The sequence below is a fragment of the Rhinolophus hipposideros genome, assembly GCF_964194185.1.
Source record: "Rhinolophus hipposideros genome assembly, chromosome: 8".
Classification (NCBI taxonomy): Eukaryota; Metazoa; Chordata; class Mammalia; order Chiroptera; family Rhinolophidae; genus Rhinolophus; species Rhinolophus hipposideros.
In genome coordinates this window covers 67,900,930-67,973,018 of record NC_138054.1, presented here as the reverse complement: position 1 = coordinate 67,973,018, position 72,089 = coordinate 67,900,930, and the positions used below count along the sequence as shown (strand labels likewise).

Genomic DNA, 72,089 nt, shown 5'->3' with positions numbered 1-72,089 from the left:
TTTAAAATATTTTTCTTTCTTTTGTTTGTTCTCTCTCCTTGGTTTCTGACTTTATCTTTATTGTTTCCTTCTTTCCTGTTTTTAGGGGTTTGTTTTATCGCCCTTTTTCACCATCTTAAATTGAATGCTTGCCTTGTGTATCTATTTTTAACACTTTGAGGAATAATTTATACACCGTAAAATTCACCTATTTTAAGTGTACAAGTGAATGATTTTGAGTACAGTTACAGAGTTGTGCAACCATCTCACCATAGAATTTGGGAATATTTCCATCACCCCCAAAAGAAAGAAATGTCACACCCATTTGCAGTTTATCCCTAATCCCATCCTCAGCCCCAGGCAATCATGAACCTACTTTCCTTCTTTATAGATTTGCCTGTTCTGGACATTTTTCAAAAATGAAATCATGGCAGTATATGACATTTTGTGTCTGGCTTCTTTCACTTCACACAATGTTTGGGGGGGCTTGTCTATGTTGTACCATGTAGCAGTACTTCATTCTTTTATACTGCCAAACAACATTCCATTGTACGGACATACCGTATCATGTTTAGCCATTCACCAGTTGATGGACATTTGTACTGTTTCCTTGACTCCAAATCCTGTCCCACTTCCCCTGGAAATTTGTGGAAGTACAACAGGTCCTTGAATAAGGACAATGTTGTCTCATTGTAATGTTGATGAGATGCCTAGGAACGGAACTCTGGTTTGTATCAATTAGCTAATACTAAAATTGGTTTTGTTACACATCATTTCACTTAAGGTCACAGAACCTATTCAGGACAATAAGTGAGGATTTACTGTACTCCTCAGCCTCTCAGCTGCCCCCTCAGGGAAAAGCAATCCCAAACACAAGGCTCACTTCCCTGAGCCGCTAAAGTCCCAAGAATCTTGCCCTAGCTGGTAATTCTTTACTAACTTGTGAGTACATCACTGCCTTCATGTTAGATTATCTATTACTGAATAACAAATGACGACTAAATTTAGCAGCTTAAAATAGTAAATTAAAATGTATTACTTCACATAGTTTTTGAGAGACAGGATGCAGTCGTGGCGTAACTGGGTGGTTCTGGCTCAGGATCACTCCAGAGGTTGCAGTAAGGCTGTCAGCTAGGGCTGCAGGCATCTGCAAGCTTGACTGGGGCTGGAGGATCCGCTTCCAAGATGGTGCACTCACACCTGGCAAGATAGTGCTGGCTGTTGTCAGGAGGCCTAGGTTTTTTCGCCTTGTAGACCTCTTCATAGGGAGGCTTGAGTGTCCTCATAATATGCTAGTCTGGCTTTTCCCAGAGTGAGTAATCCTATAGTGAAAGCAAGTAGGAAACATCAATCTCTTTAATGATCTAGATGCTTACTGTCATTTCCACTTTATTCTGGTCATTAGAAGTAAGTCGTGGGGGTGGGGGGTGGGAGATGAGGGTAAAGGGGATCAAATATATGGTGATGAAAGGAGAACTGACTCTGGGTGGTGAACACGCAATGGGATTTATAGACGATGTAATACAGAATTGTACACCTGAAATCTATGTAAATTTACTAACAATTGTCACCCCAATAAAATTAGTTAAAAAAAAAAAAAAAAAGAAGTAAGTCGTGAAGTCTGACCCACACACCGAGGAGGGGAAATTAGGTTCTACCTCTTGAAAAGAGGAGTATCATGAACTTATGGAGATATTTTAAACCCAGTGCAGCGGTTAAATAGAAACAATGTTTAAAAGGTTTTGTCCATCTTTTCTAGTTGTCCTCAGGAATAGGATTGATCAGAATTCCCCCAGTCCCTCATAACGTGAATACAAGTCTATAAATTTGTTTTTTATTCCAGAAATACAAATTATTTGTTTTATTTTGTACTGATTCTTGCATGCTAATAAATATTCTAGGCTCTTCAGATTTTGGCACAGTAATCAAAGCTACTCCAGGATGTGACTATTATTATCATTTCTTCTTAATTCTTACTCTTAGAAACAGAGGATTCTTGTGTAAGCATTTAAAAGGAATGTGAAGAAATATGCAGAATTTCTTGTCTCTTCATTTTGGTCGTTTTAAATGTTTTATTATCAATCTTAAATTTGCAAATATCAGAGCACTGCTTTCATTCAAATTAACAAGATTAAAATGAACCAATAAAAGCTCAGTGAAACTAAAATATTTATAAGCAGTAACAAGTAGATAATTAGAGGATAATGATAAACTGATGAATCTTCTGAACTGCAGAATGCTCTGTAAAGAAGGCTTAGGACAGTCATACTGTCACACTGCTCACTGGCCTAGGCTGAAGTCCCAACTAGTACTAATGTTTCTAATAGTCCAGATACCTGGATGGCACGAGGCGCACTGGGTAAGTCCTGACACTCTACAACCATAGCTCGAACTAAAAATTTGATCACAGAATTTATAACATTGATTAAGTTTACCAATTGTTACAGTTGCCATCGTGCTAGTTGCCAAGCACTATGGAAGTATTTCAATATTTTAACAACTGGTACAGCCATGCCCTTGGTAATCTTGCCTACTCATCAGCCCTGTGTATGTACATGAGGTTATTCGCTGCTGTATTGTTTGTGACGGCAAAAGTCTGGGAACAACCAAAGTGTCCATTAATAAGGAAGAAACTGTCTAAATATACTATAAAACAGCCCACAATGGAATACTGGACAGGAAAGAAAGAACAAGAAACCTCTCTAAGGACTGATGAAGCTACAAGATACAATTGTTAAGTGAAAAGGTAGAACACAGAACATAGTACACTCTCCTTTGAGTACAAAAGGGGTGGAATAAGAATGTATACTCATAATTGCTTGTATTTATTTACATGAAGAGCATACACAGAAACTAATAAAATTGATTACTTATAGGGGATGGAAGAGGTAGAATGCAGATAGAGGTTGGGGAGATTTCTTAAAGCCTATCATTCGATATATGGTTTCTTTAATGTTGTGAATATATTATTTAGCCAAAACTTTAAACTGAATTTTAAAAGTGTTGAATTAATGAATGCTCTATATAACCCTCTGGAAATTATTTTCCCTAATAATCCTGACCTCAGTTTCCCCAAGTGGCCTGGAGGACCGCTGAGGGCCTCCCCTCACTGGCTACCCTAGTTTCTGTTCAGGCTTTAGGACTCCACTCCACTGCTCTGGCCTCCGCCCTGACAGAGGGTTGGAAGGTGTCTGCCTCATGTCAGGTGTCTCCCTCCTCTTTAACTGGGGTGAGGGCTGTCAGAACTTTAGTCGAACTGCTGCTCCTTGGGACCCCTGAGGCAGAGGGCCTATTTTGCACTTGGTCCTGCAGTGGGAAGAGTGAGATCACACTGAGGGGCCAAACAAGCTCTGTGCTCTACCCAGAGGCCTCGTCTGAGCTCACTGCTCAGTGTATGCTACCGCTGTTGGGGTTCGAGATGGTGGTGGGACCTCAGAGCTCTCATTACATCCCATGCCTTCCCCCACCCCAAATGGCAGGTGTGACTCCCCATTGCACTGATGACAGAATCCTCCATCCCAACTATAAGCACCTGGCTTCTGTTGAGTGGCTGGTGTGGGCCAAATACTTCAGTATCATTATCTCTTTCACCCTCACAACCATCTAATTTGGCAGATAAGGAAACTGAGACTTAGGGAGGGTTTGGGGTAGAGATGGGGAAGGGAAAGAAAATATCATAAAAGTAACCTTTCAGTGAAGGAGGCAGGATCTCTGGGCCTGAGTGGAGGGATGCTGGGAGCTGGGTGTAGTCAGAATACAAGAGCAGAAAGGCGAAGGGTGATGGAGTTGCAGAGGTGGGCAGGGTCCCTGAGGACCTCTTGAAGGGCTTGGACAACTGTATGGGGTATTTGCAGGTCTGGCCTTGTAATGTGAGTAGACGGGGTCACTGAGGGGAGGTGCAGGAGTGCTAGAGGGGTGTGTGTGGCGGGGAAAGGAGCAGAGGTAGTGGAGGAATCCAGGAGAGATGGTGAGACCTGAGCTATGGGGTAGAAAGGATGCGATAGGATCCAGAATCAGCATATGAAGGAGAGGCCCTGAAAATGGTTTACAATTATTGGGCACATTCTATGCATGTGACTCAAGAGTTTCATACTCACTGTTACACTTAATCCTCACAAGATCCTGATGATGTTGGTACTACTACTATCCCCACTTAACAGATGGGGGTTGGAGCTCTGAGGGGTGGGAACCTTGGCAGAAGTCACAAAGCTAGTCCCCAAGTCCCTAGGAGTCACTGTATTCAGTCTTTTTCTCCGGGGTGCTGGGCGGCTCAAGTCCACCAGGGGGCAGAGAGGAGCCAGGAATTCAGAAACAGGCTCCAGGTTCTCCTGAATTTCCCTTAGCCTTCCTTTGTGGTCAGAGATCCTGATGATCAAGGGATCTGTGACCCCACCTCTCACTTTACAATAGGATAAGCTGAGGCCAGGGAGGGGTTGTGGCCGACACAGGTGGCAGAGCCGATCAGGAGCAGAAGTGGAACCAGAGCCCAAGACTCCAACTTCCCAGCAGCTTTGACCCTGGCCCTACACTCAGGTGACCCTCAGCACCTGGGGGGAGACGGAGACGGGGTGGGCATGGATTTTGGATTGTGGCCGGGGCTCTGACCCAGCTGTGACTCCACAGCCACCCGTGGCTCCACACAGCCCACACTGCCCTGCGCACAGAAAGGAGACAGCTGCCATTTTCTGAGCAAGGCTCATCACCCGTGAGTCCTGACTAGGTTCTTTGTGAAGTGGGGACAGCGCCTCCTTCATAGGAGTATGGTGAGGACTCTGAAAAGCACCTAACACAGAGGAAGTTCTCAAGAAGTGGTGGCTGCTTTATTGTTGTTGCTGCTATTTTATTATTAATGGCAAGTTGCCTGGCAACCAAGGGAGGCAGGTGTCAGTCATTTATGCCTGTTCTAAGGAAGAAAGGCTCAGAGTGTCCCACAGCCGGGAACGGGAATCCTGGGACTCCAGGCCATGGTGCCCACACCTGCCTCAAAGGGGCTTCTTCCTTTGGACAATTCTTTTACTCATTCATCTGACTATTTGTGTAGGATGCACTCTGAGCCTGGCCCTGTAGTGAGCACGGGGTGCCATGTCTTGGGTCCTGAGGTAAATGACGGCGAGTGGAACAACCAGAAACTGAGGTTGGCAGGCTTAGAGGCTATGGGCCCTGGATCTAGGCACTGAGCAATGAATCTGGGCTACAGAAAGCCAAGCCTGAGGGTGCAGTCTCAGTGCCACCTCTGCCTGACCAGAACTTGCTTATCTCCCACACCGAAGCAGACATTGGAGGTCAGAGCATCCCTTGGACAGATTCTGCCCTTGGAACAGTCTCTGGGCTACCTACAGGCCTGGGAGCTGCCTCATTCAAGGACTACTCCAGGGCCAAATGGTTCTGCCTGGGAAGGCTCCTGCCAGTGTTGTTGGGAACTGCTTCTAGATGACCCGTCCTGAGTCTTTGCCTTGCTGTCTAAAGTGGTTTGGGCCAGTGAAGAGGGGCCACCTCTGTAATGATCTTCTTTTGTCCAGTTCCAGGGAATATCCAGGTGAGGGGTTTGGCCATGAGGATCGGGGGTCCACGATCATGGTCAATACCTAACAGGCATTGCCCCTGCATAAGATGGTGCAAGTTGGGTCTGCACAAGGTCATATAGATAAGAAGCAAGTGGGGGCTGCAGTCCAGCTCTACACCCTGTCCCACTTGGCACTGCTGGAGGCCCTTGGCACTGCTGGAGACACAGCAGGGCTGTGTCCACTTGGAGGAACAACTTCTTTTTCTGAGTCCTCATAGGCACCACGTGGGCTGGCAGTGGCGCTGATGGCAGTGGTGACTAAAAGCACAAGGTTGGGGTAAGACTGGATGCTGGCCTGGGGCTGGGAGTTGGGCCCGGGGCTCCTGGGCCAGTCCCTGTTTGAATGGAAGAGCTGCAGTGAGGTGGGCTTTTGTCCAGATCCATGCCCTGGTATCTTGCTCATGAGAAAAAAAGGAAAAAGGAACTGGTCATATCCTCTCTGATGAGCTTCTGATGCTGTGTTCCAGATATGTCCAACAAGAACCACACCACTACCCTTGGGGGTTCCAGAGTCTTCTCCACTTTTCATTCTCTCAGGCCCCTAGGCCAGGTTTACTCCCCCAAATGCCTGTTGTTTATTACGCCCAAATCCTTTGCAGGGCCATTGATTATTCACCGCAGACACACAGTCTGCTCCTCTGACAAGCCACTGCTACAAGACGGACTTCCTAGCTGGGGAGATTCCAGGCCCCAGAGCTGTGAAGCCACCTGCTCTGGACAGCATGGGGGAGGGTGGCAGTAACAGGGAGTTCAGGCACTCCAGCAGAGCCTTTGGGTGGAAACTGACCTGGAACCCACTCAGTGTGGGGTGAGATGAGGGCCTCCCTCTGGGATGCCCACCACCCAGGGCAGCCAAGAAAGTGTTCCAGGCTGGGCACTAAAGCCTCTCTGCAGCTTCCTGAGGCCATCTAAGGACCCGACCTGGCCCGGCCCGGAGGTCAGATTTGTCAGCCGAGGAGCTCCAGGCACAAGGAGAGGCGGCCAGTTGTGGCGGGAGGACTCCTTTGTTCCAGGTATTTTTTCAGCAGTGGGGCTGGGCTGCCTGCCAGGTGCCAGGGCGCGGCCCTGGCCTCCCGCTGCACAAGCAGCTTTGCCGCCAAGCCTTGTACCTGGCTCAGCGGCTCCTTCCCGCGCTTCCTCTGCCAGGCCCGGCAAAGTGAGAAGCAGGGCCTGTGGGGTAGAACGGGCTGGGCTCCCAGCCACTCAGCCTCATTGCAGGAGAAGGAACTCACTCAGGGCTCCTCATGGTGTCTGGTGTTTAGAACTACTCCATTCTTCCAGGAGAATGGGATAAAAATTATATAAACTTTTGCTCAACAAAATATTATAAAACTGCAATGTTGGACATGGCTTTGTCTAGAAACGCATCCCAGTTCCGCCACTGACTAGCTGTATGGCCACAGCAAGTTACTTAACCTCTCTGTGCCTCAATTTCTTCCTCTGAAAACTAGGGACAGTAGTTGTACCTACCCGATAGGAATGTTGAGGATGTAACAAGTTATTTCATGTAAAGCTCTCAGAACAAAGGCTGGGATATTGTAACAGCTGTTTGCTGCCATGATGGTGGTGACATCAATGAGGATGATGTTAGCCAAGAGAGTCGGATGTTCAGAACAGAAAACACTCAGGAAGTTTAATCAAAAGAGGAATGTAACGCAAGTCTTCAGAGGTGTCACATGGGACCCCAGGGAAGGGGGCAGCCAGGCCTCAAGGAACGGGAGTCAGGATCTTAAAAGCCACTGAGCAGCCTGGAATCTGCTCTCTTCCCCTTTGGGCCTCACCATCTTCCATGTCTCTGAACACATGGCCAAATATGAGCAGCTCTTTGTTCTCAGGTCAGGTGACTAGCAGAAACGGACTGGCATCTCTGAATCTCAATGGCAAAAGCATTGCCCAGGCTGGGTCATTCACCAAGAGCCCATCAACTGTGGCCAACGGGACTGCCAGGGACCCAGTGTAGAGAGAGCAGCAGGAGCTGGGCAGACACTCTCAAGGATGTCCATCTACTCCAGTGGCGCTCTGGAGTTAAGATTTGTGCCCTCGTCCTACTGTTGCCTCAGGAAATCCCTTGCGTCTCAGGTCCCTTTTCCTATTCTGTTCCCTCAGTGCTTCCTAGTCTTTATCATAGCACTTCTATGACAGAGACACACATAAACTTGTTTATGTATGTCTTCCTCTCTAAACAGTGACTTTCATTCATTCTTTCACTATAGTTACCTACCAAGCACCAGCCGTGTGTCAGGGATACAGAGATGAATCCAAACAGCTGCCCTTCCAGAGGCTCCGTCTGACTTGGCATGTAGTCATGTAAAATAGATCAGCATCACTGTCGAGTTCTACCCAAGTTCTGGTGCTGGGGACTCTCCCACACCATTGATACTCAGGGTCAAGATCCGACCCTTTATGTCGTGAGGCCTATAAGGTTCGTGAGCTGTTAGGAAAAGCGAGTGCTCACAGGACATGGCTCAGATGGGCCGTGGCATGGGGGGGCATTTCTGCTGGGTGAATCAAGGACAACGGCAGGCAGCTGACAAGAGGAGGACTTCGTCAGCCAGCGAGGAGCAGAATGGTGATCGTGGCTCAGCAGCACAGGTGATGGCAGTGCTGACGCAGGGGCGATGGATGGTTACTGTTGCTGACTTGGCCACACGACCTCTGTGGAACTGGCTCTGGACGCCGACTCTGTTCCTCTCCACATCTTTGCTTCTGTCTCAGACCACTCTGATCTCCTCCAAGATCGACTCCTATCCCCATCCCCCACCTGGTGACCCCGAACTAGCCTTCCCATGCACAGGATGGTCCAGCCACTCTTCTTCACTCCTTCCAGTCCACTACTAAGGCATAAGCTTTACACCCTGCGTCTTTTAGGACCACCTCTGTGGGCTCCCCACATCCCTTCTCTCCATAAAGTCCACCACGCGGCTTTCCATACTATTCACGTGGGGGTCCACACTGAGGCCTAGCTTGAAAGTTGAAAACCTAAACATAGTTTTTTTCCTTTCTCTTTGCATTCTTGCTATAAAAGGACTAATTTCTGAAAACAATATGAATGCCTCTGACTGACTTGGGGTAGGGTCACATAGAAGGAAATATGTAAAAGTACAAATATTACTATTTCAAGATGTTATCCTCCTACACAGCGGAGGAAGGTCTGGAGCCGTCTGTGTGCACAGGCTCTGGTCTGAAAATGTGGGGAGACCCTTGTGGTGAGAAACATGGGTTTCCTTTTCTAGCTCTAATTCTGTGATGTGGGGCCAAAAGTCTCTCCTAGATGGCAACGGTTAAACACTTCATCCCCAGTCCTCCTCATACCCCTTTGGACTGGGTGGGAGACTTATTCCAGGTGGCAGAATCCAAACTGACTCCTCTAAGGAGGTGCCCAGTAAGTCACCTCCATGGCACAGACATCCTCCGGCCTGCCAGGGTCTTGCAGGGCAGCCCAAAATTGCACGTAGATCAGCTCTGCCGGGTTGCTGGTGGGGAGCTCTATTAGCTCCGGAAGCCCACCCTGTCCCACTGGTCCATTTAAAGCAGCAGCTTAGTGTATAAGCCAGTTTAACTCCAGCTCTACTTGTGGGCAGCACCAAGGTATTTATTTGTACAGTGACAGAAACAGCTCATGGCGTTTCCCATAGGTCAAACTGAGCATTCAGACATGGAATATAAAGTGTATGGGGTAAAAGTCACATATCTTTACAAAAACAACAAAGTCTGCTCATCCTGCAGAACAGGTGGGAGCTATGGCCTGAGAGAAGATGAGGTCATTCGGGGAGGGCGGTGGCCCAGGAAGAGAAGAGAGCCAAGGAAACCAACTTCTGAGGATGGGCAAAAGCAGTGGAGGGGGGACCCTAACATACTCATCTCCACCTGGGTGACAAATAGGGGGAACTCAAAGGATTCATGATAAATAGATCCTTTTGTATGTTATCTTCTGTGGAATATTAAAAGGAAAGAAAGAGAATGTGGAAAAATATGTGTACCAATAAAAAAAGATATGTTTATTATCCAAGTAACTGAATTAAGTCTGTAAGCTATGTGTGAAACTGGAGTCTACTCAGAAAGTGTTTAACATGTAAACAATATGAATATAAAGTTAACTCAGGAAAATGATGGTCTTACCAGTGAATAAAATAAATGCAGACTCAACTACTTTAAGATAACATGAGCAGCGGCCAGATGGCTCCGTTGGTTAGTGTGCGTGCTCTCAACAACGAGATTGCTGGTTCAATTCCCACATGGGATGATGGGCTGCGCCCCCTGCAACTAAAGACTGAAAATGGCGACTGGACTTGGAGCTGAGCTGTGCCCTCCACAACTAGATTGAAGGACGACTTGGAGCTGATGGGCCCTGGAGAAACACACTATTCCCACTAGAGAAAACAAAAGTAGGTAGCAAAGACCTCCGTGGGTGAGGCTGTGGGAAACAAGGGCACCACCAGCCTCAGATGACAGTGGCCGTGAAGGACAGGAGCCATAATAACGTGCACCCCCTGGAACAGGGGTCCTTGGGTACCACATAAAATAAATCCACTTAAGCAAAAATGAGGGTTTTTAAATAAAGAAACGGAGGTATCTCAGTAGCCCACGGAAGCGCCTCACCCTCAGGAGGGTCAGAAACCAGGAATCAGAAAGTCAGAAGGAATCTCTCTCTCCTCGTGTGGGCTTCCCTCACACATCTGCTTCTTTTCTCCTTCTCTGCAGATCTTTCTGCCATGCACCCACAATCACACAACAAATATTTATTTTGTGTAGATGCCCAAACACCACTGTTCCATTTCCGTGTTCATGTGTACTCAGTAAAGACTAGTTGCAATTTGAAATTCTCAGGTAGAGTCAGATTGGCTCAACCTGGTATAATATACGAGGACCCAGAAAGGCCGGGTAGTTCTTACCAATAAGGGGGTTGGAACCCAGAAGGATCCTTCATCTCTATGTAAATTAGTGGGTGTGATTAGATCGACAGGAGGAAATGCCCCAGGGCAGAGATAGCTAGCATTAACCATTAACCTACCCCAGACTTCGGAGCTTCAGGCCCTAGGTCCAGCCAGAACATCCAGTTAAACATTTTCCTACATCCACGTTTCACATCCTTATTGTACCTCACAGTACATACTCCACCTAGCAGCCAGGCTTATCTCTTAATGTGTATCAGATTAGATTCATCCCCTGCTAAGTACTGTTGCAATTAGAATAAAATCCAAAATCCTTACCGTGGCCTATCACACCCTACCTGATCTAGCCCAAGGCTACTTTTCTGACTTTATCTTTTATAAATCTTCCTCTCATTCACTCTACTGTAGCCACATGGGCCTTCTTGCTAGTCCTCCAATACACCGAGTTCATTCCCACCTCAGGGCCCTTGCACTTGCTCCTCTCTCTGCCCCGCATTTTTGCATGGCTGACGCCACATCATTCCACACTCAGATGGCGTCATCTCCTCAGAGGGCCTTCCTTGATACCGTCCTACCTAAAGTAGTAATACCCACCTCAGTAGACACATATGCTAGTCATTCTCTACCCTGTTTTTCAGGTTTTTTCTTCACAGGACTTAATAGTTGTTGAAACCCCCTTGTTTGTTTAACTAGTGTATTTTCTTTCTCTCCATATTAGAATGTAAGCTCCATTTGAGCAGGGACCTAGTCTGGCTCACGTTTTTGATATTGTCCCAGTGGCAGAACTGAGTCTGGCACTTAGGAGATGCCAAAAAACACTAAAATGAAAGCCTGAAATATTTGGTTTCAATGTTATACCACGAGGCAGCGCAGCACAGCCCCTCAGAGCAAAGGTTTTGGAGCCAGATCACCTGGGTTCACCAGCTCCCTCACTTCCTATCTGTGCAAACTTGCACAGTTGTTTAAACGATCTGTGTTTCAGTCTTCCCATATGGAAAATGGAGAGGATAAAATTACCCACAGTATTGAGGATTAAATGAGTTCACAAACGTTAAGGGCTTACAAAGTGCTTGTCAGAGTACCACTCAACATGTTTTCATTTATTCATTATTAATCGTTAATCCATTCACATAATTTCTTAAAATTCATCTTTCATTGTTCTGCTCTCTGTATCTCCCCTTATTTTCATCTTTATCGGTTTCGTCTGTGTTCTTGAAGTTTGTTTTCTTTACTAAATTGACCCACTGTATTCCCCCTGGCATTTATTGCTCCCATGCCGTTTTTTCATTGAACAGCCACATTTTAATCTCCCCTCCACATTTCCTTACCTCAGATTATCCCATTTGCAGGACTGTAAATTAATTATTTATTTTTATTGGGGAAGGAGAACAGGACTTTATTGGGGTATGTACCTCCAGGACTTTTTTCCAAGTCAAGTTGTTGTCCTTTCAATCTTAGTTGTGGAGGGTGCCGTTCAGCTTCAAGTTGTTGACCTTTCAGTCTTAGTTGTGGAGGGCGCAGCTCAGCTCCAGGTCCAGTTGTCACTGCTAGTTGCAGGGGGCACAGCCCACCATCCCTTGCGGGACTCGAGGAGTTGAACTGGCAACCTTTGTGGTTGAGAGCCCACTGGCCCATGTGGGAATCGAACTGGCAGCCTTCGGAATTAGGAGCACGGAGCTCCAACTGCCTGAGCCACCGGGCCGGCCCTGTACCATCTTTTTTAAGCATATTGCTACATCAATCAGGTATTGCCTACACTTTCTTCTGTTCCTCGCAATAGGTCTTTTTCTGAGGCAGGCAGCTCTTCTCAAACTTTGGGGAAATGATAAATCACCCTCTTTGCAGCTGTAGAATATTTCTTACTTATCCTTACGGAGAAGTAGGTGTAGACCAACCATCCTGGTTTGTCCGGACGGAGGTGTTTCCCAGAACATGGGACCTTGAGTGCTAACAACAGGAAAGTCCCAGACAAAACAGGATGAGTTGGTCACCCTTCCTCCAGCTATTGACAGCACTGAGGAGCTCTGCAATACTGGTACAGACGTTCTTCCAAATCTGTCACAAAAGGAGGAAACCATTTTCTAGTACTTAGACCTACTCGCCCTTCTGAGTATCATTTAAACATGTGAAAGTCTCTCAGAAATAAAGGAAAACAACTTCCTGCAACCCTAAGCTTCCCTTTGGCAAGTACCCTTTCTCCTTTTGTAACTTAAGAGTAGACCACACTCAGTATGGCCACCCTCTCTCTTCGCACTCACTCCTCAAACCAGAGATGTGGCTTCTAGTTTCTAACCATCGACGAAGACTTCTAACCAAGGTTAGCACAAGGTTAAACTTCTCTAACCAAGTTTTAGCCCTCGTCACTAAAATCCACTAAATGTGTCTCATTCGGACATGGCCTCTCTACACTTTCTTCCCTGCTGCTTACTACTCCCTTCTCGTAGCTTGTTCCACTCGGTTTCTGTGGTCCTGGCCTCCCGGTTATTCTCCTCTCTCTTCAGTTCCTGACGCAAGCACCTCTTCCACAGTTGACAGAGGTTCCTCAAGTTCTGTTCTAGACCATTGCTCTTCTCTCTTCAGCCCCTGCTCTATTGACCTCCTCTTCCACAGCTTTAAACACCATCAACGCTGATGACTTAAGAGATCCCTATCCTATCTCTAGCCCAGAATTCTTTCTGGACTCAACCCGAATACCAACTTCTTCACTGTAATTCCCATTAGGATTCTCTGCAGACTTCAATCCCAACAAGTCCCAAACTGAACTCATCCTGTGCCCTCAGCCCACTCCTGCTCTTCCTCCAGTGTTCCCCATCTTGGCCAAAGGACCACCATCAATCAATTGCTCGAGTGAGAAACTTGAGCCTTATTTTGAGCCCTTTCTCTCCCTCACCACCAATCTTTAACCAATCATCAAGTCCTGTAAATTCTACCTGCCAGATACGTTAACCATCCCCCTAATCAGCCAGTTCATTCTCCACATTGCACCAGAGTGATCTCTCCAGTAAACACATCTGACACTGTTATTTTGGGGTTAATGGTTTACAGGGCCCTCTGTGACCTGGTCCCTGCAGACCTCTCCAGCTTTTGTCCTAACTCTCCCCTACTTGGCTGGCTCACTCCTGTTACTTTTCCCCAGTATTTTCTTAGATGCCATTTCCTCAGAAAGACTTCCCAGACTTCCCTGAACTGGCTCAGGTCCAACTGTGCATGTTTCCTGAACATCTCAGTACAGTGTTATCGCCTCCACTGAAATAGCATGGACAGCTTGGAACTCTTGGAAGATGGGAAGTGTCCTGTTCACTGACATATCTCTAGCACCTAGAATGGTGAATAGTAAGCACTCATTAAGTCTGCTGAATAAGTTAATTATAACTAATTATAAAGCTCTTACCTGTTTATTAGATTAGGATCCCAAAGTCCTCTACTTGCCTTCACGTTAGTCCAGTTCAAGTTATTGTGAACCTGAAGAAATATACAACTACTTTGTTGGAGTGCTCATTTGGAACAGCTAGAAGCACCAGGATACAACAGAAAGAACACAACTCCTAAGCCAGGAGACCGGGGCTCCAGTCATAAAACTGCTAGGCTTTGTGCTATTGTGGATGGCCCACTCAACCTCTCTGGGCCTCAGTTTCTTCATCTGCGAAATAAAATGGTTACTTTCAAGGCGTGCTCCACAGGGGAGGAGACTGAATCAGAGGGTCCAGAGGCACCTGTGGCCCACCCAGACCCTAAGCCACCCTGCTTCAACTTGTATTACATGACTTCAGGTGAGGTTTTATTTGGAGGAAGAAAAATAAGGATCCACAGCTAAAGCAAGTTTAAAAACTGAACCAGATGATCACTGAATTCTCAGTATCCTTTACATGCTGCAATTTAAAACAACTGAAAGCCATGAGTGCCACTACCGTGTTTCCCCAGAAAATACGACCTAACCGGAAAATAAGCCCTAGCATGATTTTTCAGGATGACATCCCCTAAACATAAGCCCTAATACGTCTTTTGGAGCAAAAATTAATATAAGACCCGGTCTTATTTTGGGGGAAACACAGTATCAAGAAGGTAGTTCCTTAAGAGCATGTGAAGATTCTGACTGAAAGTTTGAAGAGGGTGGGCTGGCACTTCCATCCTCCATCAGGAACCCAATGGTTTTCATGTGACTCTGCCTCATTATGCAGATCTAGTAGGACACGGAGACATTGGACATGGAGACATTTTTGAATCCACAAATAACATTTATATAAAGGTCTTTATCCCTCAATCCACTTGATATTAACAAGGAAGCTCAGGCAGAAGACATAGGCCAAAATGATTGTCAGTCTCACTTTCAGCTGTCTCATCACCCCACATCTGGTGACTCCAAGGCTGACTGGGGTCACACTTGAGAATGCACTGTCCCAGACAGGGCCTTCCTTTTGCGTGGGAAGAACTCAGTAGTTACTGACAGCTATAGTCAGAAGACCCTCTGAATCTTAATCTGCCACTTACTGGCACCGTGTCACTGCTGTGGACACCTATTATTTGGTCTGCTAAGTATCAATCCCACACCCACCATCTTTCTAAAAACTGTATTTTCCCTCAGCCCCACTTTACTCATATGGTTCTATTGGGAGTTGCTATGTTCTTAGGTGACTGGCTTTCCTGCTTAATCCAGGGGGAGACAACAAAATTCAGTTCTACTTGGAGTCCTTTCCTGAGATTTTTTTAACTTGGGAAGCAGGTCCACTTCTCTGTAGTGGGAAAAAGCTCTGAGAAGTGAGGTGTGGAAACTTCCAATTGACCATTTGGAGAAAACCGGCTGGCATGGAGAAAAAAGTGAAGTCAGCACAAAGAGAAGAGAAAGGAGGGACAGAGACAGCGCTGGTGGTCTCTGGCAGTTACTCCTGATGTCCAGCTGCACCTGCCCTGCCCTCTGGGAGACGCTCGATTGTTCAACTTATCCTTGGATTCCATGAGCAATAAATCCTACTTTATACCTAAATTAATTCAAATTGGCTTTTCATCCTTACAGCTGAATTGACACCTACCCTACATGAAGTCATTTAAATAGTATGAATCTGTTTCCTCATTTGTAGAAACTACTTCAAAGATTTTTGGCAAAGACTACGAAGATCTCTGACACTTAAAGCCACACTGCGCTATAAATATGTAAGGAGTGACAACTGACAGATGTCTGATGATGAAGATAATGGCCAGTGCTACACAGGTGGAGTCTGGACTTAGCACAGGCTCACCCCTGCTGCTAGAAAAACAACTGTCTTGCTGACTAGAAGGCAGTAACTCCACAGTGGATTCACACTGTTGTCTGTTTGGTTGCCCTCCCTCCCACCAACTCATGTTCCCTACTTCTGGAAATCACTCCACCTCCACTCCATCCATTTGGTTTCTATGAGAACTGCCCTATTCTTTCAAGAGTCCATCCCTAGACGGGTTGAAGGGCCTCAGGGTAAACATCAGACCCAAGCTGGGCTAACATATATCTTTCCTTGGACTTTTTTTGTTTTTTAATTGTGACAAAACACACATAAAATTTACGATCTTGACCATTTTCAAGGGTATAGTTCGGTAGTGTTCAGCATTACACACTGTTGTGCAATCAATCTCCAGAACGTTTTCGTCTTGCAAAACTGAAACTCTATACCTATTAAACAACTCCCCATTTCCTCTTCTTTCCAAGCCTTGGCAACTTCTATTCTATTTTCTGTCTCTAGGAAGTTGACAACTTTGGATACCTCACAAGTGGGATTATACAGTATTTGTTCTTTTTTTTGACTGGCTTATTTCACTTAGCATATCCTCAAGGTTCATCCATGTTGTAACATGTATCAGAATTTTCTTCCTTAAGGCTGAGTGATCTATTGTATGCAGAGACCACATTTTGTTCATCTATTCATCTGTCCATGGATACTCGGGGGTTATTTCCACCTTTTGGCTACTGTGAATAATGCTGCTATGAATGTGGGTGTACAAAAATGTCTTTGAGACCCTGCGTTTTGTTCTTTTGGATACATACCCGGAAGAGGAATTACTGGGTCACATGGAAATTCTATTTTTAATTATTTGAGGAACCTCCATTCTGTTTTTCATAGTGGCTGTACCATTTTACATTTCCACCAACAGTACACAATCATTCCAATTTCCTCTAATCTTCATCAACATTTACTATTTCCTGATTTCTTGACAGGAGCCATCCTAATGGGTGTGAGATGTCCTGGCACTTTTGAACTTAGAACCAGAGAAAGCATTAGCAAATCTCTCTCAGATTTAAAAACTTTAAGAGGTAAAACTTAGGTGCTACTGGCAGTCCTGTCTCCCACCATGTAGAGAAAGTCTGTTTAAGAGAAGGGAGCAAGGGAGTCTCCACAGCATCACACTAAGTAGTACTGGTTGTACCTGGGGCCTTGATGCTGTTCTGTCCTTGGATTTGATGAGACACCTCAGTCACCTTATCATAAATTCACCTTTTTGAGTTAGAGTTTGGCTTCCTTTATTTGTAACCATGAGTCTTAAGTATAATAAACATCTTAGTAGAATAGTTCTTCAGAAATCTGTTTTGCTTTTTCTGTCTTGATTCCTTTTTGTAATGAGATGGGATATAAATAATTTGTACATTTTAAAAGCCCTAAATGCCCTTGCAGAAGTACAGCTTAATGGTTAGAGCACGGGTTTGGAGTCAGCGCCAACTGGCTTCAAATCCTAGCTCAACAAATATTTACTGAGTGTCTTTCAAGCAGCAGGCCCCTTGTAGGTGCCAAGGATAACAGTTAATGAACAAAACTCCCTGCCCTCACAGGGCTTTCTTCTAGAACTCAGCAAATATTTGCATATCTACTCTGTGCCAGCCACCATTAAGCTCTCAATATGTATGTCTATGTACAAAATGGGGATCATAAATTAACTTGTCCATTTGTTTAAAGGAATCATTATATGGTGCACATGTGCTCAACACATAGCAAGCATTCAATGAGGAGCCACGTTCACTTTTAGACGTGGGAGTCATGCCTTGAAGGAACTAGCCTCAACAGCTATTGGGCACGCACTGTGTGTCCCACATTTGTCTTAAAATAGGACTCACATCTTGGTAGAATTTACTTTCCAATGGGAGCAAGAGATAGTACAGGTGATATATGTTTGTAGCAGAGGAATGAGGAAGTAAAAGAATATGGTGGATATGAGCAGACGTTGGAGCCACCCACCTGCTCTCAAATCCCAGCTTTCCCTCAGGAAAATCACTTAACTCTGCTACTCAGTTGCCTCAATTGAAAAAGAGCTAATAAGAACAATGAGGGAGACCACCTCATAGGGCTATTGTGAGGACTAAATGAGTTACGATGTGTAAGGCACTTAGAACACGACTTGCACCTAGTGCTATATAAATATTTGCTAACGTTATGTATAAACTGCTATAGGAACAGATAGGAAGGAGAAACTAGAGGAGGCAAAGAAGCCTTGAAGGATGTGCAGAAGTTCACGAGGTGAGAAGGGGACAGGGCATTTTGGGTGAAGAAAATAGTTTAACAAACTAACCCATGAAGAAATTATATGCATTTAAAAAAAAACCACACCAATAATAACAACTAGTAGCTGAAGCCCAGTTGGGTGGCAGAAAAAGTCTGAAGCACTCTTTTCGGCCATTAGCACTGGGGACCACCGATACAGTCAGTTTTAAGTCAGCGCTTTTCCTGATAACTTTTGGGAACTGACACCATACCATACACCAATGCTTTAGTAGCATTAACTATTTTTCCCCAATGAAGCAAATAACTCCAATTTATAGCTACCATTTACTGGGCACTGCAGTGCTAAACACTACGCTGTTTTCAAAAGGACCTCATTTAATCCTTACGATGTTCCCTGGAATGGAGGTAATAACTCTGTTTTATATATGAGGAAATCAGGCTGCTTGAGCAATTTTCCCAAGGTCACACAGATAGTATGTTAGATGGGAAAGTGTTCAGTGGCAAGACCAAGTAGCAGTTTTCTGTTTTTACATAAAAAGAAGTCTGTAGGTAAGTATTATAGTTACAGCCCTTAGTCAGGTTATTCCACAATGCCACCCAAATCCCTTCTCTTTCCTCCCCACCATCTTAAGAGTGTTAGCATTGGCCCTAAGGCTCATTCAGTCTCACGTTCCCTATAATGCATTTTTAATTCCTGTCTTAAAATCTCACCAGCCAAGATTTTGTCAAGCTTGACTTTATGAAATATTTTAGAGGTCAGCTCATACAACTCACTGATTTCACAGATGGAGAAATAGAGAGATTTGCCCTCAGCAAGCTATCAGAGCTAATTAGTTATACCAGCCTGGAAATCGGCACTCATTCCACTGTGCTCATTTGGTGGAGACTGCAAGTTGCCTACCAAAATCTGTTTTCCCATTCTTTCTTGGCACACGGCTAGACAACATTTCCCAGCTTCCCTTACAGGTAGGTGTGACCGTATGACTAACTTCTTGCCAACGGAGAGTGAGTAAAAGTATGCAAACCACTGCAGGGTCTAGGCCTTCAGGCATCGAGTGTGCCTCCTCTGTGCTTTTTCCTTCCCCACTGGCTGAAACCAGTGATGACCCAGCTTCAATCATACAGCTGATGACAATGCCCACCCCCAGAGGATGTAGAGGCAACATGATATAAGGAAACTGTGTCCCTGAATGACCCTTCGGAGCAGAGCTGCCCCACTGACCTGGACTGCTCACTTCAGAAATGTTAACTCCCTTCAGAGCTGTTATGTGAGAAAGAAACAAACTCCTTTGTTCTTTAAGCCACTGTATTGTTGAGTCTGTTACAACAGCTTAGCCTTTTACCCTAACTAGTACAACCATGCAGGTTCCTTTGTACATATTCAGAATAGCTTTACAAATGACCAGTTAGCCATCGTTCTGGAAAACAGCCCTGACCTCCCAAGTATGTGATAATCAAATAATGAAATCCCTTCCTGTGGCTACTATCCCAAGATTTCTTCACCCTAGTTAAAGGCTGTTTAACAACTGAAGCAGATCATTTATATACACCCACTTGGCTTTCACACAACTAATTCAACAAATATTTCACTTTCTAAATGCTGAGGATATATACACAGGTTCCTACAGTCATAAGAGTTTGCTTTCTAGTGAGTGTTTTTAATGTGCTGTGTGTTTTAAGCAGAAAAGCCTCTTTGTAGAATGGGGAACTGAAGCTAAGAATATAAATAATTACTGAGAGTTACAAAGGTTCAAACCATGTGCCTATAGATTGTTCTCTTGCTTAGCCCTAAAAATCAAGCAAAATATTTTAGAGACTAAGAATCCAACTTTCTTTTCAGTCAAAGTATTTCCTAACCACTTAAAACTGCATTGTCTAAACTATAAGAATTGTCTCTAGTCAAGATTTTTTACTTTCTATGTCAATTAGATTTCAATAAAACTGGGGGGAAAGGATTTTTACTGGCAGACGTAGATGGACCTAATAGCTTGCTGAGTGTTGGAATTAATTACCACAGCCATTTAGACAGCACTGCTAGAACTGGAGACTCTGGGTACCTGGACTAGGGCTCTGCTTGTCTAGGGATTAGCTAATGCCAGATGGTGCAAGATGGCATTCCTCATCCTCACTCCAGGCTAAACAAATAGCCCAGAGCTGTTCTCTGTGGTCCTTTCTCCGCTCTCAAATGAGATTTACTAGTTGAGAGGCTTGTCCTGGCTTTGCCACAACTTGCTCTGTGATTGCAGTACATTGCGGGCCTCAGTTTCCCTTTCTGTACAAGAAGGTGCTAAGGATCCTTTCACCTCTACATTTATGACAAACACTAGGAAGAACTACTGTCTGTCCCTACGCTTAACAGCAAAGTCACTCAGAGGGCAACAGGCAGAGAAAGGATTAGCTACCTCAGGGCCCTGCCTTAGACCAGGGTGACAAGCAGATTTCCAGCATTCTGCCTTCCCCCCAGGCTCTGCTGCTGGTGAAGAAATTCCACCTTGCTGAATTTACAGTTTCTAAGAACAGGAGCAGTGGGCACAAGCACAGTACCTTAAACTTTGTAGGCGCTTTGTTAATATGAGGCACTTTCTTTCAAGAAATTCCTGATTTCCAATTGCCATAGAGATAGCGATGAGTTCAGTGGGAAGTTGCCGCTCCAGGTATTTCAGATGGAAGGATTAAAGGCTTTTTGAGGTAGGATTATTAAAACTAGTTTTTCCTGCTTGTCCATTGAAACTTTTCTACAGCTTTCAAACACATTTAGCAACCTGAGTGAAAAGCATTTCAGAAAGACTAAGGTTCCTCCCTAAAAACAGCCTGCTTAACACAGTGCTTAACGGCTTGAGCTCTGAAGCCTGCCGCTTCACCTCAGTTCTCAGTTCCAGCTCTGCCACTCGCTAGCTGTACTCCTTTGCTGAGCCTCAGTTTCCCCATTGGGTTAACAGAAATAGAAACAGCATCTCCCTCCCAGGGCTGCGTGAGAAGGGAATGTATATAAAGTGCTTGGTTCTGCTTGACTCACACTAAGTATTTATCTCCACTTCCAGTGGAAAGATGTGGCTTCCGGTTAGCTCCTGAAGTAGTTAATAAACTGATTGGGAAAATTATATCATGTTTAATGTAAGAACAACATGGAGTAAATACAATGCCAATTTCTTCTTTGACCAGAGAAAAATTTATTCTTGAGATTCAAATCAGTTAAAGGGGGTAAGGCTGAAGTGGCCCAAGACATCCTGCAGACTTGGGGAGAGGGAGAAGAGAAGCCACTGAAGTCAAGTGAGAGACCCCGCTTTCCAGGGCACGCGGTACCACACCCGCAGTCCTGGCCATACTCCTGACAGCATTGTGCCGTGCCACGCCAGGCGCCTCAGCACAACATGCGCACGCACTCCTCCACACCAAGGTGGGGCAGGTCCTCACACGACCTGCTCTTACAGCAAGTATCCTTTCTTTGCAGCTCTTATCACAGCTAAATTCTGTAATTATTTGATCAATGTGGATTTTTTTATTCCCAGAGTCTAACACAGCACACATGGCACATAAGTTGTAAAATATGTGCTGGATGAATGAATGCATGGACTGGCCTCTGAGAATTCCTCAGAGTGGTCAGAGCCAAAAACAGGAGACCCGACAAAGGTAGCAGAAGAAATCCATACATGCCCAGGTACTGCCAACAGTTAAGGTGACAGATGAAGACAGTATATGCTATATGCTATCTTTTGGGTATAGGGGAAAAAAATAAGAATATATATATTTGTACTTGTTAGGTTTTGTTTAAAAACTCTTGAGACATGTAAGAAACTAGTGAGTGATTATAGGGGGAGAAGGGCATGGAGGTACGAGTGAGATTTCTTAATGAATGTCTTTTTGTATCATTCCAGAAAGAGTTTCAAATTTTATTGGAGATAACATAAATCTCCAATAAGATGCTCTCCAGATGTCTTCCAGGAATATAATTAAGTGCTCAATAAACATTTGCTAAATAAATGGTCAGCATGATCATATGAAGAATGTTAAATTTAAGAAAAAGCCATCATGTTGATAATTGAGCATATTGTGTACAAACTAGATGTGGACATATATCTTTTTAAGGCTCCTGCCTTAAAGAGGCTCTTGCAAACTCTTTATTTAACTTTCATTGAAAGTATAGATTCCTAACTCAATAGAAAGACAGCAGTGACAGTAATTATCACACAGGAGAAATCAACGAATCGCCAAAAGTTCTAGTTTTTCAAGCCCCACATCATGACCACCTTGGTCTCATTCTCTTGTTCCCTACGGAATTCCATGAACTGGTTTGGTTCACTGAATCGTATCACTGGGGCCAGTCCTTTCCTGCCGTCCGTGCAAATCCAGAACTGATCTGTGGCTCACAATATTTCAGTCATCTATAAAAGTATCTGGAAACTAGACATTTTTCGCCAGACTCTGGGACGTACCATTTCTTTCTTAAGGGATATAGTGAGTCCTGGTATTCATCCCCAAAACGATCCTTAAGTGTAAAAAAGTGCACTCTGTGCCTTTCTTAGAAATAGAACCTTTAAGGTTAAATAAAAGGAGAAAAAAATCCCTTCCTGAACTCATCACTGCCAGACACATCAGCCACACAAGAAATGACAAGACCTGCGATTCACATGACAGAGAACATGAGACTTTAAAACCACACCACTGAATGAAAGAAAAGGGTGGGGACTTTCTACACAGCGCTCCTCGGCCCATGGGACACAGACATGACCTCCCTCCTGAACTGGACCCCCGCCACCTTTGCAAAGGCCACTGGCCAGGTCTCTTAGACACTGGATTTCAGCTCTGCATCATCCTGCCCCGGGGATCCCTTCTCTTTAAGCTCTTTGTCACGGTCTGGGGAAACACTCCGACTTTCTATGGTGGTGATGGCATCTGAGTCCAATCTTCTTCTTTTCTTCAGTTGGTGCAAATGGGATTTGGATTTTCTATGTGCTGAAACAAAACAAAACAAAATAACTCATTAGGATTTTCTAGAACTCATCCTAGGAGCATATAAAGTTAACCATGAAATCCTTTTTTTTTCACAATAACAGGATCAACACATGCATCGGTATAGCTGCTTAGCATTTTTAAGGGAAGAATAAGTTACAGGGCCAGCGAGCTAGCCAACTACAGTGAGCTACCATGTATCAAGTGCACCCTGCGAGGTGCTTTCCCTCACTAATCCTCCCCAGAAGCCCGCCGACAGTACTATGCCGCTCATTTTACAGAGGAGGAAACTGAGTTCACAGAGGTAAGCCCGCCGACAGTACTATGCCGCTCATTTTACAGAGGAGGAAACTGAGTTCACAGAGGTCTTACATTTTGTCCAAGATCACACAGCAGATAAGCTCCTCAGCTTACCTATAGCTCCAAAAAAAGACCTAATTTTCCAGAATCAGGATTCTTAATTCCAATTTTCAGCATGGGGCTTCCTATTACAGACACATTTCAACTTACATGACTAAAAACGTTACAAATCCAAGTCCTGTCTGTATTGCAGGACAGAGACGCTGTCCGGCCACCCAGAGATGCCCCCCCCTACTTCTTCCCTGCTCTCACGGGTGGTCCCCTCCTCGTCCGACACCCCTCTGCCTGAGTCAGGTAAGCCATTTGAATGACTAACCCACAAGGCTCACATTCTCCACGCACACAATGCTCTGGACAGACAACAAGAAACATTCTTCTCTGACGATCCCTTCTTAGGGTCCATAGAAGCAATAAAGCTACTGTTGCCTGAGACTGATTTCTGACCTCTCATCCCAAAGACAGTTCCCACCCTCTGACTAACTCAAACAGCCTGTTCTTTTTCAAGGAAATCTTATTTGGAACACCTAAAGAAATAGACAATTCGATTCAATTCTTTCATACATATTTAAAACATCATTTTTAAGGACTTAGAAGCAAAAATAAGTAAGGAAGAGGTTAGAAGTCAAAAACAGTTTACTTTGGCAAAAAGGTCAGCTTTGTTCTCCAGCTAGAGCCTGAGCTATGGCAGCAGGAGACAGGAGCAAGAACTTGACAGATGGCACTATAGAAGGTTTCCACAAGCTGAGCTCAGACAGGCTCACAAATGTTGCTTCTCTAAGGCTTTCCCTGAAGGACATTCGACAAATTGAACCACTAAGTTTCCTTTAGAAAAAACAATCAGACACTCTCTTTCTCTTCCCCTTTCATCATTATAAACCAACCACAATCGAGGCTTCTTCTGCTGCTTGGGCAATCACAGCCATCTCCAGTCTCTGACAATGGAGTTCATTTTGCCAGAATTTCCAGTTAATAGAACTCATCATTCTATTGGTTGGTATGGGGAGAAAAATCTACTTCTGTGAGAACCCATGCAAAGCAGTACTCTGAACAGGAGGATTCTAGCTGCTGGGTAACTACAGGCCCTACTGTGCCTAAAAGGAGTGAGTTTCTAAATACAATATAAATTCAAGGCTTGGAGGCTAAGGCCCTTTGGGAGTTGATTAGATGACTATAGAAATCGGACAGTGCAGTGTGACTCTGTGGCAGAGGCAAATCCAGGCTCTAAAACAGAGACAGAGCCTTCCGACAGGGCCGACGCTAAGGTGGTCAGAAGCATCTTACAAAGAAGGTATTACCCTTAACCACCTTTGCTTCCACACAGGTTCCCTTAACACTTCTCATCAGTTTTAGCAACTACCAGCATTTCAACGTATTACCTTAAAAGTTACTGACTTTTTCTGAAGAGACACCACTTCTGAAGAATGTACTCAAGAAGAGTAACTGCACTTCTTTCTCCCTCCCAGCTATCTCTGCTTTTTTGGTTTCTTGGGTGAGTTGCCTGGCTTCTCTTACAATCCTACTTCCCCTCACTGAGGTCTGAACATGAAAGGCCAAGGAATTCCTATAAGGCAGGATCATGAAAGTCAAAGGAGCTCTGGAAAGTTACCTATAGACCTCTCAGTATAAAATATCTACTCCAGCTAAAGCTAGAGGGCATATGATTTTCCTTTGAAATTCAGAATACAGAGATAAATAACTCAATTTGGGAAGGCATCCATGAAATTTGAGTGTAGATTCTCAGAGGAATCTGGTCCTCCCTTTATAAATAAACAGACGCCAGCTTCAACCTAGCAAAGACCTTAAATTTCATGAAATCAATGTGACCCACCCTTACAGATATCTCTGTGTCCTTCCCCAGACTCTACCTGCCCATTCGCGGTCCCCAATGATGATTCGATCACAGAGGTCACACATGTGATAACTTCTCTTGTTCTCAGTTTCATTGCACGGTATTTTTACTGGAGTAGCAGCAGGCTCATGGCCCTGAAAGAACAAGGGATAGATGGGAGAGAAGCATTCAATTCAAAGAGATTTGGATATCATTGATATTAAGGAGAGTGGGATTTTTTCAAGATTCCTTTTTCTCATCCCAGGGAACAGGTGGGCTGTGAGCAGATTTTAGCAACAACCTTTCCGAATGTAGAAGATGCAGCCTCTAGGGATCTAAAAGCAGCCAGCCCTTCTGCTCTATTCCATGGAAAAGGCTTGATTTCCCACATAACTAAGGAAAGCTGTCTGAAAACCAGACAATAGATAGCACCATGACTAATAATCACCTGGATGAAGCTTTGCACGATTTCAAGAGCAGGTTCAAGAACAGACTTCTCCCACTTTGAGACATCAGATACTTCTAATCCATATACTGGGAGAGCACCAGGACCAGGTCCTAATGATGACAAAGAAAAGTTACGAGCGGTCAGCCCCCAAGACCTAATCTATTCTGCTCCCAGGACTCCAAAAATCAAGGGAAACAGATAGGGGCTAAAGGAATAATAAACATTCTGACCATGCCACTCATTCTAACCAGAAACATGAACCAAACAGCTACATAAAATCCAAGAAAGACCAAGAAAGTTGACTGGTCTGCAGCCAACAAGTCTAGCTGTGTAACCCAGAGTCTCGGGAGTGGGACCTTCCAAATCAGTCAGGAAAAAAATAAAGAGTAGCAGCTATAGTGACCACTGTGTGAGCTACAATATAGAAAGCACACCATAGGAGGAAACAAAGTACTTCTGAATGGAGATGGGACTGGAGAGTATAGCTATAGGCACCTCATCCACCTGAGCCAACCATGTTCAGTCTCTGCTGTAGCTTCCTCAGTCTGTGGACACACTAAACTGCCTTTCACAGCTAGGGTAAGTCAGTCGTATAAAGGCAAAGAGCACTGCCCCATAGACAAAAACATCAAAGTCCTCAGGATGCCAACGGCTGGCAGGTGCCGGCCTTTCGATTGTGCCAACCACGAATAAGATTCTTCTTAAACTGGACTGGGCTACACCTGCCACCACACGGAAAGGTGAGACTGGGAGGGTGCAGGCAGCATCCACAGCACACCTGGCCTTGCCTAAGCTCTGCACCTGTTTGCAGGCCACTCTATATTTTCCTTTCCCCTCTAAGTCCTTTGTTGGGCTTCTGTGCCCTGTCTAAGCACCTTTCAACAAGTTCTCGGCTCCCAGCTGCTATTCCTGGCTTGAATCCAAGGCCAAGCTGGGGTGGGGAAGTCCCTCTGGCTTCTTGCCAGAACCATATCCCAGCAGACCAGCTCTGGCCAATCACACACGGCTCTTGATTTCCAGGGCAGCTGTGCCTTTCACTCTAGCACCAGGACTGTGCCGGCACACACATGAATGAGGAATGAGCATATGATGCTCTGTGCCACCAACCCCTCCTCCTCAGAGATGGGGGAGTTATTGTGGCTTTACCACAGGAGGAAGTTCCAAATCATTACAAAAAACATCTTTTGTTACAAATTGTTAGCCCTGGGGAAAAGAGAAGCTGCGTGAACTTCAATTTCAGCTAACTCAGACTTCTATCTATCAGGATATGCAGAGAAAGCAGAGTAAGTAAAATAAGGTATAAAGAGCCTGTCGGTGCCAGAACAACACTGCAGAGCTCTGGGAGAGAGAACTTCCCAGAGAGAGCTCTGGGAGAGAGAACTTCAGTCAACAATGTGACTCAAGGTGTTTGTGCTCAGAGGCGCTAAGGGGCATGGGTGGAGGCCTCGCTGACTGTATCCCTAACTGAAAGCAGAAATAAAAGTTCAACAGGATGATTCAGAACCATATTTTAAGTGTCCCCAAGATAAAATTGGGGTTCTACTTATGCTTAATCTCCTTTTAGCTCATAAATACACAATTTCTTACCCAAGGCCAATATTAACGCTGTCTAGCTACAGTTATAGCTAAAGGAAACAAGAAAAGTGGTAGAAAGCAGAGTGTGGACTTCAGAGTCAGGCCTGCATTCAGCACTCTACTGCTCATTAACTAGGGGATTTAGGGCAAGTTATTTAACCTCTCTAAGCCTCCATTTCCTTATCTGCAAAAAGAAGAATAACACCTACCTTGAAGGCTCAATAATTTATGTACAACACCAAATTTAGTGCCAAGGACACAGTGCAGGGTCAAATGAATGAGCTTTTCCTTCCCCTTTCCTTAAAGTGCTGTTCAACTAAAATTAAGTTGACGCAGTCTGAAGCACCACGTATCTGAACCCAAAGGTGCTGCTGGGGGAATGGGTGGTTTTGTCTTTCTTTACTGCACATCTGGCCTAAGAGCCACCTTAATCAGGAGAGCCTCCCTACCAAAACTGGATTGCTCTTCAGGTACAAAACTGGAAGCTAAAATTAACCCTCAGCACCAACTCTGCTAAGGTGTTGCTATTTTGCTTTTACCTGTTTGCAGCCAGCATGCATTTGTTCAAGGCATAAGCTGACTCCTCACTGGAAAGATTTACTTTGTTTTCTGAGATATCACAAGAAAATATCCCTGGACAATCATTTATGCAACAGGCCCTCCCTCCAGATCAGGTCCCCAATCTTAGAACAGGTTCAGAGGGCTAGCCCGGTGGCGCAGATGGTTGGAGCACTGTGCTCCTAACAACGAGGTCGCCAGTTCGATTCCCACATGGACCAGTGCGCTGCGCCCTCTACAGCTGAGATTGTGAACAACACCTCTCTCTGGAACTGGGCTGCTGTGAGTAGCTGGAGGTTGGCATGTGCTGCCCTGGGCTACCGTCTGCTGCCATGGGCTTCCGTCTGCTGCCATGAGCAGCCGATGGCCAGCGTGAGTGGCTGGCAGCCAGCAAGAGCTGCCATGTGCTGCCGTGTGCTGTCATGGGCTACCGTGTGCTGCCATGAGTGGCCGATGGCCAGCATGAATGGCCAGCAGCCAGTGAGAGCTGCCGTGAGCTGCTGTCAGCAGCTGACGGGCGACTGGTACCCGCCTATCGCAGGGCTCATAACACCAGCATGAGCCAGGGAGCTGTGTCCTACACAACTGGACTGAGAAACAATGGCCACTCCCAGAGTGGGGGGAGGAGGCGGAAGAAAGGGGGAAAAAAACCCAAAAAAACAGGTTCAGAAACTAAAGTTCATTTTCTGGATGAGCTAAGAACATCTATATTCTATTGAAAACAGACCCAGGGGATAAGGAAAAACATGAGACTTACTGCTCAAAAACCGGTTTTTAACCCATCGGTTTTGCTTCCGGGCATATCTCTTAGTCACTTGTTTCAGAGCCTCAATACCTGAAAGATAATGTAACATAAGACCCTCGGAGTATTTCTCATCCTGCCAAAAGACCCACCCAGCCTAGAAGAAGAGAAAATTAGCCACAGCAGCACACTTGGTAGACAAAAATCTGAATTCTGAGCTGAAGGCCATTTGGGACTCATGTAGCCTTAGCTCTTTCTCAGACCATATCAGCAAGGTACTTTGTCACCCAAGGATGTCCACGGCTAGGTTAGATGGAGGAATTCACACCTTTCTTTAGGAGCTGGTTACTTGTCTCTGGCGTGCATTTTCCCTCCGTGATCAGGTACTCGTGAAATTCCTTGAAGCCAATTGACTGGAAGATACCATGTTGATAGTCCTGGCTGGGAACAGGAGATCATCAGCGATGATCCATTGCATCTGAGAGCTAGCAAGGCCCTTGGAGATGATCTCGCTGAGCCGCTTCATCCCTTCCATGAGGAAAGTGAGATCCTTAGCAGTTAATTGCTTCTCTAAAATCCTTCCTCTACCACCCCCCATAAACTCCCAGGTACTTCCCTTGAAAATTAACTCCTGGGAATGTTTGACAGATTAGAAAATTGCAACTGTAACAAGTACACCACACCTCCTTCCAACAAGCCTTGCCAACGCCAAAGACAAAGACAAAGGCTAACAAACAAGTACATCCAGAGCCAGTTTTATGTGTATGGTCTTTTGACCATAAGCAAGGCACGGAGTAGGTCAAAGCAGTAATAGTCAAATCCTCACCTGTTTTCTGTAACTTTCTTCTGATTATAGCGTCTGTGAAAATCTCTTAGTTCATCCAAGAGCCCAGCAGCAAGCATGTCATCCACCCTCTTATCCAAGCGCTCATCTAGAACTTGAATCAAATTAGCCCATCACCAGCAAGCCTGCTGTAGGTGTGTACTATACACTTACATGATGAACAGGTAGGCTGCCACAAAGAGAATTTGTCCACATGGGAGAAAGTTCAGAGTCCAAGGATTATATAATTCACATTATATTTAGTCACACTTAAGACTCTGCAACTCCAATAAAAACAACCAGAATGAAACACACATCTTTTTATTAAAGACAAAGCATACAATTACAGCTATTAGGAGGGACAAATATTTTATTCTCATATGGAATGTATTAATATATCCACTGTTTATTTTAGAGGCAGCTGAGAGCCCACTGGTTTACGTTTCTTATTTTTTTCCATTGTATTTGTTACTCTGTGTTATTTCACATTTAAGAACAATCTGGGTAGGAAGAGGAACTTGAGTCCAAAGCCATCCTAAGTCTATCGTGAACACTGAGCCATTCAGATGTGGTGGTCAAACACAGCTTTATTATAGACCAAATACCATTCTTTTATGCTGCATTGTAGGACATGCTTTATTTACAAATATTTCATTATTAAAACATCACTTTTCTATACACTTATAACTGAGATTAACAACAAATTTTCATCATTTCAGTTATGCTCTTCTACCTGTCGGCCACTGCTACTTCTTGGCTTGCAATGATACTAACCTTTTTTTTCTCTCTTCCTAAAAATTGCATTTATTGAGGGTTCACGATGTGTCAGGCACGTTCTGAGCACTTTGTATGTATTATTAACTCATCTAATCCTCAACAAAACTATGAGGTATGTACTATCATTATCTCCATCTTACAGAAGAGAAAATTGGGGCACAGAAAGATAAATTAACTTGCCTTAAAACTCACATAGCCAGAAGATGGTGGATCAGGAATTTGAATCCAGACAGACTGGCTCAGAGAATGTGCTTTTAATAACTACATTACACTGCCTGTTCTCATAATAATCTCATCTTTCCAGACTTAGCTCACAGGTTACCTTTACAACAAATTGGTCCCTGACTCCCCCCCACCCCAGAGAATGCTCATCATCTCTTCTCTGTGGCCCCACTTTCTAGCTCAGCATTTATCACAATGTAGTATCTATCTCAATATTTGTTGCCCTACTAGACTGGGAGCTTAAGAGCAGGCACTGTCTCACATTCATCTCTGAAATCCAAGTATTACACGGAATACTTGATACTTCATTGAATGCTTCCTATATGTTTCCGGGATAAAGAAAGTACTACCATCACAGGGAAATACCACCATCAGGCTAGCTAGCTAACTGTCATACCTACTTCTCAGGCCTACTGCTTCTAGAATAATCAGTGATTCAGCTTCCAGCCAACCCAGGGAGTCAGACCTCTTCCACAGGAGCCTTCCCTCTCTTTCTCCTTTGGATCTTCCCTGGATGGCAGTCCCTTTTCCACCCCACCCATCAAACTTATCCCACCCTTGGTATCTCATCCTAGTGCCAGGGCTACCCTTACTCCCTTTCCAGATGTACACTCAGGAGAATGGCATTTGCCTTACTAAGTCAATGAATAGTGGTAACAAAAGTAAAATTAATAGCTAATACTTATTTAGTGCTTACTATGAGCCACTCATGGGTCTAAGAATTTTATACATAGTAATGTATAAGCTCTATGTCGGAGGGACTATAGGACATCAAAGGGCATTTACCTGTCTGGTCAGCATGAAGCCAGAGGAGGCAAGGGTTAGGGAACTTCAGAGGGCCTCCAAGAGGACCACCACCTTCCTCTGCATGTTGACGCTGAAGAAATTCACTATGAGTGATTCCCGTTTCTTCAAACACTTGCAAGCTCCTAAGTCATTTGGGGGGTAGGAGGGAGCACACCCATAAAACCTATTAGGAACTATTAATTCTCAAGTGAAACAAAGAGAGAGTCTATTTATTATAGAACATCTCGTTCTCATTCTCACTGCATAGCCCCTGAAGACATGAAAGTCCAGGGTTACTACAATTCTATAGCTACTCAGAAAAGGGTCCTAAAGAAAAATCTAGATAAAGCAAGAAACAATACTATTCTTCTAAACACAAATAAATTATTCTGAAATCAGTTAAGCAGATTCAGAAACAACAGGTTTCTTATACACAAACAGAATGGGACTCACTTTCAGGTAAGCAGTAAAAGAGCTTGTTTGGGACACTTTGTTACAAGCCAACAAGTCCAGTCTCGCCAGAATGCCTTTCCCACAGTACAAAAGTATGTTGTATATCGAGCTCATCAACTTTCTTTTTAAATATGTCTAAAATTAATGAAGAATGCTTCTGACTAATTCGGTACTCTACTAGCACAAAGATCACTGCAGAAAGAACTCACATACTTACCCTTGAGCTACCATCCATTCTGTCAGTATCTATTATGCTATGCAGCACTAGGTAATTTAACTCCCAAATCTATACTCTAGCACTCTGGGTGATTGCAACTTATCAGCTTGAAAGTGATCTTTCCCTTCCTGACCCAATTCTACTTCCTGAAACCCTAACACAATTGTAGAGACCCCTTTTCATTCCGTATCACTGGTCATTCAAAGGGGACCAGTAAGGCAAAAATGTATAGTAATAGATATCGCACTTACCTGGATGTTAGAATATAGGTTCAAACTAAAAGATGAAAAAAGTCCTCTAAACCTCTCTAAAAGAGACACTCTAGAGCTCTAGCTTAGAACCTATTGACTCTTACGAAGACACAATTCTCAATTCATTACTAGTTTAGAAGTAGCAAAATGAGAGGTGGTAAGAAAGAACTGATTAATAAAAAGAGAGGATAATAAAGACCAAGCTCTAGAATCATATCATAAAACAATATAAAAAGGAATGCTCATCATAATGTTCTTGAGTTTTCCCAAAAAAATCTTTGAAATATTTCTATTAAAATGTTTAAATAAAATGTTTGGATACTGAAAAATATAAACTTCATTTATCTAGAAGATGCACTATCACCAGGGTAATATTGCCCTCAAGGGGATATTTATATATTAATATCTGGCAAAAAACCCCAGATATTACAGGGCATGTGGACCTCCAAACGGCAACCAAACCCCTCCAAAATAATCTTATTCTTCAGTATTCAAATTTCATGAAGCACGGAAGGACGGGGGAGGCACAATTTGAAAAAAAAATTTCTAAAAAGGCTTCTGGGCAGGGTGGGGGGGCAATAATGAAAAAGGAGTTAAGAAACATAATCTAGAACATTCATTGGAGTGGAACACTTCATAATCCCTACAATACCAGATTTTGCTGTAATATTTCATCTGTACAACCATCCATATAGTAGATAACTTCATTAGATCCTCTGCCAGATATGGTACCACTCCCAACACTGAAGAAAAATACACGTAACACATGAGGCTGCAATTTCAAAACCTAAGAAAACATGACCTTATGAGTTCATTCTCTCTCTTCAAGAAAATCTCCATGTGTAAAGGTGAGCTGATCTATGACACCATTTAGAAAATCTACCTCCCACCGGGAAAAGCTGCTGGGGTAGAACTCAGCATTGCACAATCAATTATGAAACTCGAATCACAATGTAAACCGACTGCATGCCAGAAAAAATTTATATGAAAACTGTTATACAAGCAAAGATCAAATAGAAAATGAAGCAACATTACATAGGCCCTAGGGAAAAACTATATTGTATTACGCATTTTAAATGTAGTTACAACGTAGGGTGTAACTACTTACTGAGGGAGTTTGGCTGAGGCAGTAACTCAGGGCCTCCTAACCTGCTGAACTAGAACACATCAGTAGAACACACAACCACTATGACCAAACCTCTCTCTCATCACCCAGCACAATGAAGAACTGACTGCCCTAACTCTAAAGGAACCCGCGGTCAGCGGGCCCACACTTCCTTACCTGGCCACTTTGCGCTTGTCATGGGGGTGCAGCTTGGCAGCCATTTCTGGGTCCACCTCACTTAGGCGTTTGTGGAGTGCATGACCATCCTCCTTTTCAAGCTCTGCTTTCCGGTCAATCACTTTCTCAGTGCCCATCTCCTGGGGCTATTAAATGAAGGTTTAGAAGCAAATTTAATTCAACAATTCAACAAACACTGAGACAGTGTATGCGCTAGGCACTTGGCTCACTGTTAGAATACAGAACAGAGATGAACCAGGTCTTGCCATACAGTGAGAGACAAATCATAAACAGAAAATTACAATATACCATGGGAGTGCTATGAGGCCATAGCAAAGAGGAAGGAGGACTGACTCCCTGGGGAAATCCTCAGGTAGCCAGCTTCCCTGTCAGAAGTACAAACAAGTCCCAGGGCTAACACGTCTACATTACTAACACATGAAGAGTCTACAGTCTTCCCAACAAGTGTGACCAAAGTGGATCAGAATGGCCAGCACATTCTAGTTGGCAAGGTCCCACGCTATGCAACTGCATCTCTGTAAGAAAGGTTAATGTAGGACATCTCCCTGACACACAGATTGTCACAGTCAGGAAATGCTGAATCAGAATGATGTACTGTTAATTTACATGCACATGCTAATTAACCCACAGAGGAGCACTTTTCCCACAGACAGCCCCTGCCCTTAGCACTGCCTGAAGCAGCACACTTCACACAGGGAGGTGGCATTTGCTTCAGAATATTAAGTAGGAAAATTACAGTTGCTGAGTATAAGAAATAGGGAAGAGTCAACCTTCCTCCCACTAAAATTAGCTGGCAAGAAAGAAGAACCCATTTCCTCAGTGAGTTACAAGTGAACTAAACATACCTTCGCACTAACAAGAACTTTCCAGAGCAGAGATTCAATGTAGTAATTGGTTCCTCCCACGACAATAGGAATTTTATCTCGGGCAAATATATCTTCAATGTGAATATTAAGAAAGACATCACAATATTTAATATCAAGAAGAGAATACTGACTGACTTGGAAAGGAAGGTATTAACAAGAAACCACATTCATTTGTCTGCAGAGCAGAGGAGAAAGGGTAGAAACCAAGGTGAACTGAAACTAGTCTTCCATTTTTCCCATTAGTTCTCAGAACCATTTCCTTCAGTTCTGGAGAGATTTGCATAAACCAGAGATAGGTGCATAATTTTAATTCCTTCCAGCTCCAGAACTTTCTAGGTATTGCTGCTAAAATTCAAAGCTTGCTTAGAATTCCAAATCAGCTAAATAAGCATAAGCCCAAACACTCTCACAGAACCAAGGGTCAGCTGCTCAGAAAGCCACCAAGTTGATGTACATTGTGTGACTTTGCCTTCTAAGGCAAAATACAAGCTGATTTCTCTAAGCCGTGGTTTTTGGACTCAGCCTTCACCATTATGTGGTAGCAGTGCCCATTACAGCCACTTGAGACTCCACCAGATAAACTGAGAAGCACTGGTTCTAAAGACAAATAGATTTCAATTATCAGCTCCAATTCTAGGCCTTGTTAGTGAACCTGTCTGAGCTTCAGTTTTCTCACCAGTAAAATCCTCATGAATTCTTATGAGCATTAAATGTGACAATGCAAATAAATCCCAACCACAATGCCTGAAATATTTTTTTCAACTGAGTAATTAAGCACTCAATTTACTTTAGTCACTATTGTTTTTATATCTCTGCTACTTTGAGTTCTTCTCTTTAGAATCTCTGTTGAACAGATAATTATCTGCTTTAAGAAGGGCTCTGCTTCTGAGTATAATTGATAAAAAGAGACTTTCAACCCAAACAAAGACTCATTTACATACTTCTTCCCCTTGCCAGCCAGGCTGTGGGCACAGACATAGATGACCTCTTTTCTATCAGAAGCCCACTAACCCTTCAAGAGGTTGGGATGGAAAGATGTTAGTTAGCAATTAAGGATCATATAGAAGAAATGCTATGCTTTTGTTTTTTAAAAAAGAGAAACAAATTCTATATCCCCCTTTAAATGAAGTACAGGGAGCATACCATTGCACAATAATTGTAATAAAACTTCAAATATATGATTACCAAAAGACAAGGGAACAAGGAAAATAAAAGGTTAAGAACGGTGAGCTATCAGAAGGGGAGAGAGTGGAAAAGGGGGAGCTAAATGGGATAGAAAAGATTTGTTGGGAAAAAGTTTAACTTGTTTGCCCAAGCCATGAAACAACTGTGATCCTGGGCAAAACCCTTCTCTTCTCTGGGCATCAGTGTCTAGTACCTTTACCTGTCAAATCAAGGTTGATTGGATACTTCTTAAGGTACTTCCAGTTTTGACATTCTGATTGTGTAGGTTCTTACCTAAATTTATTAAATCTCCAGGCCTGGAAATGATCTGATTAAGTCATCCCCTGTTGTGGCCCTTTGAAAATTTTAATTAGCTCTCCATTTTCTATCAGTTCTTTCTGAACAACTGAAGTGTCTTATAGCAATAACGTACATTTGGTGATATATTTTAATTTGCAAAGGGCTTTCATATACATTATCTAATCTGGTACAACTGACTCGTAAAGCAGGTAGGGCAAGAATTATTATCTGCATTTTAATCTCTGCCCATTTGATAGGCAAAAAAATATGATCTCATTATTTTGATTTGCATGGCCCTGATGAACAGCAAGGGCAAACCCTTCTTCATGTTTATCACCATTTCTATTCCTTGCTTTGTGAATTACTACTCATGACCTTTATTTTTTGTATTGACTCAACAGCGTTCTTCATATATTAAGTATATTAACCATCTGCCTTTCCTATGTTACAAGTATTTCCCCCTGGTTTGGAGTTTGTTTTTTAATTTTGTTTATAGTGGGCTGTTTTCCTTTTTTGTTATAAAATATTCAGTATATATACAAGAACACTGTAACATATGTAAATTATGAGGCCGAATAATAAAACAAATACTCATGAACCCAATGTAAGAAAAGGATTAATTCCCTTGAAGTTTCTGTGCATTCATTTCCATCCCAACTTCCCCTGTCTCTGAGGGAACCACTATCTTGAATTATTTTGAGGTTTTTTTGTTTTTCATCATTCCCTTGCTTTTCTTTACACTATTATTGATGTGTATCTACCCTTAGAGAATATATTAATATGTAATATTAATAATTAATATATAACAATATTTTAATATATGGTTAGTTTTGCTTATTTTTTAACCTTTCTAATTGGTACGCATATATATGTATCCTATCATTTCCAAAATTTTGTTGTTTGAGATTTTCCCACATTAAAAGCTGCAATTTATTCATTTTCACTGCTGAAAAAGTACTTAACTTACATGAATAAAGCAAATTTTATACATTCTTCTGTAAGTAGGAATTTCAGTGTTTATATGTTTTTGCTGTTAGAGCAATTCTGTTATGGAATGGTATCTACCACTTGTCTCCTGATATACTTGTGACAAGGTTTCTCTAGGGTAGATACCTAAGAGTTCTGGTTGATATACATTCTTGCCAATACAAATTCTTAAGTCTTACATATTCAACTCTAGCTATGTTCCTTTAAGAACAAAAATGACTGTTATGGGCATACATGGTGGTGACTGTTTCACAATAATGTGAATGTATTTAATATCACCAAATTTGTACAATTAAAAATGGTTAAGATGGTCAACTATAATCAAATATATATATATATAGTCATGGGAGGTGGTGTACAGCATAGGGAATAGAGTCAACAGAATTGTAATAGCTACCGTGTTTTCCCGAAAATAAGACCTAACCGGAAAACTAGCCCTAGCATGATTTTTCAGGATGACATCCTCTGAACATAAGCCCTAATGCGTCTTTTGGAGCAAAAATTAATATAAGACCCAGTCTTACTTTTGGGGAAACACGGTATATACAATATTAGAGGGGTGGTAAATTGGGGGTGAGAGGTTATCACTTTGTGAGGAGTATAAATGTCTAACTATTACATTATTTTGTACACCTGGAACTAATTAAAAAAATGGTTAAGATGCTAAATTTTATGTTATGTATTTCAACACAAAAAAGAAAAAAACTGAATTTAAAAAACTCCATAAAAAATTTAAAGAATCTACAAAAACCATTCCCTACTCTAAAATCACATAACTACTCAATTATATATTATCCCATTTGTTTTAAAGTTTCATTAAAAATATATATATTTAACTCTGAAATCTGAATTTGTCATATATAATGAAGACCTGATTTTATTACTGTCTCAGGAATAATTATTAAGTATTGCATTATCTCTCCATTGTTTTGCCACCTTGATAAGCTAAATACATGTCTATTTAAATTAGTATCTGAGTTTTCTATTCTGTACCATCTGTTTGTCTAGTATTATATGACTTCCATGCTTTTGTAATTATGAATTTTCAATATGTTCTAATATCTGGCAGTCCAGATATTAAAGACAGTCTAGACATTAAGATACAAGAACAGTCCTCCTTATACTGCTCATCTTTCAAGCATTTCTTGTTGATACCCAGAACTAGTTTCTTCCAGTCCCCTGCTCCCAACAATCCCTTTGAAATTCTAACTGGAACTCCATTATATTAATTTTGTATCCCCATTTAAAGGGTAGAAAACTGAAGCTCAGTGGGGTAAATGCTTTACCCAATAAAATTCACATGATCGAACAGGTGGTTCTAAAACTGGAACACAGATTTTCTGGTTCCTAAATCAAGGTTCTCTCCACTACAACAGTGTTTCTCAATTTTCAACGTGCCGATGAATCACTCGGGACTCCTGTTAAATGCAGGTTCTGATTCAGTAGGTCTGGAGTGAGGCCCAAATTCAGCCTGGCTAACAAACTCCCAAGGGATGCTGATGCTGCAGGCGGAGAAGACTGAGTAGGAAGGACACCGTATCTTTCAATCCACAGAGTGCTGCTGGGGATTCTACCTATTGGTAGTTAGGTCTTGGGTGGTCCTGCTTAGAAGAAACTGTCACTAGAAAGGAAACGTCTTTCTTGGCGTGGGCTGCCTTGCCCCTACCAAGCACAGTGGCTCTTTCCTAAGGATATCAGAGCAGTTGCCTTGTTCCTGAAGTCCACCACTGTGTAATTTGTCACAAGAGGATCCACAAAGCTGATCATGTGGTGCTGGCACATTCTTTGCTCTTGGGCAGAAACCTTGTTGGTGATGATGTCTAGGCCTTCATAAACCTAAGGGAAAAAGAAAATCAGCATGAGAAAGTCAGCTGCCTCCAGAAAATGCACACCTGATGGGTGGAACTGGCGATCTGTTCCTCCCTCCAGCCAAATACTTGACTGTCCCAAAGCACCAGAGTAGATGTGATCTAACTAGGGCGCAGCCATATCCACAGAACCCAAGATAAAGGAAGCGGAAGAATACAGAACACTGGCTTTCTTATCAAATATGGGTTTTCCCTATTATCCGAAAGTAGAGCGTTCCTATAAAACCTTTCACAGGGTTGACCCGGTGGCTCAGGCAGTTGGTGCTCTGTGCTCCTAACTCCAGGGGCTGCCGGTTCAATTCCCCCATGGGCCAGTGGGCTCTCAACCACAAGGTTGCCGGTTCGATTCCTCGAGTCCCACAAGGGATGGTGGACAGCGCCCCCTGCAACTAAGATTGAACACGGCACCTTCAGCTGAGCTGCTGCTGAGCTCCCAGATGGCTCAGTTGGTTGGAGCGTGTCCTCTCAACCACAAGGTTGCCGGTTTCGGCTCCCACGAGGGATGGTGGGCTGTGCCCTGCAACTGGCAGCGGTGGCTAGACTTGGAGCTGAGCTGTGCCCTCCACAAGTAGGACTGAAAGGACAACTTGGGGCTGAATGGCGCCCTCCACAACTGAGATTGGGGGGGGGGGGGTGGCGGCTTGGCTTGGAAAGGAGTCCTGGAAGTACACACTGTTCCCCAATAAGGTCCTGTTCCCCTTCCCCAATGGAATCTTAAAAAAAAAAAAAAAAAAGCTATGATGGCTTGATGCTGAGATGATGAGTGTAGTTCCCAGGGAAGGAGCTTGGCACTGCCTCTGTAACAACTTGCTATAAAACAAACCCTGAATGCTATTTTCACATTTCACCTTTTTTCATAAAAGCAAAAATTCTCACTGGATTTCTTTTGGTTAGCAAAAAATAATATAGGTTTCCCCTGCTATCCAAAAGAAGAACGAAATGGTGTAAAGTGAAGAAACATTTTAAATTATCATTGATTTAAAAGTCTCTTAATTAATTCAAAATCCTCTGCAGATTTTTTGGTTAGAAAAAAAAATACTAATGTACGAGGTGTGATCAAAAACTATGGTGAATGTTTAAATTTTAAAAAAATGTATTACAGTAAAAGACACATTGTTTTAATCCCCCTTAAAATACTCCCCCACTCTTCGAACACACTTATCCCATCGTTCTTTCCACTTTCTGAAGCAGTTCTAGAAGTCCTCTCTCATGAGTGTCTTTAATTGCACTGTCGTGGCTGCCTCGATGTCCTGAATCATTTTGACTTTGGGGAAGAGCCAGAAGTTGCGCGGTGCCAGATCCGGTGAGTAAGGTGGATGAGGACACACCGTAATATTTTCATTGGACAGAAATTGACATATACCAGAGCAATGTGTGACACGGAGCATTGTCATGATGGAGGATGATTGACGGCACACTTTAAAACACACCTTCGCTCAACCGTAGCTCACACCTGACTGACTGCACCGACCAAATTGAAACTTGTCACACAGTTACTAAGGTTCCACACGCCGCTTCCCGTATTGGAGATCCCCGTCTTTCCATTGGATGGCACTCGGCAGCAGCATTCATCATATATTTTGATTACACCTCGTGTGTCTTTCATAAAAGCACAGAGGCTTTAACATATTTTCAAAAAGCGAGGATACTTGTAGTGGCTATTAGCTCAGACTCAAAGATTAAAATTAGTTCCTAAATGAGAACTAATTCCACAAGATTAACCAGAGGTTCTTTGGCCTGAACTTTAAGCATATAAAAATGGTTAGGTTTTATTCTACTTATCAGAAGTCTTCAGAAAGGTAATGTTTTGCATTGCTCATAGTTCTACTTCAAATGCTTAACATATTTCTTAGATTTAAATGGCTCTGAATGGTTTAGAATTTGTATTAGATTGGCTCCATCTGTGGAGAAATGGCCTATCTACAAGAATATATACAAAACACACGGTCAACTATACTGTAATAAATAAATAAATAAATAAATAAATAAATAAATAAATAAATAAATAAATAAACACACACACACACACACACACACACACACACTTTGAAATCAGAACCCCTAATACTGCTGTCCTCTGGTGGAAACATTGTGCTCTACCCAAATCACTGCTTCAGGGGGTCAGCATATACAGTCTAAGTACTCAAAGGCAATATCCTGTCTGTAAGCTCTTGATCTGCCAATTCCACTAAAAAGTTCAAGTGTACTTTTTCTAAATGCAAGGTCTCAGATGAAGATCAATCTGAAAATACTACTTTGAAAGTAGGGATAAATGCTTTGAGATTAAATGTTCTCTCTGTAATCACTGATTCTACAGGGAGCATTGAATGAACAAATAATAAGTTCCATGGAGCCCACAAAGATGCTAAAAGCATTTTTTATCTTACATTTCCCTTTACTTATATGGGTGTCAAGTAAGTACAGTGCAGTATAATGGTTAGGAGGAAGGACCCTGGCGCCAGGCTGCCTCAGATCAATTCCTAGCCCTGCCACTCACTAGTTATTTGTACTTGGAGTAGTCAATTACCAACCTCTCTATGCCTCAATCCCTCATCAGCAAAATGAAGATGATAATATCTATCTCACAGGGTTGCTGTGTGGATTGAATGAGTTAATACATGGAAAGCACTTAGTTTTTGCCTGGCACACTGTAAATGCTGCCCAAGTGTCATTATGTCACTACTACCAATGCTACTGTCACAACACAGGGAGAATGGGAAATAATTTTAGTGTCACTATTCATCATTCTGAAGCCTCTGTGCTCTTAGCTATTGAGGTTATTTACCCAACAAGGATATAAGCTATCTTCAAGTAAAAGAAAACTATTAATTAGTAAAACAGTGCACAGAAAAAATATAGTCATACAGAAAGAACCAGCTCTGCCTTTAATTCATTTAATCTGCGCCTGACAACAGACTTGGATTCTTCCACGTGAATACTGATGGCATCTTAACTCATAGGGTGTTCTCTTCTGTCTATCTTGAACAATACTTCCTCCTTTTGTTATAAAGTGCCATAGAGTACTCTGTATACTGGGGTCTTCCGTGCAAATGAAAACAACCAAAGGGGAAAAGGAGGTAATAAGTGCATGTTCCTCTCCCTCTCTTCCCACAGCCTGCAGTTGGCTCTGTTGTCGCTTCGAGTTCCAAATTACCCAATGTTAAAGAATTCATATAGCAATGACTCACTTTTGCCAGAACATTTCTGAACTCTGTACATGGATCCTCATTTTTAACACTGAGATTAATGTTAAGGAAACGCACAGTTGCAAATGTACAATTACCACCTCCTACCTCCAAAAAATCCAAAATGTATAAACATCTCTACCAGCACGTTCTATAGGTATTTTCAGTTTTTGATAGTTTATTGAATTGTACAGTTATGAATTATGCATGTTATGGTGTACATTATTAATCAAATAAAATCACTGCACAGCCAAAAAGAAAAACACAGCAATGTTTTACATATTTGCACTAAGAATAAATATGTAAACAAACCAAAAAACCAATCAATTTTGTAAATGTCACATTTGGTCTATAAAGATACTCACATTGTAAATGTCACAATTGGGCTTATAATTTTATTACTTCCCTAGAAAAGATTCTTCTAACAGAATAGTTAGGTTTGTAGCTTATTGCCTTACATTTCACATCTTTTCCAGTTTTAATTATAGTTTCTCTACCTATAGAACAATCAGACCTGGGTGCTAGGAAGAGCGAGAAGGCTCTGTGTTATCTGCTAAAGAAAGCATGTCACTCTGTTCCATTTTCCATTCTCCCAGAGGATACCTGAGACCTGTGTAGATAGAAATGACTGGATAAAATGCTTCTTTCTGCACAAATCAGATTTTGACAATATTAAGGGAATTCTGGCCTCTTTGTGAGGCCTGATAACTGAAATACTCTGAAAAATTACAGGTTTAACCTACTTAGCCTACTTTGCTGAGATAACTGATGTATCTCAGCAAACATGTGCTGAGAGCCTACTATGTGCCAGGTACTCCACAGATGTTAGGCATGCAAAGAAGATTAAGAAAGGGTCCCTCAAGGAGGCCAGGCTAGTAAGAGATACAGATAGAAATAACTACTATAAAGAGATAAGTGATATGAAAGTTTATAAGACAAATATTAAAGTTTCACTGTACGACCTTCTCTAAATATAACCCCTAAACATTTAATGTTCTAGGTATCTAACCAGGTACTATAAGGACATACGCCTCTTTGACCTTTATTGAGAGTTTATTTCCAGACTAAAAAAATTTGGGCAAAGGCCAGAAGGCTGAAATAACCTGTCCTCTCCAAACCAAAAGAGCTGAGTGCTCAGAGAAGCTAATGACAGTGAGGGAAATCTTCAAGAGACCCAGCAGAGGAAACCCAGCAGAATCTAGAGTTGTGGTGAACCAGAAGCGAATCTATCTACCAGGGGACTTTTGGCAATGTCTGGAAACATTTTTGGCTGTCACAACTGCAGGGGTGGGGGTGTTGCTGGCACCCAGTGGGTAGAGGCTAGAGATGCTGCTGAACATTCTACAATGCACTGGACACATCCCTGCCCTCAACACAAAGAATTACCTGGCCCCAAATTGTCAACAGTCCGGAAGGTGAGAAACCCTGATCTCAAGAAACGTCACTGTGGAGAAACTCTCCCAAATCTTTAAGTGTACAGCAAAGATGCCACTCATTAAGGCTCCAACCCTGTGGGGCTGTCATGCTGCAGGGTGGTGGTAATGAGTGTGCCAATCAGCAGTACCCTGGGCACTAGGCAGATCATGAAGCTCTGTCTGGGTGCTGGCTGGCTCGGTGCCCCAACACCGCTGTCTACAAACAAGAGGAAACGCTGCCCCCCTAGTTTGGTCCTTCTCTCCAAGTTATCTTCTCCTTTCATTTCCTTCCCACTCCAAATTAGATCCTGAAATCCTTCATCACTTTCTTCCCACTATGGGTTATACCTGCCTTGAAAACCACAAGCTTGGATTACGGATCAATACAACCACCCACCTTATCTGCTGCTGCCCTCTCCCGCCACCCATCCCACCAACTCTAGGGACACCTCACTCCCTGAGATCACCAATGAACCTGACTGCTAAACATAACAGTTTTCTACTCAGCTCTCAAAACACATAATGGAAAAAGCCCCAATCTGGCACTACCGTGTTTCCCCGAAAATAAGACCTAGCCAGACCGTCAGCTCTAATGCGTATTTTGGAGCAAAAATTAATATAAAACCCAGTATTATATTATTTATATTACATTATATTGTATTATACCCGGTCTTATATAAGACCCAGCCTTATATTAAAATATTAAAAATATTATATTATTTTAATATAAGGCTGGTCTTGTATTAATTTTTGCTCCAAAAGACCAGGAGAGCTGATGATCTGGATAGGCCTTATTTTCAGGGAAACACGGTACTGCGCTCTCCCTCCTTCATAAATCACTCTCCTTTGGGGCTTCCATGGCACCAGTCTCTCTAGCTTTTCTTCTCTGTCCTCAAGGAGGCCAGGCTAGTAAGAGACACAGATAGAAATAACTGGCCTTTCCTCAGTTTCCTTTACTGAGGCCAGCCACTGATCTATCAGCAATGTCTGTCGTGGGAACGATATTGAAAAATGGCAGTTTTTATGGCATTGGCCTGCCATTTCTATACTACAAACTTTCTCTGATTGACACTCATGGCTTCCATAACCATGTCTGTGCTGGTAACTCCCAAGACCCATGCCTGCAATCTACTCCTCTCTCATAAAGCCAGACCTGGATACGTAACCGCCTAGTGGACATTTCCATCATCAATGCGGGGCATATAATATAGTGAAGTAGGTAACAGTCGGGACTCTGGATTTAAGTCCTGGCTCTACCACTTACTGGTTATGTAACCTTGCACAAGTTATTTAATCTCTCTATGCCTCAGATTTCTTATTTATATAAAGTGAGGATAATTTTTTTAAAATTTTATTGGGGAATATTGGGGAACAGTGTGTCTCTCCAGGGCCCATCAGCTCCAAGTCGTTGTCCTTCAAGCTAGTTGTGGGGGGGCGCAGCTCAACTCCAAGTCAGTCACCGTTTTCAATCTTTAGTTGCAGAGGGCGCAATTCCATGCGGGAATTGAACAGGCAGCCTTGTTGTTGAGAGCTCGCGTTCTGACCAACTGAGCCATCCGGCCGCCCCTAAAGTGAGGATAATCTTAAATCTAACCTCAAAGGGTTAACTGTGATAAGTAAATAACTAATACATGCGAAACCTATGAAACAGGGCCTGTCTATAGGAAGCAGTGAGTAAATGTTAGCAAGCTAGCGTTATCAGCGTTTTCATCATCATCACCATCACTCCAAACAGGCACCTGAAACCTGTGATGTCCAAAAGGGAATTCCTTATCTTCCCAGCCATACTTGAATGAACTACCTAGATAATCAAACCAAAAATCTTGAAGTGATCCTAATATCTGTCTGTCTCTCTCTCCCTCCCACACTTCCAATCTGTCTCAACTTCTAACCATACTAGTCCCTAGAATTCTCTCAAAGCTCACCACCATCACTACATTCCCATGCCATTACATCAACTGAAGGCTTCATGATTTCTTAACTAGACTCTTCCATCAGCTTCCTCATGGATCTTCCTACCTTTAGGGTATGACCCCTCCAATATATGTCCACACTGCAGCTAGTGATATTTCTAAAGTGAAAGTCGGATCTTATCCAGCCCCAAACTCTTTAGCATTACGTCCTAATGAAAGCCTGCCTCGATTTCCCTCCCCGGTCCTCCTCATCTGTGCTCCCACAGTCCCCTATATTTACCTCTATCACAGAACTTATTGTACATAACTTGAAAAGATTTCTATCTCCCCCACTAGACTACAAGCTCTGAAGGAGAAATTGTGCATCTTCTCTCTAGCTCCAGCACCTAGCACGGTGCCTAATACTTGGAATATACTTCATAAATACTGGGTGTCTGAGGTACCGATTGCTAGATCCTACACTAAGAATTTCATACCCTATGAAGTTATGCTGCGCCCATTTTACCAATGAGGATAGAAGATGAGACACATTAGGTAACCTGCCCAAAGTCACACAGTTAGTTAGTGGCACAGGCAAACTTGGAACCCGGTCTTCTGACTTCACAATCAGTGTTCTTTTTCCACCATGTTGTTGATCTTTGTTCTGTACAAATAAGCTTTTTGACTTTGGGAAGTCAGCTTTCTCTCCTGAAACCTCAAGTTCCTCACATCTAACTAACATCCCTTCTAATTCTAGCAGTCCAAGCTTCACAGAAAAATGTTTTAGCATAGGAGAGTGAAAGAAAAAAAAAATTTTTTTTAAGAATGTTGGCACTCACCAGAAAGTTGATTTTCTTTTTAAATTTATTGGGGTGACAATTATTAGTGAAATTACATAGATTTCAGGTGTACAATTCTGTATTACAACATCTATAAACCCCATTGTGTGTTCACCACCCAGAGTCAGTTCTCCTTCCATCACCATATATTTGATGATTTTCTTTTGTGATGAAAAGAAATTGAATTTGAGTTTGATTATTCAACGGAGATGTTGAAGAGTAGGGAAAAGGTCAGTCTCTTGGCTAACTTTTCTTTAATAAAAGGATGACTTTTTAAAAAATTTTACATGTTACTAGGTTAGAAAGAATAAATTACCTGTAGGAACATCATGGCAGGCAACTACACCTTTCAGCTTTGTTTGGCAGAAATTCATCTGCAGATTTGCTGAATAAATCAGACAGGTATTAATATGCTTGGTAAGGGGAAAACTTGTACCTGACCTATTCAGTCAGTCTGGTGAGAGGAGTGGTTTCATAGCTCAGTGGTTTCATAGGAGTGGAACTCATAGCTCAGATCATGACTTTTATTCTTCCTATGCCTAGCTCTATTTAAGGGAAAAGGGACAACAATCGTTAATAGAAGGCTATGCTTCTCAAACGGAAAAATACATGTACAGGATGCATTCTTCCAGAGTATCAATCTTACTAAGTGGTAGAAAGAATTTGAAACATTTTCGCATCTAAATAAATATAGGCAGATTAGGGCAGAGAATGCAAAATTGGCACATACTTTTAAGTTAAAACATGAGAAACTTTATAATGAAGAACCTTTGCATTGGCTGCTTAGGAGTCCAAAGCATGGATATAAGGAAATTCAGAAATCGTCCACCTAGTCCAATCACTGGAAATTGCATACTTGGAATACTGAGGCTCAGAGAGCGCCCCTGCCCATATAACTGGCTGGTAGTAGAGACAGGACTACAGCCGATGCTCTGCCTGTAACACAACCCAAACTGTTGCTGCCGCCTCCTTTCAGGAGAATTTTTATCCCTATTTGACTCTGGTCTACTGGCTTACTTACTTAATTCCTACTAAGGTGAAATAAAGTTCCAGAAACGGAGAAGACAGCTAGCTTAACATACACTGATCCCCTTGAAGGTTCTCAAGAGTAAGTGTTACAGAAAGACAGAAATACAGACACAGACAACGCCATGTGACTGTAATGCTGAGATTGAAACAAAAGCGTTCTTTTGAGAAAATAAAATTAATAAAGGTTCCATTCTGTGGCCATCTTTACAGCCTCGTGATTGCCTAATTTTGATGGTGTCAAGGATATTCTATCTTAGGATACCTGTGATAGAATATAATAGCCAAGGTGCTCCATTACTTGGAGGTGTACATCTAAGTTAGGGAAAGCAATAGCGTACAATGAAGGCGGGATGCCTGGGTTCAAATTCTGACCCTACTACCCAGCTGTAGCCTTCATTTGACAGGTTATTTATCTAATTTTTCTTTGCCTCAAATTTTCTCATCTACAAAACAGAAGTAATAGCACCTATACTCCTCACTGGGTTAGTCTGATGATTACTTAATATATGTAAAATGTTTAGAATAGTGCCAGGCAAATAGTAAGCATTATATAAGTGCTTGATGTCATTTATATTTAATTGATGTATTTAAATAAGACTTTCCTTGACTCTTTAAAGTTAGACTCCTGCTTAGCGTTTGAAAGAAGAGAACCACACAATACCAGAGCTGCAAGGAGCTTCAGACACTGTAACAGACAGACACCGTGTAGCACACAAAACCTAAATTATTTACTACCTGGACCTTAACAGAAAGTCTGCGATCCCTGAACTAATCCAATCAGTTTCCCCTCCCTAATATCCCCAAAGGAGAACTTAAGCCCAGAGAGGGGCAGTAACTTGTCCAAAGTGACATATATAGTAAGTTAGTGGCAAAGCTGAGACTAAAACCCAGTTTTCCCAGTAAATTAAACTGCCTACTACCATGTTTCCCAAAAAATAAGACCTAACTGGAAAAGAAGCCCTAGAATGATGTTTCAGGATGACATCCCCTGAACATAAGCCCTAATGCGTCTTTTGGAGCAAAAATTAATATAAGACCCGGTCTTATTTTCGGGGAAACACTGTAGGCTAAATGAAGACCTTAGAATAAAGATTGACTATAAATTAAGAGAGAATACTGGCACCTGAAGTGTTAAGCAAATCATCTAATTCTAATGAATATTTATTGAATACTATAAGCCTAAGCATCAGTATTTCTAAGACTTTCCAGGTGATTCCAGTGTGCAGCTAGGAGTAAGAACCCTGTTACAAGTATTGTGCGGTGCAACAGGATGTAAACGCCCTACCTCCCCAGAGAAAAGGAAATTCATTGGGTAGCTAACCAAAGGTATTCAGATCTAAGTAAGCTGGGACAATGCAGAATCCCGTATTTCATCTGCAACTACCTACACGTATGTAAGGGGCTCCACAGGAAGAGCAACAGGTGCAACGAAGACCTGGTTGGTAGATCCTCATTTGCACTAGAAATCAACGACATTTTTTATTTACATCTGTAAGTTCCAACAGCTAAATGCGTTATAAACTTCAGACAAGCACTTTTTTGTACTCCTAAAAAGCGTACAAGAGTATACTAATTTATAACCTTTATATGGCAAAAAAAAAAAAAGATCATGAAAGTCAAAAGCAAATGACAAAGTGAAAAAATACTTCCAATATATGAGACTATACAAAGGGTTAAAACTCACAATACACAAAAAGCTCTTACAACTCAATAAATACAAAAATGTTAACCATTATATAGAAGTGGGCACAACAAGTATGGACAGGAAATTCAAAACAGAAAAACACAAACGGTCAATGTACCCTTGAAAAGACAATTAACCTAAGAAATGAAATTAGAATGAAATCCATTTCTTGTTTACCAGACTGACATTGATGAAAAAGACAGGTAATACACAAATTGCCAGGGTGAGGGGAAACAGACATTCAACTGGTACAAACTTTCTTGAAAGCAGTCTGGCAATATGTATCAAAATAAAATGTGTGCAACTCAACAACCAAAAGACAACCAACCAAATTTAAAAATGAAGAAAGGACCTAAATAGGTATTTTCCCAAAGAAAATACACAAATGGCCAACAAATACATGAAAAGATGCCCAATATCATTAGCCATGAGGGAAATGTAAACCCAAACCACAATGAGACACCACTTTCACATCCACTAGGAGACTACAAGGTAGGGGGAAAAAAGGGAGGGAGGCAGAGGGAGAGGGGGAGGGGGAGGGGAAGGGGGAGGGGAGGGGGAGGGGTGGGGGAGGGGGAGGGAGAGGGAGAGGAAGAGGGAGAGGGAGAGGGAGAGGGAGAGGGAGAGGGAGAGGGAGAGAGAGAGAGAAAGAAAGTGAGAAAGAAAGTGAGAAAGAAAGAGAGAAAGAAAGAAAGAAAGAAAGAAAAAGAAAGAAAGAAAGAAAGAAAGAAAGAAAGAAAGAAAGAAAGAAAGAAAGAAAGAAAGAAAGAAAGAAAGAAAGAAAGAAAGAAAGAAAAAGAAAAAAGAAAGAAAAGGAAAATAACAAGTGTTGGAGAAATTGGTATCCTCGTACCTTGTTGGTGAAGATGTAAAATGGTGTAGCCACTGTGTAAACAGAGTTTGGCAGTTTCTCGTAAAGTTAAACATAGAATTACCATATGACCCAGTAATTCCACTCCTAGCTGTATGCCCAAAATGACTGAAAACAAATACTTGTATACACATGATCACAGCGGCATACTCACAACTGCTTACAGGTGCTAATGTCCATTATCAGATGGACAGATTGTGATTTATGCATACAATGGAATATTATTCAACCATAAAAATGAAGTACCAATATTGCTACAAGTAATGTAAGTGAAGAAGCCAGATAGAAAAGGTTGCATATTGTATGATCTCATTTATATGAAACATCCAAAATAGGTAAACTCTATAGAGACAGAAAGCAGACTGGTGGCTGTCACAGGAAAGGGGGAAGTAACTGCTTAATCGGTACGGGGTTTTCTTTTGGGGTGATGGGAATATTTTGGAACTAGATAAAGGTGGTGGTTGTACAACATTGTAAATGTACTAAATGCTACGGAACTGTTCACTTTAAAATGGTTACTGTTATGTGAATTTCATCTCAATTGAGAAAAATAATATATCTTCTAATAAAGCTCTTAGAAAATTAGAAGAAGAAAAAAAAGTAATATGTACATCCTCTCATCCAGCAATCCCATTCTAGGAATTTACCCTGAAGAGAATCACACAAGTGCAAAAAGATGTGCAATGATGTTCACCTCAGCCTCATGTATTACAGCAAAAAACTGAACCCTCTAAATGTCCTTCAGTAGAAACCTGGTTAAATAAATTATGATACACCTATAAAATGGAATTCAACACAGTAATGTAGAAAGTTGGAGAGCTTACACTATCCAATTTCAAGATTTATTATAAAGCTATGGTAATCAAGACAATGTAATATTAGCAAAAGAATAAACACACAGATCAATGGAACAGAACAGAGACATAAGAAATAGACCCACCTAAATACAATTGGTTTTTGACAAAGGTGCAAAGGCAATTCAATGGAAAAAGGATAGTCTTTCAAAAGCAGTGCTAGTACAATTGGACATCCATACATATCTCACACCTTACACAAAAATTCACTCAAAACAGATCAGAGACCTAAATATAAAATGCAATGCAATAAAACTTTTGTAAAAATAAAACTTCTCTTAAAAAAACAAGAGAAAATCTGTATGACTGTGGGTTTGGCAATGAGTTTTTAAAGACACAGTCAACCCACAAAAGAAAAAAGACACAATACATAAAATAAAAAAATAGACAAGTGAAAATCTGAAACTTTTTCTGTGAAAGACCCTGTGAAGAAAATGAAAAAATAAGCCACAGAATAGGAAAAAACATTTACAAATAACATATCTGATAAAGGATTTGTACACAGAATATAAAAAGTACTCTTAAAATTCAACAATAAGACACCACCACCCCCCAAAGATCTGACACACTTCGCCAAAGATAATACACAGATGGCAAATAAGCATATGAAAAAATGCTCAACATCATTAGCCTTTAGGGAAATGTAAGTTAACCACCATGAGATACCAGTATACACCTACTAGAATTGCTAAAATTGAAAAAAATAGTACCAAATGCTGCAGAGATTACAGAGGAAATTCTCATTCACTGCTAGTAGGAATGCAACATGGTACAGCCATTTTTGAAAATAGTTTAGTAGTTTCCTATAGAGTTAAACCAATCCTGTAAAGTTAAACAACACTGTACATGAATGTTTATAATAGCTTTCTTTATAACTGCTAAAAACTGTAAACCCAGATGTCCTTTCATAGATGAATGAATATACCATGGTACATCATACAACAGAATAACACAGCAATAAAGAGTAATGAACTAATAAAACTGAAAAAAAATTTAAATGTATTTTGCTAAGTGAAAAAAATCAGACTCCAAAGGCTACATATTATATGACTTCCATGTATATGACATTATGGAAAAGGCAAAACTATAGGGATGGAAAACAGATCAGTGGTTGCCAAAAGTTTGAGAAAGGTACAGAAGTTGACTACAAAGAGGTCACAAAAGGCAAGTGTTATAGTGATGGAACTGTTTCGTATGGTACTGTTATGGTGGATACCTAACTCTGCATTTGGCAAAACCACAGAACTGTACATAACAAAAAATGCACTTTACTGTATGCATTTTTTTTTTAATAACCAGAATGGCTGGGGAGCCCAGGATAGAATACACACCATAACAAGTGAATCTAACTATATTACAAATGTATGATATAAACTCACTTGAAAGGGGTGAGGGCAAAAAGGGAGCTGACCAAAGTACTGTATTTTGCCGGATATAACGCACACGTACGTTTTCTGTCCAAACATTCAGGGGAAAAATCTTTCATTTTCATTTTTTAATTCAAATTTTTGTTTGTTTACTTTTAGGTACTTGTTTTTTGTAGTACAAAGGAATTTTAATATTTTTCAACATATTACGGTACAAGAAATTTTATGTACTGGGAACAAATTTACAATATTTACACATCATAGAAGGTCAAGACATCTTCTTCGTTCCAAGTTCGTCATAAGTTCAACAAAACCGATTATCATGTTCCAGGGTATTATTTTGCATACAAATATTGTTATTGACCTCTAGAGTTACACTTTTAACTCATAAGCATAAATAAAAGAACTAAAAACATTTATATAGATACGGAATTAGTACTACCCATGTAGAATGAGCATCCCTATTTTTCCCCTCACAAATTTGGGTAATAAAGTGCGCATTATACACAGCAAAATAAGGTAACTTTGTAAAAAAAAAAATGTTGTGACTGGATACCATAAAGTTAAAATGAACAAAAAGAACTGTAAGTTGGTAAATTTCTTTCTCATAGAAGTAACTACTAAAACTACAAAAAATATATGTATAAGTAACAAATCAGTAAATATATTGATGAGTGCCAGATTTCTTACATTCAGAGAAAGAAGTCACAAATAAGCAAGGGAGGAAGACTAGAATAATCCTGTGGTGCCAGAGTACAGTCAGAGATACCAGTACAAACTCATGTTTATTTTAATATAGACACAGATACAGAAATACAGGTATTTGTGTACACACCGATTAGGGTACATACATATGTTACCTAGCTCTTTCCACTGAAAGGCCTAGAAGTATTGATATCCCAGTACCAACAAGCATAACTTGCACCCAGATCTTGGTTTCTAAATACCATTCACCAATAAAAGGAACCAGGGATCCTTGAAGAAATGGCTGATTCAAGCTGGGAGTATCTTGTAGTGCCAGAAAGTAAGATGTGCTAAACAAACAAGCAAATAGAGGGCATGACAAAGAACACAAAAGAGTCAATGTGAAAGAGCACCCAATCACCAAAGTTGGAATAATTTGAGCAACAAAATAAATAACTTAGTATTGTAAATGGGGGAGAAAAGACAAATTTTTGCTAAAGATTTCAATAATAAAAGTAGAAGGAATGACAGAAATTATCACAGTAACTGCAGCACAAAAAAGCCATTCATTGATAAATGCTCTCAAAGTATTTCCTCTAACATATTTATTAATTACTCCTCTAAAATATTTATTAATCTACATATGTCCACAAATTCTTTGATATTCTTCCCTCCAAGAGGTCGACCTTAACTCCCCTCCCCTTCAATGTGGATTGGACTTACCGTATTTCCCCCAAAATAAGGCCTACCCCAAAACTAAGCCCCAGTTAAGATCATCAGCCAGACGGACACATTTAGTACATTATGACGATGTTCCAGAAAATGACATGACTGTATTTGAACAAACATAGATTGTTGTACATGAAAAAACAAAACATTCCCTGAAAATACACCCCAAAGTGTCTTTTGGAGCAAAAATTAATATAAGACCTGGTCTTATTTTCGGGGAAACACGGTAGCAACTCATTTCTGAAAAATAGAGTATAGAAAGGGGGGAAAAATCTGACTTTACAGCAGAGGAATCTGGCAGACACAACCTAAACCAAATGATCAAGGTTAACATCACCAGAAATAAGTCGTGTTGATATCGTGATACCATGATGATATCATACCCCCATATAATGAAATGAAAAGGGTACTTCACCTCCGTGGTATGCTTTCCCAAAACCCATAATGCCAATCTAATCATAAGAAACCCAAATTGAGAGGCAGTCTACAAAACAGGTGACCAGTTTCCTTTAAAAAGTATCAAAATCATGAAAGACAAGGAAAGACTGACAAATGTCACAGATTGGAGACTATGGAAACATGATGACTAAAAGCAGTATGGTATTCTAAACAGAAAAGGGGTATTAGTAGAAAAACTGCTGAAATCCAAATAAAGTCTACAGTTAACAGTATTATACCTATGTTAATGCATTAGTTTTGATAAATGTACCATGATGAAGTAAGATGTTCATTTCAGAAGGTGGGTGAAAGGTATACAAGTACTCTCTGGACTCTGAAACTCTTGGACAAATCTACAATTGCTTCAAAATTTAAAGATGATAATAATGTAGAACAGGATTTCTCAACCTCAGTACTATATACTGATATATTGGGCCAGATAATTCTTTGTCGTGAGGGTCTGTTTTATGCATAGTATGACATTTAGCAGCATTACTGGTTTCTATCCATTCAATGCAGCAACCCACCGCCCCACTTGTTATAACCAAAAATGTTTCCAGAGATTGCCCAGTGTCCCCTGGGAGGCAAAATTACCCCAGATTGAGACCACTGATGTGGAGTTATATACATTAACACATAAAGATATCCATAGCATACTGTTAAGAGGGGGAAAAAGCAGGACACAGGATAGCATGAAATGTACTCATCAACTTATGTAAAAACATACACATGGATGAAACTTGAGGACATTATGCTAAGTGAAACAAGCCAGTCACAAAAAAACACACAAATACTATAACATTCCACTTATATGAAATACTTAAGAATAATCAAAATCATAGACATAGAAAGTTGAATGGTGGTTGCCAAGGGCTGGAAGAAAGGAGAAATGGGGAGTTACTGTTTAATGAGCACAGAGTTTCAGTTTTATAACATAAAAAGAGTTATGAAGATGGTGGTGGTAACAGTTACACGTTATGAATATGTTTAATGCCACTGATCTGTACACTTAAAAATAGTTAAGATGGTAAATTTTATGTGTAGTTTACCACAATAAAAAAATTGGGGGGAAAAACTACATGTACACATATGCATAAATACATAGACAAATGTCTGGAAGGATGTACACCAAAAGATGTAACCAAATTTTAAAATGGTTATCTCTGGGTGCAAAGACTATGATGACATTTCCTTTGTACTTTTCTGTGTTATCTGGATTTTTTTCAATAAGCATGTGTCCTTTTTTTCCAAACACAAAAAGGCTTTTGTTCTACAACATTTTTTCTCACAATGCTTCCATTTCATTAACCAAAATCCTACTAGTTCTGTCTCCAAATTTCAAAATGGTTACCTCTTATCCCCAGCCACAGCACAACTCCAGGCTTTTTCACTCAGGCTGAACTAAACGAACAGAATCCTAAACTGTGTATCCCTTCCTAACCCAACCTCCACCCAGCCATCTATGTTACCTTATGAAAAAGATTTACTATTACTTCCCTGTTTAAAACCCCAAACTTTATGGCGTGCCTTTCGAGGGCTTCTAAAATTTGTTCCCAGAGTCCACAGTTTTAATTTCACCTCCTACTGCTGTCCCTCAAGTTTCCTAGATGCCAGATAGTTACTGGTCATTCCTTGAAAACTTCCTGTGCACTCTTTCATTCTTCTTCTACTTTGCTCATGCTGTTCTTTTTGTCAAGAATATTCTTCTTTCTTCTCTGCCTAATGAAATGTGTACAGTGGAATACAGGCAACAAATGGATGGAGAATGAATGGATAAATAGGAAGAGGTGGGGGAAAAACATAAGACTAGCATAGAGTTGAGGGTTGAAGAAAGTAATTCTTGGTAGGGGTGAGATACTAATAGCACCTACCTCATATGGTTGTGATGAGGATATTAAATGAGATAATATTAAGTTAGTGGAAAAGTAATTGCGGTTTTTGCAATTATTTTTAACCTTTTAAACCACAATTACTTTTGCACCAACCTAATGTATGAAAAACTTTTAGAACAGTTTTTGGCATATATACCGTGTTTCCCTGAAAATAAGACCTAGATGGACAATCAGCTCTAATGCATCTTTTGGAGCAAAAATTAATATAAGGCCTGGTCTTATATAAGACTGGGTATAATATAATATAATATAATACCGGGTCTTATATTAATTTTTGCTCCAAAAGACACATTAGAGCTGATTGTCCGGCTAGATCTTATTTTCGGGGAAACAGGGTATTATTATTATTTCAATATTATTATTATTATTATCTATGGTACAGTGCTAAGAACTTGAACAACGAGAAGGGAGCAGTGGTGAGGCTCCAGCGCAGAAGCAGGGCTCCAAAGGTAAGCAAAGAGACAAAAAGGACCCTGGTCTGATTCAAATTTATTCAACAAACTACATACAAAACCAAAATCAATTCGGTTAAGCCATACTAGAGTCCATACACACATAGATGAATTCCTATACAACCCAAATAACTTTTACCCCTCAAACATATATCCCTTTTTAAAATGGAGCCCCAGACTCTTAAAGCATCAGGGGACCACCTGATACTCACAAATCTGAATCTCCAAGTCCGAGTTACGCTCTACTACAATTTCCCATTTGGCCAGGAGTCACTTCTCTTTCTTTACATAGTAACATAGGAAGTTTGACTCCAAAGTTCTCCCCATAGCTGCAAAAAAAGTGTATATGTACAACTCACCCAAGCTTAATACTGTAGCCAAAGGAAAACTAAATTCACTTACAATGAAGGTGAACCAAGGGACCTTAGAAACTCATATTTTTCAGATGAGTCAAAAATTTTGAGATTTCCTTCTTGGCCTCTTGTCAGGCTCAGTCCTTTTAAAAGATTGCCTCCGCCAATAACCTCCAAGTAGCTCCCATCTGTCCTGGTTAACAGGTTTTCGTGACTTATTTCATGTCCTATAGGAAACCACTATCCCATCTCTCCTTTCATATCCTTCCCTCATACATCCCAGATCTCCTTGAACACTAATAGACAGTGGTCCTTTGCTAAAAACAAACAAGCAAACAAAAAAACACTGCTCCTAAATTATGTGCCAAAGCAGACAAAAAGAACGCAGAACTCCACATCTATTAAATGACACATAGCCGTCTTACTAGTCAGACTGCCAAAAATCATTTGCTTCTCCTCTTGTAGGTTTAGACAAACACAAAGGGAACTGTGCTCCTATGTATGACTACTGCTTCTCTGCAGGACTGGAAGAACTAAGGCAGTAGAGATACTTCCTCTCTACAAACCAAAATAGAACACTTTGTGTATTTTCTCTTGGCGTATAGTTGGTAGCCTGTATTTCCAGGCAGTCATTGTACATCTTTTGGCAAGTGCCTTCAAATTTCTCAGTACAATGTTTCATCCAGTCACTGAAGGCAATGCATTGTACCTTGAATTTACATGCCAAGAAAACGACTCAGACTGAAAAGAAGACCTTCAGTATCATCTTCCTGCAATATATGAGACACTGCACATGAGTCAGAAGTCCCCGATCCAATTCCCGGTGTGCAAGTGTCTTGCAGTGTGATCCCCAGCCTGCTCTGTAATCTTTCTCTACCTCAGTTTTTCCATCCTGGAAAACAGGGATTGTATTACCTGCCCCTCCTTGAATTTAGACTCTTGCTACTGACTGAAAATACTTATGTTTCTAAAATTTGTGACCCTGAGGTTTGGAAAACTCAGAAAATAAAGCATAAATGTTGTTTCTCCCTTTTCTCACAACTGCCATGGAGAATCCACAGAAGAACCCAGCAGGGGTCCCTAAGCAAGTAATCCCTCAAAGTTCTGACTTCCCAGTCAACAAATCTCATACATAAGAACGGGAAACAAGGACAGACAGAACCTTCAGCTGCTACATGGCCACAGATGCAAGTCATTATTGATCAGGCTCCATGACAATATTATCACCCTAGATATACCCTTAACACTCCATTGTGGTTTTACCTTAATACTTAAAGTACGTATTCAGCATTTACCAAAAACCAGCACTTTCCCTGGATGGGAATTCCCCTGGTAGGGTCATTTCAACTGTAGGGGTTGAAATGACCCTACAGTTAAGGTAGGACAAAGGGATGGCACACCACCCATGAGGTGCAACACAATTTAAAATTTCAGGCAGTATTTTATGATCCTTTGTGGGTTACTAGTACACTTCTGAAATCCAAAATTCTGGACAGCATTCCAAAAGGTATTACTAAAATGCAAATATTGGTTTTTAAAAAGATTGACTTGGAAACTTGAAAACATTTCTAACCATCACGTTCTATTTTGTCACCCTTTGGTCTGTGTGGCTGTTACAAGAAAGAAGGGTACTGCTCTGTCTAGGCTCTCCACAAGGCCAGATTTCCCCCTTTGCTCCAGTAAACATTCTTTGTCTTTGCTATCATTAAATTATTGACATTAAATGATCCCTTAGTTTCAGCATGTTTTATCTCCGTAAGCAATGCATCATGTGGCCACCACTCAGCTCAACACTTCACTTGACAGACATCACTATGAATTCACACTGTGATTCACAATATGAATCCTAAAATATATTTTATATCCTGATCAAAATACCGCACACTCTTGTGAAAGAAAAGTGGCATACAAATTAAGAAATACTCTCTAATGACTGAATCCCACAGCTCCTGCCTCACGTAAAAGGGATGGCTTTGTGTAGATAAAGCGCTGGGCATGAAAAGTAGAGACCGATGTTTTAACTTCATGTCTGCTACTTACTATAAGGCCTTGAGCCTGTTTACTTATCTATGAAATAATAACATCTACCTTATGAGGTTATTGTGAAGATAAAAAAAATGTAAGCATTTTATAAACAGTGCTATATGCATTTAAGTTATTATTATTGTTATTCTGCCTGTAGATTATTTGAAATTAAAAATATTCTTTCCAAGGACCTGGTGATTCAACACTAAGAATGCCATTTTGTTCACATGCTTACCCAAAAATTTCTGAGTCAACCTCAACTCACTGAAAAGCATCATCTCCTTCCACTGGCTAAAAAACAAGCAAAGCAGCACTACCCTAACAAGGCATGGTAAGCAGAGGTACATATGAAGAATTGGGTACATTCACAGTGAATGGGGCAGAGATACTTTATTTCATTATTTGGACTGAAAAGTAGTATCTAAGATCAAAGTTTTCCCATGGGGACCAAAAGGAAATGTTGTGAACACCCAAGATATAATCAAAATTAAATACAACCTATAGCCAATTCAGAAAGCTCAATAATCTTCAAAGTGTTTTCATACATTAATTAATCCGCACGGACTCCCCCAGATGAAAGAAATTTAATTCTCATATTCTAATTACTTATAACCACAGGGAAAAAATCTGAGTGAATCAAGATACACCATTTTTATAAAGTGGGTCCTATCTATCCATCCAAACGTCACCTATCTTTCAAGTCCCTTTTCAGAGAGCTTTCCATGACTATGCCAGCCTTTATTGATTTCTCCCTTCTCAGAAATTCTATCATAAAATCTAACACTTTTGTCTCTCTTCTCCCCACCCCATCCACTTTGCAAAGCATCATTAACAGCACAATTCAAACACTTATTAACTGTTTTGTTTCACGTTTAGCAGGACTAAATTTTCCTGAAGACAGGAATCATGGTTTTGTCTCTCTAAAACGGCCTTTCAGAAAAACAGCACCCATCATATTTTTACCACTTACTATGTGCCGGGTATTGTTACGTGTTTTACATACTTTATCTCGTTTAATCATCCCAATGTTGTTATTGATATTATTCTTCCTATTTTGCAGAAAAAGAAATAAGGGTATGAAGAAGTCAGGCTGAAGTCGCATATCTTAGAAAAGTCGGGGCTGGGATCTCCTATAAAGTCTGTGTCTCCAAGTTGGCACAAAGTAGAGGTTGCAAACCAACATTTGCTGAATTACCCTAATCATTTCACGTGTGTTGATGCTCGTGTCACCCTAAATGAACTAATGAGGGTAGAAACTTTGCCCAGAGACTTCTGAGGTACAGCGGGGAGGACTGCCCCTTTGCCCAGTACCCGTCAGATGCTAGCTACCTTCAGCACCAGGCATCTCATTTACTCTGTGAAAACCCAACTGTAAATTCTCTTCAACAAATAGCACCTGGAACTCCTCTCTCAGAGATTTGCCCAAAATGGCACCCACTCTAAATCGGAGCACAAATGCGCCCAAGTGCACGAGTACTAAACTCGTGGGCCTCCCTCTGACTCAAGGCAGAGGACAAAGCCTCCAGATTCCCACCAGCCCGCGGGTTAAAAATCTCAGCTTCAACAAGCATTTACCAAGTGCCTGGCCTTCTTCAGAACAGGCCACCCTTCTCTTCATTCTAACCCTCACGATCTCGCTTATTAATCACTTCGCTTATGAATCACCACAGCCACATGAGGTAGGTAGCCTTTTCTCCACTTTACAGATAAATACGTCCAAAATAACGACACAGGTAAGGTCACGGGGCCGATGGCAGATTGGTGACTAGAATTCAAATCTCCTGACTATCCACCCTGTGCCTTTCCCTCAGCAGCAACCCGTAGGCAGTAACCAATGTATCGTGGTGTGGCTGAACAGTCGAAACAGCAAAAGCTCTGGAATAATTTTCCTTCAAAAGGTATTTACTGGACGTCTGTATGTCAACTGTGTTCCTCCGCTTATTCGCTATGTGACATGGAGAAGGGCTGGCTCACCTCCCTAGGTGAATTCCCTCAGGAGTGGAGATATTATAATAACAGTACCTAACAAACAGTAACGACCTAAGAAATAAATGAGGTGATGAAAGGGAAACTCCTGGCCCTATGTCTCACATGTGGTGGGCTCTTAATAATCACGGTTTCCTTTCATCAACCCCCCTCCGCCCCATAAACCTCGGGGTTCACCCACTAACGACCTGCGTGTCACAGGGAATCCACTCTGGCCAGAGACCCGCCTCCGGGTTTCAGGCCGGAGACCAGCCGCACTGTCATACCTGCATGGAGTCAGCGCTGACGATCTCGCCACCGAGCTGCTGGCCTAGCTGCAGCGCCAGGGTGGATTTGCCGGTGCCCGTGGCCCCGAGAATCACTACAAGAGGCAGTGTCCGTTGGAGGCCCTGGAGCCCAGGGCCCACAGATACTGTTCGCGCAGCCGCCGCCGCAGCCATCTTGAACATATCTGCGCTTGCGCGGGAGCAGCTGTCCCCATGACAACCGTCAGTGCGCCTGCGCAGACCTAGGGTTCCGTAGGGAGCTGCGGGACCGAGGTCCCCAAGCTTGAGAGGCTCCCCACGTAACTGCCATCAACTAGCTAGTGTCAGAGCTTCGACTACCAACTCTTTTACGTGGAGGATGTCAGTCCTATCTAAAATAAATCTATCCCTGTTATTCTTTCTTTCACGTCACCCAGTTCTTTTTCTTCATAGCACTGATTACAATATAAAATTATAAATCGACCTCTTGTTTATCGTCTGACTTCCACTCCAGGCTGTGAGTTCCATAAAAGCAAGGAACAGACTCTGCCTAGGTCATTGCTGTATCTCCAGTACCTAGCACAGTACCTGATACTGAATAGGCACTCAATAATTGTTAAATGGAGAGAAGAATGGCTTGTCTAACATCTAGTGCTAGAGCCAGTGAGCTCAGAGTGGTGGCGTTCTCCAGGATCAGATCTGACCAGTTATCAGGCAAGAGTGGCTTCTCTACTGTTTTCATCCCACAATGCAAACTCAGACGCAATCAGAAGGCAGGACAAAACTTTCCATCTCTTTGGCTAAAGGATGCAAGAGATGGGGTGAGAACAGAGAAAAACAAGCAAGTAAACAACCTACAAAATATGTAGAGGAAAAAAATAAAGAAGGCAGAAAGGATAAAGTAGTAGCAACCCTCAGATTAAAAGTGGAGGTAGGAAAATTAGGACCAGAGAGAACCAAAATCTAGGATACTCCACAACCTTTAAGAAAGGGCTTTGGAATTAGATGGACTGGGTTCAAATCCCAGCTCTGTTACATCAGTGTGTGACTTCACACAATTAATTTTACCACTTAGCCTCAATTTTCTTATCATTAAACACCTTTCAGGATTACCATAAGGAGAAAATGAAGTAATGTCTGAAAAGTGCCTGCTATAATGCCCTGGCACAGAACAACTACCATTTGTTGAACACTTTGTATTATGATGATAGTAACACCCCATCTGCCTCACTAAAGAGTCAACAGCAGCCTAAGGGCAGAGAAATTGTCAATAATGTGTAAAAGTGCCTACATAAATAGCTATTGTACTAACCTCTTGTTAGCCAATTTAAGAGATAATTGCTTTCTCCCTGAGATTACTTGGCTCTGCCTAGCTCTCAGATCACATCACTAGGATTGAAGTTTAGAGCATACTACAGGCCTGCCTGGAATAACTGCCAATACATTTCTCAATCACTTAGATCACCATTGGCATAATGGCCACTCTTGTAGCCACATGTATTATTTGGAGAACACCAGATCCCAGGGTCCCCTGTACCTCCGTTTCTCAATCCAATCTGCTTTGATCAAAAGACTTGTTCTCTCCACTTTGTGGTACCTGCCTGGGGCTGGTTTTAAAACCGAGATGTGTGGCCACATATTGGCAGACACTCTCACATGATGGTTGTTAACTATAGAGCCTTTGCCTGGAGACTTTCAGAGGGTACAGTTACCATGACAACCAACAGAAAGATGGCAAGCTGGAGAAATGATGCAAATAAAGCAAAGGGGAGGCTAATTTCATGATGACAATCTGACCATGACGGAGTATGTTCACTCCCAGATGGGAAAACACTGTCCAAGTCATGACCAGGTGACTGTTACTACAGAGAGAGAAAAAAGGAGGGGTGGAATTTACCACTGAGAGACCAGAAGAGGGAGAGGCTGGTTTCCAAGGCAACTGGGGAGAAAGGAATGAAAAAATGGGGCTTCACCACAGCAGCAGAAAATTGCTTCTAGCCAAGCAACACAGGACTGTTGCTATAGAAACAAAGAGAACAGGGATCCTGTAGACCATGGGGAGAATTATCACTAAAATGCTGAGCAGGAAAGACTTCTAAATCAGAATGGAGCCCATGGTCCAAAACAAATGAGAAGGGAGAAAAACATTGTACTATTTCCATTCATTGTAATTCTACCAGTCCTGTTAAAAGAGAATGGGAACATATTTTTTAATACCTTTACACTATTTTATTTGTACCTCTGTTTGTCTCTCATAATTCTCTGAATTCTAAATTATACTAAGAATGGTTTCTGCAAGATCATCTGTAACTTAAAATCCTAATTGGAGAGATTACGTTCAAAGGAAAATTGGGAAATTGAAGTCTATGACCAAGAGTTAATAAGTATTTCTAAAAAAACAACAAAAAGCCTTCCAATGGGAAGCTTTGCAGGGTACTAAGAAGACAAAAGGCAACAAAAGGGAGTCAGGAAAGCTATTTGTAGTGGTGCCTAGGTATGAGTCCTGACCCCCTCTACCCCTTTTATGAGACCAGATATGATGTAACTCAGTCTATTCTGAAAGGTAGCACAAAAGGAAGGGGAGTCTCTCACTTAAGGTGGATGTGTATATCTAGAGGTGGAGATACAGAAGCCCATCTCCAACAGACTCCACTGCTTACAGATTATTTGGGGTAAAGGAATTCTAGTTTAAAAGGCAAAAATGTTGGGATAGGTTTAATCTGGAAGAGCAGATCTAAAATGTACAAATGAGGTAGTAGAGAATGCTCAAATTATGTGGGGGGCAATAATGTCTTGCTTGACCTTCTGAAAGTCCACAGCCAGTCACCTCATTGTTACCCACAGTATGTATGTGTGTTATACCCTAGAGACAGATGTATAGTCCTGCTCGGCCCCTCTGCACCTACTTCACTTTCTTCAGGAAATTGAGAGCAGTACATAGGGTGTGATGTACATAGGAACATGGCAGAAAAGGAGAAACAAAGATGTGCAAAAAGGTAGAAGGGAAATCTGGGTGATAACCCATTCGTGTTGATTGGATTATTTTCTATCTTCTGTATATTTTAAATAACTTACTTTAAAATTTTTTAGAAAATGGAAAAAAAATTTTTAGAAAATGAAAGGAGCATAAGAGGAAGGCTAAAGGTAAAACCATGAGAGTGGACGAGCTATTGAAAGGGATGCATCCAGAGAGTTAAAACATTCGAGATGGAATTCTAGAGGATGCTGAGACAGTCTGGACAGAAGGAAGAATATGTCGCGGGAATCCTGGAGCATCTGTTTCCAAGGCGAGAGAAAAAAGTTGGGTCAATGACAAACACTAGCTTTTTGGTACAACCCAAGGTGCCTTTGCAGCATAACTCCATACTAATTAGGTATCCCAAATAAAAAGCATTTCCTGTGGGGTATTTCATGATGAACTTGGTACCTGTATTCGTTTCCTAGGGCTGCCATAACAAATTTCCACAGACTAGGCAGCTTAAAACAACAGAACTGCATTTTCTTATAGTTCTGAAGACCACAAGTCCAAAATCAAGGTGTTGGCAGGGCCATGCTCCCATGCTTGTGTCTAGGGAAGAATCCTTTCTTGCCTCTTACAGTTTCTGGTGGTTGCTGGCAATCTTTGCCTTTACTTGGTTTGTGGCATCATGACTCCAGTCCTGCCTCTATCTTCACATGGCCATCTTCTTTGTGTGTTTGTCTCTGTCCAAATTTCTCTCTCTCTAGGACACCAATCATTGCATTAGGACTCAGTCTAAAATAACCTCATTTTAACTCAATTACATCTACAAAGACCCTATTTTCAAATAAGGTCATATTCACAGGTTCAGGATAAAACTGAATTTGGTTATGCAACTCAATACAGTGCCTCAATACAACTCACAACACCTTCCATTGGTTTGGTGAATTGCTGCTTCCATTACTGTTTCCATTGGTGACTGGCCAATTCAAATTTGGGAGCATCAGAATTGCTCAAAATAAGCGAGGGAAAGAAGAGAGTAGAGGTCACCATGTTGTAGGGTTTCTGGTACACCTAAAGTTAAGTCATAAGGTTTGCTTCAGAACATACCAGGTTATGCTCAAAGGGAGCTCACTTCGGACCTTTTCAGCTCACTCAGAAAGCCTGCACACCCACAGGGGACCCCTGAAGGCTGCAAAATCAGAGCGGGGTGGGTGCAAAAGGGGAAAAGATGCAGCAGAGTCTTCAGAGATTCTTGCCAGCTCTAAGCTTTCTTCTGTACTCCTCTGGCCCCTTCTCTTTCTCATGGCTTGGCATTTTAGGCCTTCATCATTTTATATCCTGATGAGTTTCAAACCTTTATCTTCATTTCAAACCCCTTTCTAAAGCTTCAGTGTCACATGTCCAACTTCCTGTTTTGGGTGACCCCCATCACTTCAATCTCTGTCCCAAGCCACAATCAGTTTCTTTCCCTGACTTCCCTATTTCAAAGAATCACATGTTTGCTTTTGAAAGGATCCTCTTAGAAATCTAATGTAACCACTCCTGTTTTATAAACATGAGACTACTCAGCCAGCAAAAGACCAGATTTCTCCCCTTTCCTTAGGTGCCACACAACCTTCCCAATCCCCTTTTCCCCAAAACTCTTCCCTTAGCCTAGAGCACCTTCTCCTCACTTTGCCAAATACTACTGGTACTTCTAGTTCCAGTTAAAGTCATAACATCCCCAACAAGAACTCTCTTGATGACTCCAAACAAAGTGCTCTCTTCCCCTTCTGAGGCTTGTAGCCCTTGTCTGAGACACATGCTGCCTTATTTTGTAATCACGTTTGCATGGTCATAAACTTCTGTAAGGAACTATAGCTTCAGATATCATTGCTCTTAACTACGTGAGAGGTACTATTCTAGGCACTTTACATATAATAATTTATTTACTCTTCACAACAGTCCTATGAGGTAGGTATTAATGTTATATTCATTTTAGAGAAGAAGGAAACCCATTCGAGGAGGTGAATGATTTGCCCAGCATCCCATAGGCAGTAACCCCAAGTCCCTGTTCTTAACCATTATACTATGCCATCTATGTCGCCTTCTCAGATTATTTTTATATCTCCACAAGACTTGGCTCCAACCCCTTACTCCAATGGTTTTCTAAGTGTGACCTCAGGACAGAGCACCTCCCTGCTTGTTTGTCATCAATGTAGAGTCCTGGCCCTGACCTACCGCATCAGGGTCTGAGAGGTGGGTAGATTCTTAAGACACACTCTGGTTTGAGAATCATTGCCTGAACAAAATAAGCATTCGCAGGTTTAACAACTAAATGGAGTCTGTTCGCTCCAGCTCAGTTTGAAGACACTGCAGTGCCAAGTTAGAACAAATGGAAGAAGCATATGGGCAATCGCATCACAGACTCGCAGCTGCTGCCTGCCATGGGTTATGGGATGCTGTGGACGAGTCAGAGGCTCAGGTCTGTGCCCTCCTTTCCTCCTCTGCCTATCTCAGTCTCCTCAAACCCTGGCTGCTCCTTCCCTGATAATGTACTGCCTCTTGAGGCATTAATATATATACTTCAGGTTACTTCAAGTACTCCTTTCAAGAAGCTTTCTTATTTTACCAATCCCTTCTGTCTACCACTTTTCAATACGATGAATCTGTATTTTAGGTGTGGCTTGTTAAATGGTTTAAATAACACTAATCATTTGAGGAGAAAATACTTACATTTGAGGAGAAAATACTTACAAATGATATATCTGATAAGGGATTAATATCCAGATTATATAGAGAACTCCTAAAACTAAAAAAAAAAAAAAATCCAATTTGAAAATGGGCAAAGTACTTGAATAGACATTTCTTCAAAGAAATAAAAATGACCAATAAGTACATGAAAAGATACTCAATATCACTAATCATTAGGGAGATGCAAATCAACACCACAATGAGATACCACCTCACATCCATTAGGGTGGCTACTATAAAAATGAAAACAACAAGTGTTGGAGAGGATGTGGAGAAATTGGAAGCCTTGTACACTGTTTATTGGAATGTAAATGGTAGAGCCACTGATAAACCTTAAGGAGTTTCTTCAAAAATTTAAAAATAGAATTACCATATAATTCAGCAATTCTACTACTGGGTATATACCCAAAATAATTGAAAGCAACATTTTGAAGAGGTATTTGTACACCGATGTCTACACATAGGTTATTCACAATAGCTAAGATGTAGAAGCCACTCAAATGTCCATTGACATATGTAGAGGTAAGCAAAATGTGATATATACATATAATGGAATGTTATTCTGCCTTAATAGAAATCCTGACACTTGCTGCATCATGGATGAACTTAAGGATATTGTGCTAAGTAAAATAATCTAGTCATAAAAAGATAGTGTATGATTCCATATATATGAGATAGTCAAAAATCATAGAGAAAATAAAATGGTGGTTTGCCAGGAGCTGGGCAGAGGGGGGAATGGAGAGTTATTGTTTAAAGGGGGTAGAGTTTTACTTTACAAGATGAAAAGAGTTATGCAGATGGATGGTGATGATGGTTGCTTAACATTGTGAATGTATTTAATATCACTGAACAGAATACTTAAAAATGGTTAAGATAGTAAATTTATGTGTATTTTATTCAATAAAAATAATTGGGGGGAAAAACTAATAGCTAATGCTCATAGAATGCTCACCATGCAGCAGGCACTGTTCTAAACACTCCACATGAAATAATTCATAAAATATAATAATTCATTATAGTGATATATATATCACTATATATTAGTGATATGTATATATCACTAATCATTTACTGAGCACTTACTACTACTCACAACAACCCAGTGAAGCAGGTGCTATTATTTCCATCAGTTTTACAGATACTGGGGCCAGGAGAGGTTAATAATTTGCTCAAGGTCATGCAAGCTGAAAAATATAGAGCCAGATTTAGAACTGAGATCTGTTGGGTGTGAGAGACCACTTGAACCATACTGCTTCCTACAAATTGAAAGGTGATCAGGGCCCGCCCGGTGGCTCAGGTGGTCGGAGCTAAATGTTCCTCACGCCGAAGGCTGTCGGTTCGATTCCCACATGGGCCAGTGGGCTCTCAACCACAAGGTTGCCAGTTCAACTCCTCAACTCCTGCAAGGGATAGTGGGTTCTGCCCCCTGCAACTAACAACTACAACTGGACCTGGAGCTGAACTGCGCCCCCCACAACTACGATTGAAAAGACAACAACTTGAAGTATACACTGTTCCCCAATAAAGTCCTGTTCCCCTTCCCCAATTAAAAAAAAAAAGAAAGAAAGGTGATCCATCACTTCCTGGGCACCTACTGGACCCCTGGCACTAAGTCTCATTGTTTAATAACTCACCTGATTAGAAACTTTAAGATTAGGAACTTTAAGATCACATTTATATTTCCTTAGCAAAAGAATGGTAACATTAATATAGTTGATTCCTTTGGCAACAGTTCTAAATAAAGACATTAACAAGAGTTGCCCACTTGGCTTAAAGTAGAAAGGCCCACACCCCAACGGAACTTCAGCTGACACATTAGATATCTCCCCTTCACCCCTCCCCAGTCACCCATCATCAATCATCTCCCAACTGGTTATCTTATCCTTAGAAAGAAACCTCTCTTTCACTCCCTCCTATCACCTTCCAGATCAACAAAAGCATCCCCGCCCTTCTCTTTTCCTTCTAAAGTGAATATTCTGCAATATTCTGACCCCAGGGGCACGTTAGACAAACTCAGCACATCTGAAATAGCTCAACCTGTCTCAGTACCCCCAAAATAGCTGCCAATAGAGGCAGGAGTTAAGCACAAGCTTTAATCTTTTATTGTTTAACAGAGAGGATGACCTTTCTGTTCTACACCAAGTGTGGCTTCTCCACTGCCCTTGGTGTCTAAGTCCCCATCCTTAAGTTAGGTGTGCAGTCCCTTAGGTGAACTATTCAGAGGCTAACCTAATTTGTAGAACTTGTTCTATGAAATCCTGGAATAAACTCCGGGCTATTTTCAGACAAAGATAGAGAGGTAGGAGTCTGTAGAAATGAGCTAGGAAGGAGCTTGAAATGCTTCACATTCCAGAAACACCCTCCCTTCCCCCTCCAAACCTCCCCCTCCCCCCCCCCAGATAACTTTATTCCCACTTTCTCAGCAGAGTTGGACTCAAACGAGCTGAAGCTTGGAGTCAGGCGGCAGTTACTGTGTGGGCTTAGATAAATTCCTTAAATGTGTCTGAGCTTCAGTTTGCTTATCTATGAAATGGGGTGACACCACCTTTTTCTTAGATTATTGTGAGAATTAAGGTATGTAGAACAAATAGCATTAGTGCCTGTACTGAGGAGTCCCTACTATCTTATTGAGGGCCCAGGAGTTCTTTCAAGGTCTAGAGAAGCCCTACACATTAGCTCTTGACAAATGTCCTCAAACAAGGATTGGGACAGGGACAATAACTAAAAGAGAAGTGGAGTTTTAAGAAAAAGAGTCCCAGTGATCCAGTCCGCTTTTATCAAATAGCTACTTATGGACTGGGTTTGGTGATCTAGGACCAGTGGGGGTAGAGTGGGAAGTGTACCTGACAGGAGACTGGGTCTGGGATTCTGATTCTGTGACCTTGACCAAGAAAGGTCAAGGGTTCCAGTACCATGTGGCAGACATTGCTTACTTGCCAGGTTGTGATAAGGGTCACTTGGTAAGTTTGAGGACTTTATAGTAGTTTTTTGACTCTACTCAGGCTCCATAGGAGTGCAGGCAGGCAATACCCATCCAGGTCCCAGCTGTAAGGCAGGAGTAGCTGAGGCAAATGGCCTTCTCCCACCATGATGTTCATGGCCTTGCTAAACAGCAATCGTTTTCCTTTGAGTCCCAGAGACGGTCTCTTTGGGTCAAGACTAACCCTCCCAGCCCACAAATGTGGCAGGGGGGCTGGTCATGGAACATTTGTTCCACTTCATCCCAGTAAGTGGCAGGTACAATGGCCCCAAGGAGAGACAGTTCCAAGAAGTGGTTAAGTGATGGAATTCCATGTTTTCCTCTTCCACACACCCCATGCTAACAAAACAAGCTGATCATTACTATGCAGTGGGTAAGACTTCCAGCTGCAGAAATAGGCAGAGCTGGTTTCAAATCCCTGCTCATTCACTTACTAGCTGTGTAACTTTGGGCAGTTTTGTTTCACTCTTAGAACCTCAGTTTCCTCTTCTGTAGCCCTGGCACGTGATTGGTGTGGCATAACATGGAGAAGCGAGCTTAGACATAGGCAGTGTTCTATCAGGAAGAGCTATTATTATAGTCTCCCCTCTTGCATTTACAGCAAGTTTATGTGAACTATGTGAGGGAAAGGGAGCCTTCATTTTCTTTCATTAATCCAGGGAGAAAGAAAAAAAAAATCACATTACATCACAAATTTGCAGAGAATGTTTAAAAAGACGTCCTCCTAAAGGTCATCATACCACTAAGTTAAGAACAGTACCGTCCTAAAGAATATACATAAGGCTTTATAGTTTAGAAAGTGGCTTATCAGCTACTACTTCATTTAATACCTGCCAAGCCCTTGTCAAGTAGCATTTATCCCCCTTTTACAGATAAGGAAACTAGGACTTAGAAAGGTAAAGCTAAAAGGCACAGAACAAATAAGTGGTGGAACCAGGATTTCAAGCCTCCTAACGTAGAAATTCAGCACTCTTTGTAATTCATAAGAGAATTTCATGTTCACCAAGTGCCGAGCCTACATTGTTTAGACATGTCTGAAATGGCATTTCAGGAACCCAAAGTGGAATGACCAGGTTAGCAACGTGGTTAGAGAAATACAACCCTTCGGCTCCCCTGTGGCTGCACTGAAATAGTCGTCCTTGATTCAAGGACTTGGTTGGGATAAGCTGCCCCCACTCTGACATGTTTGAGAAATCTTTTATTAGAAGATGTCCCAGAAGGCAACATTTTAAAATCAGGCGATCAATAATCACAACTAAATACAAAATTTCAGGTAAACTTGCCTTTCAAAATAAATCCGACTCTTGCAACAGAATTGCCCAGGAGTTTTTTTCTTGTACAAAAACAACACCACTTTGCAAAAGGCATACAAAAATACAGTATAAAAAAAAAAAAAAAAAAAGAGACTGCTCCCAGCATAATACCCAACAGCAGCTTATAAAACACAAGCTATTCAGGTGAGACATCAATAACCTACATCTCACCTGTTCTTCAAAGACAGTTCCAGAAGTCAGTTGGCTCCTGAAAACCATGCTCCAAAACATAGAGAGGCTTTTCTCAAACTTCCATGGGGGTTCTCTGAAGCCAGGAAACAACCTCAGAAACAGACCATCATGCATAATAGGTTTGGAAGTAGCAGCTGGCTTTCCAGAGCCACATATAGTGCTCCACCATTTTTTCCTCCCCCACTTTCAAACCCACAGCCAGCAGGCACCTGCTGCCTTGGGCAGAGTTCTGGAGGGGCTGGTCCTTCTTCCAGCCTAGGCTTAGGGACTTGTGAGGTTGCCACAAGACACCTGTAGGGTTGCGTGCCTTTCCCAGAGTAGAGGCTACACCTGGAATCCACTTGGAGATGCCAAATTCAGATGGGCCAAAATCCACCACGGTCCACTAAGCAGAGCTCCTGGAAACTCCTTAAAAACCCACCAGGAAACTAGGCCACCTTCTGGAGCACTGGATGAGTCCCAGAAACCCTCCCAGTAAGAACTTCAGTAAGGCCCAGATTCTGGGAGAGGGGTCTGACTCATGTGAGGCTGGCAAGGGCCCAAGGCGGGTGGCTACAGAGCCAGCAAGCATCTTGGAGTTGCACAAGAAGGACAGGTTTGCATGGTTTTAGTAGAACTTCAAACTTATCAGTGAGGGATTGAGATGACAGGGAGGTGAGAAAGAGAAAGTGGTACAGTTCTCACTCCTGAAGTGCCTGACATCTGCCTCGAGAGAAGGTTCCAAGAGGGAAAATACCTGGGCAGGGAGCAAGTTCGTGGCCAAGACACCAAGCCTTCCCCAGGCTGCAGGCTAGGACCCCTTTCCCTGTGTCTTGGGGAAATATTCTGACCTGTGGGCAAGGGGTGCCATAGAGCCCATTGCTTAACAAAGGCAGAAGGACACAGAAAAGTCCCTTGTGAGGACAGTGCTCTCTCCCTCAAGGAAAGAGCCCAGAGGGCTTTTGAGACAAAGAATGTAGAAGCCAAGCTCTTTAAATGTTCTCAAGGCCACAGCATTGAGTGTGGGAGGAGGGGTGTCATCTAACCTCATTATCTATCTATTCAAGGTTTCCAACTCCTCAGCTACTGTAAAGTGTCTGACAGTGAGGTAATGGTCCATGTTGATCAAGTCTGCGAGCTTGTCTTTACCCAAGACAGCTCGTGTGTCTCCTGGAAAAGGAGCCTCAGGGAGAGCTCCAGGCCCAGCTGTCCTAGCATCACCCCAGAGACACCAGTGGGAGCATCCTTTCCCAGCCTAACGCTCATCCGGAGTGTGAGATTTCATGCAGGCTGGAGCCCCCAACAACGTCCACCACCTGTTGCATAGCATCTGTCAGGCTTTTCTTCAGAGCTAGTGAGCTAGGCAGACCCCAAGGCTCCTCAGTCAGCTGTCTGCCTGAGAAGCCAAAGGTGCCAGAGAAGACACAGCACTCCCATGAGTCAGAGAAGAGAGAGAGCTGGGTTTCCAGGTTTCCAAGAATGCAAGCCCTTATTGTGTGTGCACCGGCTACAAAGCATTCTGGGATCTACTGTCCAGGCTAGCTCATCGTAACCAAGATGTGCAAATTACTAAGGGGGAGAGGGAAGGTTACAAAATAAACTCGGGTCTTTGTAAGAC

At 41.9% G+C, this 72,089-nt stretch overlaps 2 protein-coding genes across 3 annotated transcripts in view; both read right to left on the bottom strand.

Annotated features, from left to right (window-relative positions):
* Positions 1–21,050: 21,050 nt before the first annotated feature.
* Positions 21,051–60,524, bottom strand: TRIT1 (tRNA isopentenyltransferase 1). The gene is made up of 11 exons (XM_081057323.1): positions 60,334–60,524; positions 38,200–38,340; positions 34,033–34,131; positions 33,167–33,312; positions 30,964–31,106; positions 29,182–29,293; positions 28,684–28,796; positions 28,371–28,448; positions 25,481–25,590; positions 25,070–25,187; positions 21,051–22,847 (listed from the first exon to the last, which is right to left on the bottom strand). The coding sequence occupies exons 1-11, from the start codon at positions 60,514–60,516 to the stop codon at positions 22,678–22,680; spliced, it is 1,413 nt and encodes a 470-aa protein (XP_080913449.1). The 5' UTR covers positions 60,517–60,524; the 3' UTR covers positions 21,051–22,677.
* A 9,651-nt stretch (positions 60,525–70,175) lies between these two features.
* MYCL (MYCL proto-oncogene, bHLH transcription factor) overlaps positions 70,176–72,089 on the bottom strand; it is a gene marked incomplete at its 5' end in the record, with an annotated part of 9,870 nt that continues 7,956 nt past the window's right edge. For both annotated transcript variants that reach the window (XM_081055551.1, XM_081055550.1), the window contains one exon: positions 70,176–72,089. This exon is cut by the window's right edge and continues 623 nt beyond it.

What these genes read in the sequence shown, in the direction of transcription:
- TRIT1 (XM_081057323.1), bottom strand. Translation starts at nt 60,516, where the DNA reads ATGTTCAAGATGGCTGCGGCGGCGGCTGCGCGAACAGTATCTGTGGGC. An exon ending in GGAACAAGGCAACTGCTCTG is followed by an intron (nt 34,132 to 38,199) that starts ATATCCTTAGGA and finishes CTTAATATTCAC; the next exon opens with ATTGAAGATATATTTGCCCG. An exon ending in TCGTGCAAAGCTTCATCCAG is followed by an intron (nt 25,188 to 25,480) that starts GTGATTATTAGT and finishes TTGTTCTTTCAG; the next exon opens with GGCCATGAGCCTGCTGCTAC.